The following is a 72,089-nucleotide window of genomic DNA, read 5'->3' as shown; positions in this document are numbered from 1 at the left end:
GTCAGAGGATACAGCAGGATTTAGATTGTTTGGAGACTTGGGCGCAGAGATGGCAGATGGAGTTTAATCCGGTCAAATGTGAGGTAATGCATTTTGGAAGGTCTAATGCAGGTAGGGAATATACAGTGAATGGTAGAACCTCAAGAGTATTGAAAGTCAGAGAGATCTAGGAGTACAGGTCCACAGGTCACTGAAAGGGGCAACACAGGTGGAGAAGGTAGTCAAGAAGGCATACGGCATACTTGCCTTCATTGGCCGGGGCATTGAGTATACGAATTGGCAAGTCATGTTGCAGCCGTATAGAACCTTAGTTTGGCCACACTTGGAGTATCGTGTTCAATTCTGGTCGCCACACTACCAGAAGGATGTGGAGGCTTTAGAGCGGGTGCAGAAGAGATTTACCAGAATGTTGCCTGGTATGGAGGGCATTAGCTATGAGGAGCGGTTGAATAAACTCGGTTTGTTCTCACTGGAACGAAGGAGGTTGAGGGGCGACCTGATAGAGGTCTACAAAATTATGAGGGGCATAGACAGAGTGGATCGTCAGAGGCTTTTCCCCGGGGTAGAGGGGTCAATTACTAGGGGGCATAGGTTTAAGGTGAGAGGGGCAAGGTTTAGAGTAGATCTACGAGGCAAGTTTTTTTACACAGAGGGTAGTGGGTACCTGGAACTCGCTACCGGAGGAGGTGGTGGAAGCAGGGACGATAGTGACATTTAAGGGGCATCTTGACAAATGCATGAATAGGATGGGAATAGGGGGATACGGACCCAGGAAGTGTAGAAGATTGTAGTTTAGTCGGGCAGCAAGGTCGGCACGGGCTTGGAGGGCCGAAGGGCCTGTTCCTGTGCTGTACATTTCTTTGTTCTCTTTGTTCTTTGAGTAGAGACACAGGGTTCATTCAATATTACACCCGCCACGTGGATTGCAGCAACTGGTTAGTCAGTCTGGGTAGCTATAGTAGGATTAGCAGTAGTGTCGAACCCGAGTAAAAGAAGTGTAAATAGTTTAATGAATGTTTTGAAGTTATCTCCACGTCTGAACCTTCGTCAAGTGCACCACAAGGAAGCCGCTTATGTTACACCTACAACATAACAAATCATGGTACCAAGACTGAACTGTTTCAATCCATATAGCCATACCCAGCGTACAGTGACAGCCAGCAACGATACCCAGGCAAGATGTTCGAGATCTGGCTTCTGCAGCAGCTCCAGTGCCATGGTGATGTCTGCGAAAACTGGCGGGTATTCCGGCAAATGTTTGAAATCTTCCTGGTAGCAGCCGAACTAGAAGACCTGGCCGATGCTGAAAAGACAGAGCTCCTGCTCACCATCGCTGGTGCCAGAGCAGAAGAAATCTTTTAAAAATTCAAGTTCTCCAAGGGGCAAAACAGGAGCGACTTCCAGGCAGTCCTGGACAAATTTGGCAAATACTGTGAGGAAAACACACTCCAACCAGCAAGAAAAGGTAAGAGAAGCGCCAGTACTCACCACGAGGCCGAAATCGCGGAGCAGAGAAGTTTTGATCGGCGACCATCTTTCTAAAGGGACTGCACTTGCAGGGTTGCGCGAGAAGCCGCGCATGCGCAATCACGAAAACGGCCATCGGTACAGGAACAGCGATTTGCGCATGCGCGAATGCTTCCTACGTATGATGTCACATGCGTCATGACATCAGAGGCCCCGTCCCAAATCAAAGAAAAAAATCTTTCAAAGCCGTAAAACAACCTTCCTTCACCCGGAATGACAGCACAATGCCTCAAATTGAACCAGGAAATGAAATTTACCTCCGAAGAACCCTGCAACATGCAGTTACCTACGCCCAAACCAATGATTCCGACCTTGAATACTTCGAAACCGACCTTTACATTTCCTCTGGACCTCGCGAGCCCAATGCCAGCTCCGACGCAAACAGTGATGATATGGTCCTAGAAGACAACGACTCAGACAAACCTTTCACCTTGGGAGGCTACCCCAGTACCAAATCCGAACCGCAACTAGACGTGTTGCACATTGGCGACCCCCGTACTGAATCCGACACAGACGCGGATTCGTTCTTCGGATTTGAGAATTTTCAGCCCAGCAGATATGACATCCCGACTCGTGAGTGCAGGATTATGCTGCGGCCTGAAACCAAGAGACAGAGAGCGTTACAAGCTCAAAGAGAGCAGCCTGCTGCCACACAGAGCGTGGTCCACGCACTGCTCAGGGTTCCCGACTCTCGGAAAGAAGACACGCAAGACTCCACACCGCAGTCCTTGCATGAACAAGAAGTGACGCCAGTGTCAGAAGCCTCCACAGCGAGCTTGTGGACAGACTCCATGATAAAAGCGACGCAAGACGCCGACGCGCAGTCCTTGCAGTAACAAGACCATGAGGGTCTAGCAACCTCCTCTGACCAACTAGCGGCAGACGATGCAAGTCTGCCATGCTCAAGTAAACAGCAAGAAGACTATGACAGTCTACCACGCTCCAGTGCACAGCAGGACGACCATGACGGTCTATCATGCTACAGTGAAGAACAAAGCGACTATGACAGTCCAAGCCCAAATGAAGGACAACAGCAAGACAATGACTGTCCACCCACATTGTTTGCACCATCAGATGAAGACTCTGACAATTTACCCAACCCAAGTGAACAACAAGCAGCTACTGAGGATCTACCCACGGCATGTGAGACGTGTGACAACACCATCCCACTTCCCATGCAAGATGTGCAAAGTGACAGACCTCAGCTAGTGTGTACAGAGGCACTCAACGATCACTGTGAGACCACTGGTGACTCCGGTGACACTTTGATACTTCCACCCTCATTCGCTCGAAGCTCTCCACAAGTCAATGCATTCCAGCATGTTCCGACTCCAGGCGTGCAGCTTCAAGAAATCTCAGCTGACTCCAGTGAACCTGCTAAGACTCCGGACGGGGAGCATCAACAAACCAACACTGACTGAGTTAAAACAGAGCAGACTCCAGATGGGGAGCAACCAAACGCCGACTCTGATTCACATAAGCCGGACTTTACTCCAGACAGGGAGTGCCGCAACCTCAGTGATGGCACGCTCAGGGTGACAGCAGATGCCACAACGACAGGAGATTGATCACTTAACAATTACACTGGGTCAGTAATAACAAGCAGCGTCTATAGTCCAAGAGGAATACACCAATATTCACCACAGCTATATCCACACATTTTTTCCACACCAGCAGTGCCGCCAATGACAGCTCATGCTGGACAAACCCAGTATTCAGGCATGCAGCAGCCAGCAGTCTATGCAGCATATTCTCAAACAGGCCAGCACTACAGATTGCCCACAGACTGGATGCCTTAGTTACAGCCCAGGATTTGCTGCACCCCAGCCTGGCCAGACGGCATATTCCTATCAGTTGCAAGGTTCTAGTTTCACACCATCACCAGGTATTTATGCGAGCAGCAATTCTGTTTCCAATTTGACAAGCTTCAACGGCTCTCAGTAGGATCACCCTTCCAGCACAGCATGTGGCCAGAACCAGTATGTACAGTCTTATCCAACTTCACCACATGGCACATCCATGACCTCGAATGACACTATTGATGGTACCTCTTCAACGTCAACACCTTATCAGCTACAAGATGCCATCTGACAGCACCATCACAAACATCAAAAAAGAAAGGGACTTCAAATCAGACAGCAAAGTGATTTGACCAATAACCAAGAGAGACATTTGGCCATGATGATTGATGGTTTTTGGACTCAAACGAATGATTTGGACTTATTGTTTAATCACTGTTCCCATGACTTGTATACACCTTAACTTATCTCCCTCTTTTTTGTTCAATTTTCTCAAAGTGTGCAGAAAATATGTAACATATAAAAAAGGGGGGATGTGGTGATGTGCATCAATGTAAATGCATGTAGGCTAGCTAGACACTAGAGGGAGCACCGGAGACATCACACACACATACTCAGCCAATAGATCAGTTAGATAGGAGACGACCAATGGACATTCACGATACACACAGAGGTGACACCACCACAGGAAGGCATTACACCAACCCATATGTAAAGGACACCACACACATGATCTGCCTCTTTCCAGTGGAGACAGTCAGTGAGTAGAGACACAGGGTTGATTCAATATTACGCCCACCACGTGGATTGCAGCAACTGGTTAGTCAGTCTGGGTAGCTATAGTAGGATTAACAGTAGTGTCGAACCCGAGTAATAGAAGTGTAAATAGTTTAATAAACGTGTTGAAGTTATCTCCACGTCTGAACCTTCCTTTGTCAAGTGCACCACAAGGAAGCCGCTTATGTTACAGCTACATCATAACAAATCAACTCCCACTGACCGTGGAGGCCTCTAGCCGTGCAACTGGAGGCCATGGCTAATAGGAAATTGGCAATCGTGGCTAAGTGAGCACTGCACACATTCCAAGTGGATTCCCATGAGTGGCTGGGCCATGTATCATGTGGGGCCCAATGCCTAGCATTCCAATCACACCTTGATGCATGGACGCTGTGCCTGAACACTACGGGAGGCAGCACCACTAATGGAATACCCAACCTTCGATCAGCTAGGGGATGGGCTCCAGCCCTGGCACATGCCTGCAGCTGGGTATGTGTGGGCAGGGCCTGTCGGGTGGGCGGTATGGGGCGGAGGCATTGTCGTGTTAGGTACACTGGTCTAACACTGGCTGCAACATGATGCAGTTTAGATCAGAAAGACACTCCAGACCTTGAAGTTAGTTCAATCAGGTGTATTGAACTAATAGCACAGTTAGCACAGTTCTCTGTGAGTTTGACTCTGCTAACTTAAGTGTGGTTACTCTGACTGAACCAGACCAGCTCTTAGCCACGTGGTGGCGGTGTGAGATTGTAACAATACCCTTGACTGACTCTCTAGACGTTCATCAGTGGAAAGAGGTGGAGTGTGAGTGGCTCGTGTCTTTTATAGTCAGATCCCACCCCTGAGTGTCCTGCCTGCTTATTGGTCATGTCCTGTTCTCTGTGTCCATTAGCTGCTTGTCTGTATATCATTATGTGTGTTTCTGCATATAATGACAGGCATGTCTGGGGAAATGAGGCATGGGATTAATGGTCGACCCGCAACACGGAACAAAGAGCCTGGTTGTGGTGAGGGTATTTTCATGCTCCTCATACAACTGTACATCACATCCCTACGCTCCCAATCGTGCTGCCCCACTATCCCCATCCTGCCTCTCCCCCCAAAATTCTCCCCAACCCCCCTTCCCCTTCCCTCCAGTGCACACTTCACTGCTTACCCCCCACCAACAACCCCCTCAGTACCCGCTCAGTGATTATCGACACTCTTGTTCTCCCTTGTTCTATCGCTACGTCTAAGTCAATCCCCAGAATGCACATCAGAGGTGGAGGAAGTCAGCTGCTTAGCTCATCCCATCGCCTCAATCACCCTGGCGAGCTGTCCTCGAGGAGCTCTGGGGCCGGAGGGCTCCTGCTCACCTGACGGTGGCACATGCACAGCCGTTCCGCCCGTGTCTGCGTCGTGCGCCGATCTCCACATTGGTGACAGTGCCTTTGACCACACATACAACCTCCAGGGCCCATTCCTCGAAGGTTGTGAGGATTCCTATGCCCAGCACCCCTCCGCCAGTCTGGGCCCTTTCCCGATTATTGTGGGATAACTTCTCCTACGGGGACAGAGAGGGCATTGTTAGCAGCACATGCGGCTGACATTGGTTGGGGGGGGGGGGGGGTGAAGGAAGGTTTGGGAGGGATGAAGGGAGGGTGTGAGGGAGGGCTGATGTGAAGGGAGTGTTGGGGCGAAGGGAGTATTGGAGTGAAGAGAATGGGGGTGAAGGGAGGAGGGGGTGAAGGGTGGTTTGAGGGGAAAATGGAGGGTTGGGGGGCTGGTCGAGTGGTAGTGCCAAGGTGCCAAGCTGGCATTGTTCCTCCTACAGGGATTGGGCCTGGGGATACCCTGTCGGTATGTGATGGGGTGCAGGGTGTGTCTGCGTGGGTTTCCTCCGGATGCTCCAGTTTCCTCCCACAGTCCAAAAATGTGGAGGTTACGTGGATTGGACATGCTAAATTGCCCCTTAGTGTTCAAAGGTGAAGTGGGATTGTGGGGGAGTGTGCGTGGGTGGGGTGTTCTTTTGGAGGGTCGGTGCAGATTCAATGGGCCGAATAGCCTGATTCTGCACTGTAGGTATTCTATGAATCTATGAAATAGGACAAACCAGTGATTTAGAAAGGTGATTAGAAATTGAGTTGCCTTCAAGTTCTGAACTTGATTAGCAGATTCAGAGCCAGAAAGGACTGATGAATTATCATCTGGACACCCCCTTCCCCTTCCCTGCTAACTTATTCTATAAAGTTACCACTGTTTCAATACAAACATTTTTGCGAGACTTCCCGTCTTGTTTCTCACACACTAATTTTAAACCTGTATCATTTATTCCACTGATCCTTCAATATAGGTAACCCCCTGAAACATACCCGAGCTAGGCAGTGATCCCGGTCAGTGGATCACTTACATTTCAATCTTGTGCCATCAGAAGTTAAGGAAAAAAATAAATCAAGAACAAGCAGTTGTTCAATAATAGAATGTTACACACTTCCTAAGTAATTCTGAAGTTAAAGATCTGAATCACAATTCATCTGCCATGCACCCCAGCCAAGCACTTCCGCTGGGACTTGTCCTTTCTGGAAATAGAAGCTGAATTTGGTTGCCTTGAGACATCTTACTTTGAGGAAAAAAGTGAATATGTGTGACCTCTTTGGCCACAACTCCAGTTGAAGTGTGAGTATTTAATCAGGAGCTGCTGATGTCCCTGGTTCAAAGGCACAGGTTGTTCAGACAGCTGTAGTTTAAGTTTAGCTTGCTGACATGCAAGCTTGGATTGCTGCCCTCATGGGTGTGCATGCCAGTGTGCAAAGGGGTTTTCAGGGTGACACGGCAGAAACCGGTCCTCCAATAGATACCAGAGTTGTTGGGGCATTGTCTACAGGGAGTCGCAGCTGGCTCCATGGAGCACAAAACTGTTGCCCTCTATCTGGAAGACAGCATTTGTCCTCCCACTGCTGTCACGATTGCCAGTCTTTGCTGCCAGCTATCAGCCAAGCAGCCCAGGCTGCTCCTGGCAATGCCAGGGAAGTGTCACACTCAGCCAGGCCTTCTAGGACCAGAAAACCCCTTGAGGTGATCTTCCAGACAATGTGCTGTATCCCCCATTGAAAGTTAGCAATTTTCCACCAGCTATTCTGTAGCCATTGAGATAACACTATGTATGAGCATTAGGACAGTCAAACGCACATGGATAACACACACACACTGAGGGAATACGTAAGGTTGATTATTGACTTTGTAAGCAACATGTGAGATTCCAGTTATTTTGTGGTTTTTATTTTTGCATTGTGACCAATATGATGATATGAAACACCCACAGAACGTGCATCTTGTACCACCAAAAACTGTAATCTGCATGAAGACGTGTGCTTACTTCGACTGCTTTCTTCTGGCAAGAGACAATTGAGCAAAGAGTGTCACTGGCTGCCCTCATGCAACAGTAGATAGCAAACTGTGAGACACTGCTCCAGCTCCAGCCTGAAAGGAGATAAGCACATAAAAGGTTATTGCCATGGTTACTGCCTGGGCCTCTGGCAATGCAGCCCTTGCTCTGCTTTGAGGTTGCGGCAGGTGGCAGATTTCAGAGAGGATGCCCTTATTGAAACATAAATGCCTCGCACATTGTTCTTTGCTGAGCTGTTGCTGACTGTGTATTCAGCTGTTTGAGGTTAAGGGAGGGCATTAACTGAAGTGCTGAACTTCAACCTCAGCACCAAGTTAACATTACATAGTGATGATAATATGGCCTGTTCTGCACACTTCCCACAGCCATTCATGGCATATGTTTCAACAGCCTCCCCCATATGGTGTTTGTCATAATTCATTACAAAGTCTTCACACGTGACACACAGAGCATTCTGGAAGTGTAACTGCCCCCTACCCCCAAAATCCCACTTGCAGAGTGGCTGCCCAGGTGAAGTTTCTCGACGCCTGTGCAAAAGAACCTCAGTAAAATAGCTCGATATCTTCAGAGGGGAAGAGGAACATGTTGACACCCTTCCATCTCAACGAGGTGACGGACACGCAGAAAACAATCCATCTATTCAACGCCTTGTTGATAGCTATGAAGGCCAATCCTTAAGACGCAGGTGTTGCCACAAGTACACATATGAAGCTACCACATGAGTTGTGGGTTGTTGTCTATGGTGTTCCCGCCTGTTGCCAAGCTGCTGTAGCCACCGGTCATTGCACTGGTGCATGCAGGAGTTGTCTCCATTTCCCTCTTTCAGCAGCTAGTGACTCACGGGGGCAATGGTCGATGTTTAGGGCCCTCATGTCACACTTGTAAGCATTCTTGAAGTGGAGCCTTGGACAACCCACTGGTCATCTGGCTCCAGCTACCTCACCATACAGAAGGTCCTTGTATATGCAACTGTCCTCCATCATGTGGACATGCCTGATCCACTGAAATTCCCTCTGTTTGATTAGTGCCAACACTATCAGGAGCTCTGTCTATGAGAGAGCTTTTGTGATTTTGTCCGAGTAGGATATACCCATAATATACCACAGACAGAGAAGATGGAAATGATTGTACTTCCTTTAACAGGTGAATATAGGTAGCTCATGTTTCAGAGCTCAGAAAGAGGAACAAATGTGATGGATGAGTCCTCGTCAAGACTGCACTAACTGCAGTGAGCCAGCATACATATCAGACAAAGTAAGAAATAATGTAATTCAGTGTTATGAACAATGGGGCAACACGAATGTTGGATAATAACGGGAGCAAGACAATGAAGTGGGAGTTTGATATGAACATTCAAACTTACGAGTTACGAGCAGGAGTAGGCCAATCGGCCCCTCGAGCCTGCTCCGTCATTCAGTAAGATCATGGCTGATCTGCTTATGGCCAGCCTCAACTCCACACTCCCACCTACCCCTGATAACCTTTGATGTCCTTGTTGGTCAAGAATATATCTATCCCTGCCTTCAGCATGCTCCAAGGAAGAGGTCTCCAAAGACTCATCGTGTATCTGACAACAGCACTTCACGCAAACCTGTCTCCCATCCATTGACTCTGTCTACACCTCCCGCTGCCTTGGGAAAGCGGGCAGCATAATCAAAGACTTCCCCACCCGGGTTATTCTCTCTTTCAACTTCTTCCATCGGGTAGGAGATACAAAAATCTGAGAATACGCACTAACAGGTTCAAAAGCAGTTTCTCCCCAGCTGTTACCAGACTCCTGAATGACCCTCTTATGGACTGAACTGATCTCTCCACATATCTTCTCTACTGAGTAGTACTACACTCCGTATGCTCCACTCAATGCCTGTGCCTATGTATTCACATTGTGTATTTATGTATGTTCTATGTTTTTCATGTATGGAATGATCTGTCTGGACAATATGCAGGACAATATGTCTCACTGTACCTTGGTACAGGTGATGATAAATCAAATCTAAAGCAAACATCAATAAAAATCATAGCTAAAAATCTTTAATATTTACCTTCTTTTTATGTTTTGCAAGAAGGGGAGACTTGAGAAAAAGGTGAAGATTAGCTGAGGTTCTTTCTCACTTTCACTGAAATGCTTCCTGTTCTATGCTGCAGGCACGCAGAAGGCCAGACGAAGACATTCCAGGTGGTCATAATACATTTCTTTCAATTAAGTGTATGAAATTAATGAGTTCCTAAAATCTGACTTGCCCTGTGTTATACTCAGCCATACACCAGTTTACTCTCAGACGCTGCAGAACTTTATTGCTTCATATTTCAGGCCTCGTCTCCCAATATTTAGGCAAATTTGAATAAGAGAAGCTCTGTGCTGTTTTGCTCGTAAAACACACAAAATATGCTGAAAAGTTAAAAAGAAAATAGTTGCTTCTGTGAAGAAAATGCTCCTTTGGAATTAGCGCAGAGCGGTGTTCTGCCTTTCCCGTGTAAGCTGTCACTCTCCTGCCTGCCAGATGTACAAACACAACTTTGCACATTCCATACTTTATGGAATGAAGGTGACAAAAAAAATCCACAGAACAAGCTTCATTCAGTCTGCACAATCTTAAATCTCCCGTGTGAGAACAAGCAGCAGACTGCCATTGCCCTGAGCCAATCAGATATTTACTCTTACTGACGTTTTTTTTCTGCAGCTAATGATCTATATCTACCTGCTGTTTATTTCAGCACTGAGAATACTGGTGCATTTATCATTCCTGCTGGCTGGCACTGAATAGTTTTGCTTTGCCTGTGCTGGTTTAATGCAACTAGTGCCAGGCCAGACTGGTACACCTGGAGATCCGTGCTTCTGCTACTGTGAGATATCATGCTTTTAATTCATTCTGTTGGTCGGGGAGCAAATTTAAACATGCAATGAACCATACAACAAGAATTGGGAGCAATACATAGGAACTAGCAAAGTGCAGATTTTGAACAATGGATTAATGATCAATAGACTTTGGCATATTGTTATTACTGGTCAGTTGGAATGAAGGGCTGCTGTTTTTTGACATTTTGCTGCCTGTTTATTTAACATTTTAAAGACTATTTGTTTCTCCTCTTCTTCTGGGACAGAGCAGTTGAGGACTCTGGGCCTGTATTTATTGGAGTTTAGAAGGATGAGGGGGGATCAAATTGAAACTTACAGGATACTGAGAGGCTTGGATAGAGTGGGCATGGAGAGGATGTTTCCACTGGTGGGAAAAACTAGAGCCAGAGGGCACAACCTCAGATTGAAGGGGCAATCATTTAAAACAGAGATGAGGAGGAATTTCTTCAGCCAGAGGGTGATGAACCTGTGGAACTCTTTGCCGCAGAAGGCTGTGGAGGCCAGATAACTGAGCGCGATGGATAGGTTGTTGATTAATAGGGGATCAGGGGTTATGGGGAAAAGGCAGGAGAATGGGAATGAGAAAAATATCAGCCATGGTTGAATAGCGGAGCAGACTTGATGGGCCGAATGGCCTAATTCTGCTCTTATGCCTTATGATCTTATGGTCTTATGGGTCCTGAGTTTCTTGCCTACAAATTTAATAGTCATGTGACATCCTATTGTGTTTCCAATAGGAGAGTATATGATGAAAAGAGATCTAGTGGATGTTAAAAAAAAGCATTAGATATCCAAAATGTAAATGAAACATTTCAAAGGGAAACTTTTTCTGGGATTTGAGGAAAGAGCAGGGCAGAAACCAAGGCTAACACTCTGGGGACATAGTAGCTGATGGAATTTAAAACCAATTAATTTGGGAACATAAAACTAGCCTCAGTAACAGTGACCATGAAACTATCATTGATAGTAGCAAAAACCCATCTGGTTTGTGTTATACATATAGGTTGATTTGTTGCGCTGTTGCATGGTCCCTTTAAGAGTTGAGCATGTGACAGTCCGTTACGTAATCAGCTACTTTGCAGGTTTAGAGTTAGCCTAGACCTAACCTTTGTACAGTTAACAACCACCTATTAAACCATTATTGCGTTCAACCCATTTCAGCACTTCAGCAATTCCTTTCTTTTATTCTACAAGTGCAATACACAACAGGATAAATTAAACTGCCGACAAGGAACGGATTGGGAAAAAAAATTATTTATCGAAGTGAAAAGAAAATGCAAGTTGTCAATGGTCAACATTGAGGCAGTATAACAGTGGGTTAGTGATTGCACCTCACACAAGGCACTCCGCACCTGGCATCAGAAAGGAAATGTCAATTCAAAATTTAGACCGACACTCCAAGGAATTCAAGCTGCAGAGCTCACCATATTCTGTAGAATAAGACCCAGAGGTAGAGGGGGCAAAGAACAAAAATTGGGCATCGCTAGCTCATACAATTGGCTTGTTCACCATATTTAAGATAGACCATTGATATAAGGGAAGTTGCGGGAGCATTCCAATATTGTTGAATAATGGTGGGGAAATTTGGCGCCATGGATCAATTTGAGGAAGACTCCAAAAACAGGAAATCATACGCAGCGAGATTCCTTTATTATATTCCAGCCAATAACCTTTCAGAAAATATTCAGGTCCCTGCTTTCCTCAGTACAATTGGAAGCAAAACTTTTAATTTGTTCAGAAGTTTGATCCAATCTGAGAAACCCAGTGACGAAACTTATCAAGAATTGGTTAAAATATTAGAAGACCATTATGCACCAAAGCTATTAATTATTGTGAAGAGGCTTTGATTTCACCAATGGAATCAGCTAGAGGGGGGAAGCATTGTGCAGTTCATTGCAACCCTCAAGCGCTTTGTGGAATTTTGCGAATTTGGTGACTGTCTTGATCGTACCATTAGAGATCGCTTGGTTTGTGGGTTGAGAAATTAGGCCATTCAGACAAGATTATTAATGGAACAATATCTAAGTTTGAAAACAACATTAGTTTTTCCATTTCAATGGAGCTTGCTGCTGAGGAGGCATCTGCGTTTGGAGCGGGCACAAGGATCCATAAAGTGCCCCAAAAAAGTCTTGCCAACCACAGACATGTTATCGCTGTGAAAAAAAACAGGCCATTCACAGGCTGATTGCTGGAGCAAGGCTAACCAATGGAAGAATTGTGGCAGAACTGGCCACACAACAAGAAATTACTGGAGTAAAACCGTCTCTTCAGAAAAGAACGTTCAAGGGAACAAATTCAACTAAGGAAATTCACTATGTGGAAGGAAATAAGAATAACAACAATGAAAATGCAGTACATAATTCTGATGAGGAAATAAAATTGAATGTACGATCTGTAAAAGGTGAATCATATCAGTTCTGGGTAATTGCAAAACTGAATGAACAACCTGTAAAAAATGGAGGTTGATACAGAGGCTGCTGCCTCCTTAATTCCTGAGACTATCGATGAGGAAAAACTGAATCATCTACCATTGAAACCAGCAGGTGTCATCCCAAGGAACTGAAGAGATAGTGCATTTACGAGGATGCATCACAGTCAAGGTAGAGCCAATTGGCAAATGTTGGAGCTGCAACTTCATGTGGCCCAAGGAGGTTTTCAAGCTCACTTTGAGTACTCTTGGCAGGAAAAGATCCAATTAAACTGGAGTGCTGTAAACGGTTTAGTTGATTAAAAGACAAATTTACTGACAATCCTAGAAAAATACAGCAGTGTATTTGAGGACAGGCTGGGGTCCATGAGTGGAGTTCTAGTGTCATTGAAGGTCAAGCAAGTTTCTGAAGGTTAGAGCAGTACTCTACACTATACGTCCCAAGGTAGAATCGGAACTAATAAGACTTGTGGATACAGGAGTCTTAGAACCCTCCGCTACCAGTGATGGGGAATCAGGATGGAACTATTCGCATCTGTAATGATTTTAAAACAACCATCAATCCGGTTCTATGCATGGATCAATACCCACTATAATTGATTGAGAATTGTTTTGCCGGCCTAGCAGGAGGACAGAAGTTCAGCAAGATTGACCTATCACAGGGCTACCTGCAAATGAATGTTGCAGCTGAATCTCAACACCTGTTCACCATTTTCATGTAAAGGTCTTTTCCATTATAAGAGGTTACCTTTTGGAATAAAACATACGCAGACACTGGGAGAATGTGCAGACTCCGCATAGACAGGGACCCAAGCCAGGAATCGAACCTACGACCCTGGCGTTGTGAAGCAACAGTGCTGACCACTGTGCTACCATGCCACCCCTAATATTAATATGTGATTCCTCTCCTTATAGGGTTGGAGCAGTCCTCTCTCATCGGTAGGAAGATGGTATGGAAAGAACCGTTGACCAGGACCCTGGAACACCTCACAAATTGAGAAGGAGGTTTTGGCAGTTATCTTCAGTGTAAAAAAAGTTCCGCCAGTCTGTCTACATTTTGCAAGAGTGGCAGACCATAAACCTTTGCTGGGCCTATTCAAAGAGATTTGGGCAATTTCTCCCATAGCTTCAGCCCAGATCAAATGTTGGGCCGTGTTATTGGTAGCCTACGAATACTCGCTCGAGCTCCACCCTGGAGCACAAATAGCTAAGGCAGATGTCTTGAGTCGCCTCGGGCTGCCCACATGCCTGGCCCCAATGCCAGCGTTGGAAGAGATTACCATGGCCTTAAATGTTTTGGAATCCTTGCTGGTATCTGCAAAACAGATTAATGCTTGGCACAGATGGACCCTACATTATCCAAATTGAGCCACATGATCTTTAATGGCTGGAACTGAGGACACCTCTCTGACGACATGAAGCCCTATTTCACAAAAAGAGAACTGAGTATCAAGGATGGTATTATCCTGAGGGGGGTCTAGGGTAGTCGTCCCCCGCCCAGGTCGGTGCCCCATCCTAACGGAGCTCCACAACAGTCACCCTGGGGTCTCCAAAATGACGATGCTCACGAGGAGCTATGTCTGGTGCCCCGAGGAGCTATGTCTGGTGCCCCGGGTCCGACTCAGATATTGAGGAATTGGTAAGGCAATGCTCCTTCTGCCAAGAGAAACAAAACCTCCCTCCTTTGGCCTCCCTGCCCAAGTGGGAGTAACCAGGGAGACCATGGATAAGGATACATGTCGATTTCGTTGATCCATTTTTAAGTTCTACGTTCCTACTCATGATGGATGCCCATTCTAAATGGATGGAAGTACACTGCATGGCTTCTACTACTTCTCATGCCACTATAGAGAAACTCCGACAGAGATTTTATATTCACGACATACTGAAGGTCCTACTGTCTGATGATGGTACAGTCCTTACTAGTGGGGAGTTCCAGGCGTTCCTGAAGTCGAACGGCAAGAAACACATTCAGATGGTGCCCATCGTCCAGTGGTCTGGCAGTGCGGGCAGTACAGGCCTTTAAAAACGGGATTAAGAAAAAGCCGACCGTATCCATGGAGACAAGGTTGGTATGATTCCTGTTCAGTTATCAAACTATAGCCTGTGAGTCGCCCCGGCAGAACTATTGATGGGATGGCGATTTTGCACCAGGCTGAGTCTGCTATTTTCCAATTTGGCGGGGTAAGTGGAGTCTAAACAGTTGAGTCAAAAGATAAATTATGATGCCAGGGGGCTCAAGACAGCATTTGAGACAGGGGGCGCCGCACACATGCGAAACCTTGGTCCAGTTGGGTCACTGGCGTCGTATTAGAGAAGACTGGAACTGTCTCTGACAAGGTTAAGGTCCAAGGAAAAGTCCTTAAAAGTGTCTGGACCACGTTAGGAGTAGGGAGCCTGCTCCAGTGATATCCACGTCTCCGGCCCGAGTCACGGCTGTCTCTAGCGTTGGCTACTGCCCGCGGGAGATCATCGGGCCGTCTCCCCCAACAGTAAAGACTCACAGTCCGATATGAAGGCTGAAGAAACTGGTCTACCCCCGGTAGCAAGTGCTGATGCCGAACCTGCATCAGTGACCCTCAGGTGCTCCTTGAGGAAGCGAGGGTCACATGTCCGCTTCACATCCACCGATCCGGCTCCACCTCCACGGACCCGAGGCTGAGCGCTCAAAGGCGGAGGAGACCTCAGCATCGTGGGAGCGGCATGGATGAAACAGACTTAAGTGGGGAAGGATGATATCACCTCCACGAAGACCAAGGAAAATTGTCGATTGATCTACCCGTGGGGTTGGTGAAGTACGGGTTTCCGTACTGAGCAGATGGGGGCCGGCCAAATAGGGACTCGCTCGCAGGACCTTAAATACTGTGACCCAGACCTTCACTGGCAGTTCCCGATGACCTTGGGTTGGGACAAAAGCATTGTACCCTATGGGTTTATTTCTGTTGAGAATTAAACCTTTGTTTTGTCGAGCCTGGCCTCCGCTGCAGCTATTACAACTCCAAATTTGCAACAAAATGTGTTGGAACAATTACATGAAGAACATCCAGGTATAGCTCAAATGAAGGAATTCGGATGGAGCTGCTTTTGGTGGCCTGGAATCGATGCCCAGATGGAGGAAAAAGCTGGACTGTGCCAGTCATGTGCATGGGTAAGAAAGACACCGCCGTTGTCCCCATTGCATCCATGGGAGTGGCCTAAAATCCTTGGCAGCATCTACATATTGACTTCGCTGGTCCATTCGAGGGGCGCATGTTCATGATTGTAGCAGACATACAATCCAAGTGGCCTGAGGTGGCCCTGATGAAATCAATGACCGCAAAACAAACCATCGAAAACTTGAGATTTTCGCCAAATTTGGAAACCAGAACAAATCATGAGCGACAATGGTCAACAGCAAGGGTTTTCAAACTCAGGGTCACGGCCCACAGGTGGGTGTCAGGAGGGTCGTGGAGCGATTGGTTGTGGCGTTCCCGATCGTGGGAAGAAGTTCCCAACTGCCGTCCCTGATTGATTACGGTGTTTGAGGCGGCGGGCAGCGCAAGGCTGGGCTGTGTGCTGGTCACGGCGCGCAGAATGTTGGGGGGGGGGATGGGTTGACGGGCGTCCACGTGTATGCGATGCTAACAGTGGTGGCCCCAGCTTGGAGCTCCGCTCTGGTGCTCGTCCTTTGCGCGCTGCTCAGCTCATCCCCCGCCACTGATAGGCAGTATGCAGCTTGCGGCTACTTGATTAATCCGTTCTACGTCCAGCACAACGTCCGCTTGCACTCCCATGACAGTAAGTACTGGTTGGGTAGTGGTCTGTGGCTGGGTGGATACAGTGAGAGGAAGCCAGGCCAGGTTTCTCGGAATACTGATTAAACAAGGCCCATTAATAGGGCTGACATATGTGAACACTGGAAGAAACCTACAGTCATCACTGTGTGTCGAAATTCTCTGGAAACCAGGAAGTCAGAACTTTTGGTGAGAATGGAGCAGGAAGTGACTTGGATGTTTGGATAGTGCAATGCAGTGGAACCAGTAAGAGATAGTGTGACATTGTGTGCGTTTGACAAGTTACTTCATCTCCTCTAAAGTCATAGTTTGTAAAGCAAAAACAAGATTGTACTCTTTTCTATAATTGGTTACATTTCTAAAGAAATGGGAATATGTTTAATACAAAGTTTGTGTGTAAATGTAAGGATGCACATGTTCAACTGAAGTTAATTTAATTTTTAGCAATAAAAAGTCATAAATTTGGAAAAATTAGGGATTAGAAATAAAGTTTCAAAGTTTAAAAAAGTATGCCGTCCGCAACCGGCCTTTAAATATGACCGATGAGTCTTTCCGCCAGAGGCAGCGGCAAAGAGAAGGTCACGCATCCGGCACATCAATGCTTTGGGTGCAAAATCATAGAGGTGAGATTCCTCCATTTTGTAGCTGCCAGTAAGCAAGCAACAGGACTGTGTGAAGAACTGAAGATGGGTCATTTTGTAATAAGGTAGAGAGGGCCAAAGATGAAACCAGAACAGGATCTCACAAGTAAATCTGCTGGAGAGAGCTTCTCAGGAGAGTCTATGGTAGGACAGAGCAGTGCTGGTATGAGCTCCAGGGCCTCTGGTGAACAAACAATTAAGAAGAAACTGAAACCGGAACAAAGCAGTATAAAAATGGTTTCTTGAGGTATGGCGCTAATTGTGCCAATGCGAATCAGGATACATGGCCCATGTGTGTTAAATGCAGGGAAGTACTGACAAATGAAGTTTAAAACCCTCAAATCTTCAAAGGCATTCGAAGAATAAGCATGGCGAGTGCGAGGACAAACCTCTTGATTTTTTTCAAAGCGTGCAGCAAGAACTTAAATCGACTACTGAAGTCCTCAGCAGAAATGTTACGTTGAATGACGAAGCAAGAGATATCGTGAGGACCAAGCAGGCTCGCCTCCCACTTTAAAGGTAAGCAATAATGGTGTGTCGTGAAGGTCGGCTGGCATGGGTCGCTAATGTCAGCTGGCATGTCTCGCGAACGTCGGCCGGCATGGGTCCCGAAGGTCCGTCGGTTGGTAAAAGTGGGTCCCGGGAAAAAAAGTTTGAAAAACACTGGTCTGCAGTTTGCAGCTCAGGATTTTATAGACTACATAAAAATGAGGGACATTCAACATATAAAATCAACACCTAATCACCCATCCATGAATGGTTTAGCCAAAACGCTTGTTCAGTCCTTGAAGCATGCCCTGAAACATTCTAAGGACCAAGATTCATTACATCGCCGCTTAAACAGTTTCTTGGCAAGTTATCGCAACACCACACATGACCACACAAAGTTCCACAGCATTACTACTAATGAAGAGAAAGCTAAGAACTACATTTGATTTACTCTTAACGCAGGAGTCGTCTGAGATAGTGCAATGCAATCAGCAGTCGCAGATCACGAGAAGGGAAGGGAATTTGAGAAGACACTTGTTTAAATAAGGAGAGCAAGTGTTGGGGGGCAGCTTTATCACTAGCGAGAGTGGGTTCCTGCAACTGTACTGGTTCAAACTGGTCCCATCTCTTATACCATACAAATGGGAGATGAGTTAGTGATGAAATTTCACGCAAATCAGTTGCTATCTAGATGTATCAATGTGCTCGTGCGATGAACAACAAAACTACCTCAAGTGGAAATACCATAGACACAGCCAGATCGTGTGACTTTGACTTCTAGTCAATCCACAGGATCAGAGGTTGTCGAAGAATCCCCTGCTTCTACTTGGCTTCCTTCTGCAAAAGAGACTCTAACATCTTCCAGAGTAGAGTCATCAGGCGGGATTTTCCATCGGCCCATTCCGGAATCGGGAAACGTGATTGGGCCGAGAGTCAGTTTTGACGCCAAATTTGTGACAGGCGGCGGTTTCATGCCAAATCGCAATTCTCCATCGCCTCGACACAGGTGCAGTGCGTTCCAGAATGCATGTACAGTAAACACCCTTGGCATATCATTAGCGGGCCTGACCCAGTATTCTACAGGACCTCTGCAATTCTCCGCCTCCACAGGGCTAAATTCCCAGTGGCATGGTTCACTTGTGCTTCTAAAAATCGTGAAACTGGTGCTGTGTCTGATGAGGGAGAGAGAGAGGACGTAGGACACGTAGAGGCGCGACCGTGGGCTGCCGGTCCTGACACTGGCCAGGCTGGTTGGGATGGGGGCTGCCATTGCCGCGGCCTGTGAGGCAGCCATCTTGATGTGCACCCCACTGAACACCCACCTTGGCTCCAGAGTATCAACGGCCATATGGGTGCCCCCGACTCCACCATCCCTTCATCCACCCTCCACCCATCGCATGCCAGCCCCACCTTACCTCACCCCGCACCTCAGGCCCCACCCTACTACCCCGTACCTTACCCTCTGCTATATCACCCCCCCCACAACCGACCGGCTGCCACCCGCTAGCGGGGCATCAGGCAGCTCACCTAGGGCAGCGACCACAGTAGCCCCCACAGGTACTGCTACCAAGCAGCAGAGACGGGCCCCAGAGCCAGAGGCCCCCATAGTGCCAGGCACCGATGGGGCCGGGGTGCAGAGAGGAGGGGGTGGAACTTGCAGAGCAGAGCCTGCAGTGCCAACTGGGGACACCATGTAGTCCTTTGGACCTGGTTGGACACAGTGGGAAACACCATGCTAACATGTCAGCCTTTCACCCCCTGCAGACAATTGATATTGGAACTCAACCAGCAATAGCGGCCTTCCGTCTCGTCACTGCAGCCCTGGGGGATGCCCTGCGGCTGTACGTGCTGGAGTTGCTCAAGGAAGAGGAGGAAGCTGCAGCAGCAAAGCGTGCAGCAGCAGAACTGGAGGCAGATGCTGAGGAAGGAGAGCCGGCCACCCAACAGACCGAGGAGGAGGGGGAGGTGCCAAGGAGGAGCCGCTTGAGGACTTGCGTGTATCGGCAGCGCCTGTTATTTGAGTTGCATGCTATTCGAGGACCTGCCAGACCGGGCATGCCATCGAAGACTCTGGCTGAGCAGGGAGACAGTGCGCCATTTCAGCCAGATCATGGCGCACCTGGCACCGCGGGGGAAATGGGTGAGGAGACCCACTCCTGGTGGCCTTCAAGCTTAAGGTCGCCCTGACCTTTTACGCCACAGGATCCTTCCAGGTGCCAAGTGGGGACCTGACCGGGATCTCACAGAGCTCAGTGCACAGGTGCATCCACGCCGGCATGGAGGCCCAAATGCACAGTCAGCACAACACATCCATTTCAATGTGGACTGATCTCACAGAATGCCAGAGCAGCGGGATTCACTGCCATCACCGACGTTCCCCGGGTCTAGAAGGTGACCGACAGGGTGCATGTCAGCGTATGAGCATCTACAGATGACATGCCGCTTTACATAAACCGAAAGGGGTTCCACTCAATGAACATGCAGCTGATATGTGATCATCAGATGCACATCATGCGCCCGATACCCAGGCATTGTGCACAACGCTTTCAGCCTGGTACACTCAACCTTGCCTGGCCTCTTCGAGGTGCTCCCCCCACCTGGGGGGCATTGGCTCCTGGTTGACAGGGGTTATCCACTGCGGACACGGCTGATGGCATCTATCCAAAGGCCACAGACTGATGCGGAGACCCACTAAAAGCAGGGGCGCGATCCTGAAGATGCGGTTCAGGTGCCTGGACCACTCTGGAGGGGCCCTCCAATATAGCGCTGGGAGGGTCACCCGATCGTGGCAGCCTGTTGCATTCTCCATAACATGGCGCAGCAGAGGGGTGACGTGCTGGGGGAGGAGGATGAATGACAGTTCCTCGTCCCTCAAGGAGGATGGGGGAGAAGGTGGAGGATGGGTAGGACATGGGGCCTGGGCAGACATGGGAGGCCGCACAACGTATGTGCCAGGAAGCTCCGACTTGGGGGGGGGGGGTACTGGCTAGGGGCATGGACTCTGCACCCCACCCACAGCCCCCACTCCCCCCTTTCCTAGCCACGTTCCCCCCCCCCCTCCATCCCGCACCTGCAACCCCCTCCATGATAATACCTGCTGCACTACAGGGGTGTGGGCCCTGGGTTGGTAGTGATAGCGGGTCTGGTCCATGTGATGGAGGCTGATGACAAACCGCTCTGCAATGGGCTCTGATGCTCCGCATCGTTTGACAACATCAGACTCCTGCCCACAGTAGCACTTTCCACTATCTGCCTGGGTGATCCCTGTTTGCGAGCTGGTCATTCCATCACACGGTCCCATCCAATCCCTGGGATGGCAGAGGTGGGAACGGTGGGGGTGAGGGTTGGCAGCACAGCCCAGCCCACCCGCAATATCCGTCCAATCCCACCACCCTCCCCACGCTCCCTCTCTGGCCAGACCAGACTAGGCCACCCCTCACATCCTTCTGACAGAGCACCAAGGCAGGTTGTAACAGTGTGAACAGGTGTTTAACGTGAAGAACTATATACATATACATGTCTAACCCCTATCGTTATACTTGGCCTGCTCCCATGCCAACTTAACTAATGTCTAACCTTCAGGCCTTATGGGCCCTAACTATCCAGGTGGATCCCCAGATGGTACATCAGGAGTGGAGGCCGCCTGCTGTGATTCCCGCCCTGTGACCTGGGTCCCCGATGGCTGCCGTCTTCTTGGGTAACCGGGCCTGGATGGGCCTGTCTGCTGCTTGGGTGTCCCTGGTGGCATGGTGCCGCCCTGTTCTCCCTACTTCCCACCAGATGCGCCAGGCATAGGAGGGGGGATGTCCGAGGTGCTGCAGTGTTCTGGCACCTCCCCTGCGGAACCCACCGGCACAGGCCCCATCACCTCCTCCTCCCTCGGCATGCCCGAAGGCGCCAGGCTACTCTATGGGATAGGGGTGCGAGCGGAGATATGCCCTGAGGCTCCCCCGCCACCTGGCACTGCAAGTCCTGGAGGCCCGCTCTCGTCTCAGCCAGGGTCTGCATGCTCGCGGCCATAGAGTACAGGGAGTGGACCATCTCCATCTGGGACTGCGCCTAATCATGCTGCGACTGTGCCACCACCTTCTGGGCCTGTGTCATATCAGCCACTGACTGCGCCATCACCATCTGCGACGGGGCCACCTCCCTCTGCATCTGTGCCACGTCTACCAGCGCCTGGGCAATGCCGCCGACATTCCCAGCCATGGCCTGCTGTGACTGTGCCACGTTCAGGAGCACCGCTGCAATGTCCAGGTGGCTCTGGTCTGTGATTCTGCCTTCGGGCCACTCCGCTCTTCCTCCGTTAATCCAACTCCGTCAATTCTCCCCTTTACCGTTTGCCGACTACGCCAATTGTTGGATCTGTACTCTGTTAATATATTTATGTGTCGCCGCACTATATATTAATCAACAGAACTTGAGACTGAGCTTCTTGGGTGAAGTAAAGTATAGCTTTATTTGTGTCAGTTTTAAAGTCTACTGACCAAGTCAAATTTTATGCGAGTACAGAATTTAGAAAGTTTGTTTGTCCAACACAAATACAGATGGTTGAGTTGAATTCAAAATTCGGCTTGACGCAATTTCTTCAGATCAAAACGTGCAATACAAAAGTGAAACGAAAGGAAATAGCGGTTTTGCAAAACAAAGTAAAAGAATAGGTTTCAAAGGTTAGGTTAAAGATGATTTCAGAGAGAGCAAAATAGGTTCTCTCCCGGTCTCTTAAGAAAATCATAATCTTTTACGGTTCTGCCCCCTTTCTGACTGTGATTGGGTTTAAATAATTATAATTCATCTAATTCAACCAAAATGTCTCTCCATCAAGTTTTAAGAGATAATGTGGCATGAGGGAATTTCTGTATATTTCCATAATATGGTGTGATCAAACCACCTGTTTCCCACTATGTTTTCTAGAACTGGGATCTTTGCCCAGTAATGATAACAATGAGTTTATTCTGCAGCGTGGCCTTGTAGTGTACAGTCAGTTTTAAAGCTGACTTCCTTATCTGATCCTTTCCCACGCTCTCAGCATTTTCTGCTGTCATGGTTAATATATGACTTTTTATAATATAATGTCAGTAAATCATTTCTTCCTTTAAACTTTCTTACCTATAAGAAAAGTAGATTTATATCAGTGGGACTGGCCATTCCAGAAGGCTGAAGCCCGTCTTGGTGGCAGCTAGTCCCTGGGGTCAGCCCGCCCTCCGACTGTCCGCCCCCTCGGGAGTTCCTACCTCCATCTGCTGTTCTGGAGTATTTGTGTGGTGCACATTAGAGAGTTTCCCAGGATCCTCTTCACTAAAGTGCCTAATGAAGGTGAGTGTCTCTGGGATGGTGGAGGGTGTTGAAGCAGCTGTGACGGGAAATCTGTGTCATCCTCGGACTCAAGCTCCTTGGGTCACAGGCATATGGGTCCCATCCATCAGTATCATCATCACTGATCGGGACATGGGGGGGAGGGGGAGGGCTGTGCCACTGGTTGTGCTTGGGGGGGCGGAGTCACCAGACCCACCTGCCCCATCACCAGCAGCTCCTGCAAGACACAAGACAAGACGCATAATTAGACTGCGGGCTGAGGGTTGGTCGGGATGGTGTGGGGGTGAGGGTGGTATTGCTGGGGGTTGAAATACATGTCACGGGGAACAACAACTAAGCGATGTCTCACTTCCTTGCCCACGGCCAATCTCCATCCCAGTGACTTCCCTTTCCTCGGGCCTGCCGACCACGTCCAGGGCCGGCTGCTCTGCTACGGTGAAGGGCTGCAGGTCTGGCGGTCCCCCTCCAGTTTTCTCCCGCTTTTCTCTCAAAGACAATCAGGGATGGGTAATATGAGTTGGCCTTGCCAGTGACAGCCACACCCCATGGGAGAATAAAGAAACAACAATGTGGACTCACTGCTCTATGAGGGGTCTATGCAGCAGCTAGAGTTTCTAGAATGCTGGGTTCTGCCCAACATTATTTCACAGCAAGGTTTGGACTAGCAGAGAGGCACAGAGAGCAGACTGGAGCAGGACAAGGAGGATGAGAAAAGTGGAGCACCTGGGGCGGGATTCTACGACCCCCCGCCGGGTCGGAGAATCGCCGGGAGCTGGCGTGAATCCCGCCCCCGCCGGTTGCCGAATTCTCCGGCACCGGATATTCGGCGGGGGTGGGAATCGCTCCGCACCGGTTGGCGAGCACCCCCCCGGCGATTCTCCGGCCTGCGATGGGCCGAAGTCCCGCTGCTGGAATGCCTGTCCCGCCGGCGAGAATCAAACCACCTCTCTTACCGGCGGGACAAGGCGGCGCAGGCGGGCTCCGGGGTCCTGGGGGGGGGGTGCGGGGCGCTCTGGCCCCGGGGGGTGCCCCCACGGTGGCCTGGGCCGTGATTGGGGCCCACCGAACCGCGGGCGGGCCTGTGCCGTGGGGGCACTCTTTTCCTTCCGCCTTCGCCATGGTCTCCATTGTGGCGGAGGCAGAAGAAACCCCCTCCACTGCGCATGCGCGGGGATGCCGTGAGCGGCCGCTGACGCTCCTGCGCATGCGCCGCACGGCAAAGTCAGTTTCGCGCCAGCTGGCGGGGCACCAAAGGCCTTTCCCGCCAGCTGGCGGGGCGGAAATCAGTCCGGTGCGGGCCTAGCCCCTCAAGGTTAGGGCTCGGCCCCATAAGATGCGGAGGATTCCGCACCTTTGGGGCGGAGCGATGCCGGACTGATTCGCGCCGTTTTTGGCGCCGGTCGGCGGACATCGCGTCGATTGCGGAGAATCCCGCCCCTTATTCCAGGCACGCCCTTTTTTTAAGCACCAATCACTAGGGTTGCAGTAGTGGTCAGATGTCAGAAGGTGCAATCGACACTCTCCAAACATCGCACCCTCCCCTTCACCCTGATACCCTCCAATGCCACTGGCACAAAGCAGCCCTAAAAATCACCCTGAGTACATTCCAACCGTCTACCCCTGCCCATTGGTCCCTGTGAATTCTGTCTTCCCATTGAATCATAGTATCCCTACAGTGCAGAAGGACGCCATTCTCTGCTGTCCCACGATGATTCTTTGATTCATAGATAGTCCTGGAGCTTCAACACTTGTGTCCGGAAGAGTTTTACAAGAGAGTTCTGCCCTCTGATGGGGCTGGATTTTCAAATCAGGGTAAGGAACCTGGTGTGGAAATCCCGACCCCATGTGATGTAACATAATCTTCAAATGCAAATCATTTGAATTAGCCCGGGCGAGTGTGCTGGTCAATCTGCTGGGCACAGCAGGGGTAGTGCCTGACCGCTGCATTATAACATTAAGGGGTTGCTCATTTAAGACAGAGGTTAGGAGAATTTTTTTCTCTTCAGAGGGTCATGGGTCCTTGGGACTCTCTTCCTGAAAAGGTTGTGGAAGCAGGGTCTTTGAATAATTATAATGCTGAGGTGGATAGATTCTTGGTAAGCAAAGGGTGAAATGTTATCAGGTAGGTGGGAATGTGGAGTTGAGGTTACAATCAGATCAGCCATGTGCAGGCTCAAGGGGCCTACTCTTGCTCGTGATTTGCATGTTCATATGTTTGGACGATATTTAATCCTGTCACTTGGCTAGTTCATTGAGGTTCTTCCTGCAGTGAATCCAGGAGTCTGGCACAACATCGCTCACCTCCTGAGCTACCTCTAGCTCTGGGCCAGCAGCAGGTTTCTTCCTGCCACTGCTGAGGAAGTATAACTCCTTTTGCCCCCTCACAGGTGTCAGGTGTCCATCAGGGCAAGTGCCATTGACCTGGTAACTCATTCCCGGCTAAGAGATATGCTTTTGATTTGAGATTTGATTTGATTTATTGTCACACGTACCGAAGTACAGTGAAAAGTATTTTTCTGCAGCCGAGGGAATGTGCATAGTACAGACATAGTAGACAAATAGAATAATCAACAGGGAACATTGACAAATGGTACATCGACAAACAGTTATTGGTAACAGTGCGGAACAAGGGGGCAAACAAAGCAAATACATGAGCAAGAGCAACATAGGGCGTCGTGAATAGTGTTCTTACAGGGAACAGATCAGTCCAAGGGGGAGTCGGTGAGAAGTCTTGTAGCTGTGGGGAAGAAGCTGTTCCTGGGTCTGCGAAGGATGCGGCATTGCTTTTACTCTCCAATGACCGCAAGTTCCAGTGCAAAAGCCCATAGAAAATCCGTGGGCAAGAGGAAATGTAATGAACGGCTGGTGCCATTCATTCACGAGTGACCACAAATGTGGGCCATTGTTTAAATGATGCCTGCAAGTTAAAGTGAAGCTTTTTAAAGCTTGTTGAAAAAAATGTGCAATCAAAATGTACAAACTGGCTCTGTTGACGGTTTCTATGTGTGTGTGTCTTCTGGGAGTTCGATCTTTCATCAACTTTGCCTCCTGAGCAATTGCTGATTAAAATCGGGTGAGTAATGTTGTTACAAATGAGTGATTAACACACAATATCAGACCAATTATTTCAAGTTCAACAACCTCTATTCGATGAATCTGGCAACCTCGTAATTAAAGGTTTCATGAGAAGCAAATCAGAATTCCTCTGCTTGCTCTCCTGTAAATGACCAGTTGCTCAGTGGTCAAGTTTAAATATACTTTTGATTGGATCAGGCATTGCCCAAAGAGACTTTACACCACCTCCTTTATGACTTTTCTCAAACCCTCACCAATTACTCCAACTGAATGACACCTCTGGCTTTTTAATGGTTATTTTTCCTTGAGGTAGTTCATTTTTTCCTTAACAAAAATAGTGTGTGTCTCAGTGTGAGATCAGTGGGAGACTGTACTTACATTCTGTCAGATTGGGAAAATTACCTCACTGCAATAGGTCTCTCGGGTCACTGCGTAGGCCTGGAAAATATACATTTTCTAATGTGTAGACTTTGTTGTATGTATGCGAAATTTGTGCAGGATGTTTACAATAGAAGTAAAAACTGCAAATATGGCTTTTAATAATTTCTAACCTGAACAATATAAGCTTCATACCCAGAAGGTAAATCAGTCAGGTCCATCTCCTGGAGTTGGAAGGAGTCTTGGCAGTTCTCATCGAGACACCTTTGAAATTGTTGTTTTGTGAAGAGAGGGAATGTGAAGCAAATGGCCTCCCAGCGTTCCCTTCCCTGCACAAGTGTACCCACGATTGGCAAAACAAGAGCCTGGACCTCCCACATATGGCAACCTCACAACACTAAGCGATCTTTGGAAACCCTGTGGGTGAGCTCTGACAAATAGAAAATAAAAGTTTAATTTCCAGTCTTATGCATGCTGTTCCCATATATTTACATGAGTCCGAAAAACGGCTTAACTTGTGGCTTCGCCGTACATCCATACCAGCCCAACATTATCCAACGTTGCCTCACTGAAGACAAAGTGAATGCTATTTTGCTTTTGAATATTCAGCTACACTTGAGTCTCTTGCTATTAAACTTTAAGCATTTGTGGCCAAACTCTTTTAGTTAAGTAGCTGCCTTTGTGCCGCTTAAAGCTGTTTGAGGAATCCGGACAGACTTTTCTATCATTTAACAATCATAGACTTGGTCCAGAAGAGTTCATTTCACATCATGACATTCATTCTTGGTATCACTGAAAGGTGAAAACAATTTGCAAGCAGGTTCTTGCACATTCCAACAAAAAAATGTGCAGATTTCTCCTTCACTCTATCATGGGATTTGTTGCCCGTCCCTAAATGCCGTTAAATAGAGTGGCTTGCTCGGCCCTTTCAGAGGGCTATTAAGAATCAGCTACATTGCTGTGGGTCTGTAGTCACATGTATGCCAGACCGAGTAAGGACAGCAGATTTCCTTCCCTAAAGGACATTAGTGAACCAGATGAGTTTTTACAACAATGACAATTGTCATGGCTCCATTACTAAGGCTTGCGATGTGTTCCAAATTTATTAATTGAATCAAAATTCCACATGTGTCACGGGAGCATTATCCTGGGTCTAGCTCAGTGGCGTTACCACTGTATCACCAGCTACTTTAGGACCGTAAATTCCCACCAGAGGTCAGCGGACCTTTTGCTTGTTCGGCAAATTCTCCGTCCTGCCTGCAATGATTCCCATGGCAAGCGGGACCAGAAGATTTTCGTCAATGTTTCAATCCTGCTTTCCCAAGTGCTTTACCTTTGTTATTCCTAGCGACTATCATCACTAATTTAGACATCGCTACCTTTGCCCCCTGCCACATGAATCCGTAAACAGGTGTTCATTCTAATCCAAGTATTTTTCCGCTCGCAAAGTGATGCAATTACTATTCAAAATAAATTTGCAAAACCAAGCATAGCCTTCACATACTTTGCTTCTCACAGAATGTGGCGACTAGGGGCTTTTCACAGTAAATTCATTGAAGCCTACTTGTGACAACAAGCAATTATTATTATTATACAAAGATATGCACAGGGACAGGTAGTATTGACGAAGCAACGGGGTTGCAGAAGGACTTAGACAGTTTAGAAGAGTGGGTGAAGTAGTGGCAAATGGAATACAATGAAATGAAAATCGCTTATTGTCACGAGTAGGCTTCAATGAAGTTACTGTGAAAAGCCCCGAGTCGCCACATTCCGGCGCCTGTTCGGGGAGGCTGGTACGGGAATTGAACCGTGCTGCTGGCCTGCCTTGCTCTGCTTTAAAAGCCAGCGATTTAGCCCAGTGAGCTAAACCAGCCCCTTCCCAATGTGGAAAAGTGTGAGGTTATGCACTTTAGAAGGAGGAATGGAGGCATAGACTATTTTCTAAATGGGGAAATGCTTCGGAAATCAGAAGCACAAAGGGACTTGGGAGTCCTTGTTCACGATTCTCTTAATGTTAACATGCAAGTTCAGTCGGCAGTTAGAAAGCAAATGCAATGTTAGCATTCATGTGGAGAGGCTGTAAAAGGCTCTGGCCAAACCCCTTTTGGAGCATCGTGAACAGTTGTGGGCCCCATATCTAAGGAAGGATGTGCGTAACGTAGGAAAGGGTCCAGAGGAGGTTCACAAGAATGATCCCTGGAATGAAGAGCTTGTCAGATGAGGAGTGGTTGAGGATTCTCGGACTTTACTCATTGGAGTTTAGAAGGATGAGGGGGATCTTATTGAAACTTACAGGATACTGCGAGACCTGAATAGAGTGGATGTGGAGAGGATGTTTCCACTGGTAGGAAAAACTAAAACCAGAGGGCACAACCTCAGACTGAAGGGACGAACCTTGAAAACATAGATGAGGAGGAATTTTTTCATCCAGAGGGTGGTGAATCTGTGGAACTCTTTGCCCCAGAAGGCTGTAGAGGCCAAATCACTGAGTGTCTTTAAGACAGAGGTAGATAGGTTCTTGATTAATAAGGGGATCAGGGGATTTGGGGAGAAGGCAGGTGAATGGAGATGAGAAAAATATCAGCCATGATTGAATGGCAGAAGAGACTCAATGGGCCTAGTGGCCTAATTCTGCTTCTATGTCTTATTGTTTTGTAGTCTTATGTGTCAGAGCCATGAGGATAGAACATCAAATAAGGTCTTCAAGTGAGCTAATTATGGTTGGTATGTTGATAGTTTGCAAATCATTCCCCAATGTGTATCAATCACCCTGGCTCCAACCCATTATGTGAACCCATTAGGTTGTATCCAACCTATTATAATGGAAGGAACTGAAAAATGTTATCATATGACTGAAACTGGCTTCTGATACAAGTCCTTTTTTATTATAAGGAACAGGGAGAAACAAGTTATCCTGATTTCTATTCCAAGCCCACCTGTACGTGAAACTTGATCCCTTGATAAGGAGATATACAAGTGACTAACCTTGTGACTACAGTTATTAAAACCACCTAAAATATTCATTCAAAGAAAAACATCACATTCTTCAGGCCTGCAATGGTTGATTTTTCTACAACAAGGCATACACATGAACTATGAACTGTTCTTTTGCTTAAAATTTGTAAAGATGCACAATTTTTTTGAACTCTATTCTTCTTGCGCGTGTGCATGTGCATGAGTGATATCAGGGTGAATACGTGAATGAATGATCCTGTTTATTTAAAAAGGCAAAAGCTGGCTGCCATTATTTAAATTAACTGTGCACACTCTGGGAGCTAAGAAACACACACATCTCCCTTCCCTATACACTTCCTATTGCAGAAAGTACAGGAAAGTGTACAAAGGTTTCAGTTCTCTCGCAACAGTGTCCATAACATCTTTCATGGTACATCAATGTTCCATTCAATTTTAGCCCTTTCCCAGCTCACTTGGCCTTCATCCGAATGGCAGCTCACGCCTCTGACAGACAAATTAATGCTAAGAGGAAAAGCTTTGCGGTGGGTTTACAAACCAGCAATGAGGGCCCAACTGGGAAATAGTAAAGCATTTACCTGCCAAATTCTTATTTTTCTAATATTATGAAGCATGTGACTTGCGGCTGCATCATTTACACTTCTGAGGTTCTGACACTGCTGTGTTGTACCTATAATGAGGAGTGTTACTGTGAATCCATTAGATGAAGAAGAACCAATTGCATCCATTTCTGTCCATTGCTTTATTCCCCCCAGTACAGCAACAGGAAGATAGCAAATGAGGTGGTTTGCATGTACATGAAGTCAAGCATTGTAGCAATCAGTGTTCGTGCACATGATCCAAAGTAACCATACGTGGTGGTACTTCATTTCTTTCAGTTCATATCTTGTATTTTAACCTCTCGTGAATAAGGTGTGAGAGTTTCCAGTGTTAATGCAGAGCATTGGGTATTAATCACTCGCGTGGCATGTAATATATTTTATTTTAACAGGAAAGGTCTTTAAGCCTTGCTAACTCTTTAGCTCAGGCGACTTGCACCTTTCGGAAATGCTTGGCCACCATGTTGTGAATCCCGCTGAGCCATAACTGAAATAATAAATGAGAGGAAAATGCAGCCCTCCCGGAGCACCACATTTTAGTAAATCTGTCAAGGAGGCTAGTTTAGATTTCCCAATCTGAGGTTTCTCGACATTATAAATATTATGAGATGCAAACGCATTTGAGTATCGCAGCCTTCTTTTCAGTGCCAATGAGATTAATGTGCTCCCTACTCGAGTCACATTTTCAGAAGGCTGAATGGCAAGCTGAATTATGAATGTATCCTCATTGTCAATGCTGGTGCCACTTATTTGGCTCTGGGCCAGATGTCTGGATTTTAATTGTATTGTAAATAGTTTCTGTATGTGAGCTGGACACTAAATAGTCCATTTTTTAAAAACGGAATTTTTTTTTTTCATACTGTGTTTTATGGTGTAAAATCGTACGTTATTCAGGTTTTTAATTAATTTTAATCAGCAACAAAGGAGGCATTCTGCCTCAAATCTCAAATTCAGCTCCTTTCCACCCTCAATCTGTTCCTTGTCCAACTTGGACAGGACTAAAGAAAATGGCCACAAATCCAGCCAGCGTTACAGAAACGTCGGAGAATTGCCGGGGGCTGGCGTGAATCCCGCCCCCGCCGGTTGCCGAAGTCTCCAGCACCGGAGATTCGGCGGGGGCGGGAATCGCACCACGCCGGTTGGCGGGCCCCCCCGCGCGATTCTCCGGCCCGGATGGGCCGAAGTCCCGTCGCTAAAATGCCTGTCCCGCTGGCGTAAATTAAACCACCTACCTTACCGGCGGGACAAGGCGGTGCGGGCGGGCTCCGGGGTCCTGGGGGGGTCGCGGGGCGATCTGGCCTCGGGGGGTGCCCCCACGGTGGCCTGACCCGCGACCGGGGCCCACCGATCCGCGGGCGGGCCTGTGCCGTGGGGGCACTCTTTCCATTCCGCCTCCGCCATGGTCTCCACCATGGCGGAGGCAGAAGAGACTCCCTCCACTGCGCATGCGTGGGAAGCTGTCAGCGGCCGTTAACGCTCCCGCGCATGCGCCGCCCGGAGATGTCATTTCCGCACCAGCTGGCGGGGCACCAAAGGCATTTTCCGCCAGCTGGCGGGGCGGAAATTCGTCCGGCGCCGACCTAGCCCCTTAAGGTTGGGGCTCAGCCCCCAAAGATGCGGAGCATTCCGCACCTTTGGGGCGGCGAGATGCCTGTCTGATTTGTGCCGTTTTGGGCGCCAGTTGGCGGACATCGCGCCGTTTCCGGAGAATTTCGCCCCAATTCAAAAACAGTTGGCCAGAACGCTTCCATCACTTCTGGTACAGCCCACAGGTCTGCATCTTTATATGGCCTTGCAAGCATTTTGCATGCACAAGGGAGTGGTGCTGGATTATGATGAAGGTCAAAGGAGTTGTTGGCCTGTCACAAGAAAGCCCGCTCCAGTAAGGGGCTATAGCTGCAGTTCCTCTTACACTGCAAATGGCTAGAAGCACAGGCAGTGGAGAAAGGAAGTTGTGCACAGAGGGCGGACGAGGAAGGCTTGCAACAGGCCATCATACCTACAGATGGCAAGTTGGCACAGTGGTTAGCACAGCTGCCTCAGAGTGCCAGGGACAAAGGATTAATTCCGGCCTTGGGTGACCGTCTGTGTGGAGTGTGCACATTCTCCCCATGTCTGCGTGGGTTTCCTCCGAGTGCTTCGGTTTCCTCCCACAATCCAAAAGTGTGCAGGTTAGGTGGACTGGCCGTGCTAAATTGTCCCCTACTATCCAAGGATATGCAGGTTAGGTGGATTTATAGGGACAGGGCAGGGGAATGGACCTAGTTAGGGTGTTTTTTCGAGAGTCGACACTGTCTTGATGGGCTGAACATCCTCCTTCTGCACCGCAGGGATTCTATGATCCTATGGTGACTGCATTCCACTAAGTAGGTGCTGGCTGAACTGTGCTGTCTCCAAATACTGACCTGCAAGCACACAGCAAGGCAAGGCAGCAATGCCCGTATCTGTCGAGGTCACTGTGTCCCTAATTTTCTACATCAGTGGTTCCTTCCAGCTGGGAGAAGGTGACATGAGCAACATTCCACAGTTCACCATTATCATTGCATCAAAGAGGTCACAGAGGCCCTGTATAGGGGGAGAGGATGCCCTCACAAGGGTGATAAGGGTCCAGCGATTGTATTTTTAAAGGCTGCCTCCTACCGACTGCTCAGCACCCACTCACACTTCACAATGCATCAAACCCTCATCACTCACCCAGCAGCAATCAGGACTCATGTCTAACATTCATAAACCCCTCCTCAATCTCACTCACTGAGCAATGCTGCCAACCTCATAGCCATCTCTCACTGCTTCCACATACCTCCAGCTATTCAGCTGTGACAGGCACATCACCCAAACACATTTTAACATTTCCCTGCAGTGATTTGGCACAAAACTATCCTTTATCCCTGGCCTGTTGCAGTTCACTCAGTCACACTGATTCATCACATGCTGATTACGACTCTGTCCTATGCACAATGCCAATATCTTAACTGTGATGGTCATATAAAGTGAGGGTGTTCCTTCAGCAGAGATTTGATGATTTCCTGATGCCAGGCCAGATAGTAATTTGTGTGCAAGAGAAAGTAGAACGAGTGAGGAAAGGCTGGGATAGGGTGAAAAACGAGAGTTCCGCGCTCACAGTATTTGCAACTTACACTTCATGCCAGACAGCAAGATGAGGGGGAACTGAGATTCGAGCTGCTGCATAGGGCAAGAAAATAGCATCATCCTCAATGTTCACCATGACACTGGACACTACAGCCTCAGTCACAGCTAGCCCTTTGAGTGGGGCAACATATCCTCAAAAGGACTAAAGAGAGTGTCACGACTGGGTGAGAAGTGAACTAGCTCCCCTTTATTCAATCCTCTCAGTTAGTCACAAAGGCTTTCTAAAGATTTATTTTCCCCGTAAATGCCATTTTCAATCCAAATATATATACTTTGTAATAAGGAGCCAATAAAACCAGGTGTTCTTGAGTTTTAGGAAGAGGAAGTTTATTAGTTACTGAATGGGAGAAAGTAACAAAAGACACAATGGAACACACAGATCATGAATTCACCGATAGTGCAGAAGGAGGTCATTCGACCTATTGAATCTGCACCGAGTGTGCACAGTTAGAGCTGCGCCCTACCCATGACCACTTCTCTGTCCACACCGCCCTATTCCCCTAACCCCATTATTTAACCTGCACATCCCTGGACACTAAATGGAAATTTATGATGGCCAATCCACCAAACCTGCACATCTTTGGGACTATGGGAGGAAACCAGAGCACCCAGAGGAAACCCATGCAGACATGGGGAGAATGTAAAATCTCCAAACGGACAGTAACCCAAGGCCAGAATTCCTGCATCCCTGGCGTTATGAGGCAGCAGTGCAACCAATGTGCCAGAAGATCGTGCCACCTAGATCACAGAATAAGAAAAGTCAGAGTCCAAATAAAAGTTTTTAAAATATACAATTAAGCCCATTGCTTGTCCTTCAGGCATAGGTTGTTGAACGTTGCAGCCATTTGAAGTTAGCTGGTTTCTTAAAATCCTGGAGTTGAATTGAAGCTCAAGTATCTTCACTTTGCTGGAGATTATCTTAGTATCAGAGAAAAAAAGATTCCTTACTGCTTCCCTCAGGAGATTTTCAAGGTTACTTTGATACCTCTCTGTGTCTGGCTTGGCAAAACCAGTTCTTAAACCTCCTGTCTGTATATTCCAAGAAAGACATTTGACTGGCATGTCTTACAACCATTGTTGTGGAACAAGTAACAATATTTTAGATCTTTTATCTTGAAAACATTTGACACATTTCAATATCGTAGAAACCAACAGGAATATTGATTGATTGATTTATTGTCACATGTACCGAAGTACAGTGAAAAGTATTTTTCTGTGGTCAAGGGAACCTACACAGTATGTACACAATTGACAAAAAGAATAATTGACAGAGTACATCGACAAATGTACATCGACAAATAGTGATGGGTTACAGTGTGGAACAAGGGCCAAACAAAGCAAATACATGAGCAAGAGCAGCATAGGGTGTCGTGAATAGTGTTCTTACAGGGAATAGATCAGTCCGAGGGAGAGTCATTGAAGAGTCTCGTAGCTGTGGGGAGGAAGCTGTTCCTATGTCTGCATGTGCAGGTCTTCGGACTTCTGTATCTTCTGCCTGATGGAAGGATCTGGAAGAGAGCAAAGCCTGGGTGGGAGGGGTCTCTGACAATGTTTTCAGCCTTCCTGAGGCAGTGAAAGGCGTAGACAGAATCAATGTGGGGGTGGCAAGCTTGTGTGATGCGTTGGGCTTAGTTCACCATATTGTGCAGTTTCTTGCGATCTTGGGCTGAGCAGTTGCCGTCCCAGGCTGTGATGCAGCCGGATAAGATGCTCTCTATGGCACATCTGTAGAAGTTTGTTATTAGGTTATTTTATTTTCATCGGAGGGTTTTGAGTGTTTGATGGGTGTATCTGACTGGTTAGCAGTTCCTATTGTCTTTTCTGTTGATTAAGATTCAGCACTTTGTATTTTTACAAAGTCGATTGTCCTTTTTTAATGTGGACTTTGACATTTTCAGAGAGGAAATTCCATGCAACATGTCAGGTCAGGTCTGCAGTACAATCAATATAGGAACTTTCCATAAAAACATCAGGTCACTTGTGGTAGGCATCTTGGGAAGTACGTTTTGTTGTTTGTTTTTTTTCAAATCCTCTTTAAGCAATTGTTTTTGGTTAGCTGGTGAAGTTATAGGTGGATTTCTCAGTTATAATTTCCCATTTTTGTGACAAGAGACAGTCAAATCTATCAGCTCCAAATCTCTGCTGCTCCCTGAGCTTATGCACCATCTTGTCCAGCAGGAAAGAAGGAAGGATATTGAAATGTGTTGCAGTGTGTTTGGGTTGAGTATCAATTTGTAATTCCTTCCAACACAAGCCAATGACTGGTGGTTGAGAACAGTAGATATTCCTGGTCAGACATGTGTGAGAAAGAATATTGGAGACTCTGCCATCACTATCGTTAGCCCCAGACTACAACGTGCATGTAAACATGTGTTACCACAGCAACTCAGATTCCTTCAGGAGGGTGGGGGGGTGTCAGTTGACTCAATTGGCTGGAAGGCAGGTGTGGGTCAGCATGGAATTCAATCACTATTCTGGCCACAATTAATTCCGGTTCTGCCTCCTTGACCTGCCTGTGGTGGAGATTGCGGTTTTGTGGGTCAACAGACCCCCTTGGGCAGGAAACATGAGCAGCACAGTGATCAGCACTATTGTTTCACAGTGCCAGGATCCTGTGTTCGATGCCCGCTTGGGCCACTGTCTGGCGGAGTCTGAACATTCTCCCTGTGTCTGCGTGGGTTTCCTCCGGGTGCTCCGGTTTCCTCCCACAAGACCAGAAAGACGTGCTGTTAAGTGAATTGGACATTCTGAATTCTCCCTCTGTGTACCTGAACAGGCGCCATAGTGTAGCGACTAGGTAATTTTCACAGTAACGTCATTGCAGTGTTAATGTAAGCCTACTTCTGATACTAATAAAGATTATTATTATCAAGAAGAACCCTTTGTAGCTCTCAGCTTTAGCTTTGATTGATATATTTTCACTTCTTCAGTAACACTGAATATATTGATCCCAGGATAGGCATCCCTAATAGAGTGAATGGTTGCACTAGATTATCCACTTATGATTATTTCTAGCTACAGTTGAGGTTGTGTGGTCCCATTTCATATGTTAGTTCATAGATTTCTTTATAGATTCTGGAAATATTGGCACATTTTCTTCTTTTGGCTTTGATTCAAGATGTCTGTAAAGGCAAAGCAAGTCCACACTGCAGGGTGTAAAATAGATTGGCTCATGGCACTTTCATGATTTCAGCATGAAGACTTCAGCAATCTCACAAACACTTTCTAAATTGCCATTCAGGCTGCCTAGCATTTGGGGGTGCGGTTGTAATGTCATGACTAATAATTCCGAGGTCCAGGTTTTTGCACAGAGGGCATGGGTATAAATCCCACCAAGGCAGCTGGTGGAATTTAAATAATAAAATCTGGAATTGAGAACTAGTCTCAGTAAGGGTGACCAGCGATTATTGTAAAGACTCATCTGATTCACGAACCAAAGAGAAAATGCTGGAAAAACTCAACAGGTCTGGCCGCATCTGTAGGGAGAGAAAGGAGCTAACGTTTCGAGTCCAGAAGACCCTTTGTCAAAGCTGATTCATGAATGTCCCTTTAAGGAAGGAAATCTGCCATCCTTACCTGGTCTGGCCTACATGTGACTCCAATTTGGTTGACTCTTAACTGCCCTCTGATATGTTCAGTTCAAGGACAATTAGAGATGGGCACATCCCATGGGGAATAAAGGCAATTAAATGTTTACACCAGTCATAGAAGCTGACAGCACAGGGAGAATCCATTCCTCCTTATAGGCCAGGGGCTGGATGCTCCGCCCCACCGCACTACATTTCTGTTTCAGCATGCCGACAGGGTGCTCCGTTACGCTGGCCGGTCAATGGGGTTTCCCATTGTGGGGCAGCCCCACACCATCGGGAAACCCCCGGGTTGCCGGCAAAATGGAGCATCCCGCCGGCAGGGAATCCAGCCCCTGTGCTTTCTCTTTGAAAGAATATTCCAGTTCGTCCCACCCTGTCACTCTTTTCCCAGACATCTGCAATTCTGTCCCTTCTCATGTATACATCCAATTGTGAAAATACTGGGGCAGAGACATTTTAGATTTAACCACATGTACAAACATGTGAGAATCGCACACAATTGTATTCTGGAATTTCTCCTTTTATTTGGAATATCAACATTTTATTAGAACATTCTGTGTTTTTACAATTGAGATTCCTTGGTGAACAGCCAAAGTCCACAATGCAGAATGCCACCAAAGTTGAAAAGACCAGAGAACTTGAGGTGCAGCTAAGAATAGTGATGAGGCAGTGCAAAGCTTGGATCTTAAAAGGCCTGTGTTTATTGCCCTTGAGAAGGTGGTGGTAAGCTGCTTTCTTGAACTGTTGCCAGCCATGTAGGCACAGCCACATATTTTTTTCTGTAGTGACATGTTAGAACTGAGTTGTTTGCTCAGCTATTTCAGAGGGTAGAGCCACCACATTGCTGTGGAACCTGACTCGTATATAGGCCAGATGGGGTTAGGATGGCAGATTTCCTCCCCTATAGGACATTAGTGAACCAGATAGGTTTTTATCAAACGCCAGTAATTTCAAGGTCATTATTAATGAGATGGAGGGGGGGATTTTCCGGTCTTCTCGTCAGCAGGATCTTATGGTCCTGCCAACGACGAACCCCCACCATGGATTTCCTGGCCACGGGGCGGATTCAATGGAAAACCCCATTGAGAGCGGTGGAACCAAATGATCCTGCCACTGGCCAATGGCAGGCACCTCCCGCTGCTGAGAAACACGCGGCAAGAGGGGCATATAAAATCCCCTTAAGTTTTATTTCAGATTTAATCCTTAAATTTAATTGCCCGGCTGCCATGGCGGGATTTTAAATGCAAGGGCAGGATGTTTTGGGTGGCGACTTTTCCCAAAGTAGTAGGCGGGAGGCACATCCCCACAGATGTTGCCTCTCCATAGCCCTATAACAGTCAGTGGAGTTGACTGGAGGTGGGACACCCATCCATCACTCAGGAGAAATTCCCATTCCACCTCCGAGGGTTGCTAACCAAACTGATTGGCTGGCCATTTTGTAGTCCCTGCCATGCCACCAGGAGTAGTGGCCACTGCTGAGACTACAGACAATCCTCAGATTCTAATAGCTGGAAGCTTCGGTTCAGTAAGAGTTGGGAGGAATGGGGGTTGGTGTGGGAAGGACATAAGGCCCAGGGTTGAGGGTGAGGTTGGAAAGATCAGAAAATCGGGGATGTAGGAGCACTGGGTGATGGGGGCACACATGGGAGATAGGGCCCCAAGTGGGAAAGGAGGACCTGAAGATAGTCACCCAATCCAAGGCCTGAATGGGTTAACCAGACAGAAATCCCCCACCTTACCCTGTCCCTGACCACTTCTCGCTAGCTGCAAAATTGTTGCCGGTGGGAAATGGATCTCAAAAGACTACAATTGGCAACTTAAGGGATCAACTGGGATGGGGCTGGGCAGGGCTTTCTGCTCTTGGCTCAGTAGAATTCCAGTCCAGTTGGTGGCTAGCGTGTAGGCTGCTGAAAGGCCATGCAAAGAATTTCACTGATCCACCCCCCTTCCCCCAACTCAAATCCCCCATCTGCAAACCCACCTGATGGGGGTCCGTTACAGTCTGCCCCTTGTCCCTGGAGTGTTATTCCAGGTGCCTGCATTACGAGAAATATTTGGCTCTTCTATATATATATGAAGTATTTTATTAATGGTTTTATGATTAATTTCATTTTCTCCTTATTATTAACACATTCCTGGTCAAAAATTAAAAAAATTAGAAACAAAATAATTCTTTGCCTGACAAAATTACTCCATGGCTCAAAGTCGTCACTCATTGGTCAAGAAAAACACCCACTGATCAAAAGGTTTTTCTGCCGTGGAAAAAAGAAATCAGTCTTTAATCAAAACACTCATTTTGTGGCCAGATCTCCTTCAGTAACACAGGGATAGATTTTCATCTTCACCATGTTCTGGTGGAACAGAGTGTCTCTGTTTATAGAATGTGTGGAATGAAAATTGGGCAGGTTTTCTAACAGGCTGGGCAAACTGATCCACCAGGTTATGGGATAAAATCTACACGCGTGTTTGTTTTGCTTTTAACCATCGGTAGTTCGTAAATTTACCACCAATTTTTTTTGTTGTGTTCCAAAGGGAAGTTTGAATGATTTTATAGGATGGCTCACCCTCAGGAGTTTAAACAAGGATAATTGTCGTGGAGTTATATCGATCTGCCTCCCTATTTAGCACATTTCAAATGGAAAAACAGCCCACAAGCATTATTGTTTTGAAAGGTGGATTGGAAATCTATGAAAGGTTTAATTTTAAGATAATTATTCACTTCTCTTAATTAGTCTGCTCATTCAGACAAATGCTTTTTCACAGTACCTGTGGAAGTGACACCAGAACCCACTTCAGTGGCACTTAATCAACACACACAAGAGCGATCTGGAAACATGCACCAACCAATACAAAGATAAATACCATCTGGAGTCAAATATGCATAAGAAATCATAAAAGCAGTTCCCTCGAGAAGAAAGGGATTATACAAACCTTTGGCCAAACATCTGGGGAATATATGATGCAGAGAACTTGGAACCAAACACAGGCTGAGGCATGGAAATGCTTTATCATGTTAAATTTGGGAAAGGAGATCATAATATTGTTAAATCAAATAATTAATTTAGAAGCATTGGCACAAGTACTGTGGAACTCACAGTATCTTTGACTCCAACCAACTCTGAATGTCAGGAAATGATTTTTTTCAATGTATTGGCATTGTCTGAGGGAAAAAGATGGCACTAGAAGATAAACTCTAAAAGCACGAGAGGTAATCTCTGTGCTGAAGCACGGAGTGAAACAGCACAGTAGTCTCAATTCCCCTGCCCAATTCCTGTGTCTTCTTTAATAGTCATGATGTGGAGATGCCGGCGTTGGACTGGGGTGAGCACAGTACGAAGTCTTACAACACCAGGTTAAAGTCCAACAGGTTTGTTTCGATGTCACTAGCTTTCGGAGCGCTGCTCCTTCCTCAGGTGAATGAAGAGGTATGTTCCAGAAACAAATATATAGACAAATTCAAAGCTGCCAGACAATGCTTGGAATGCGAGCATTAGCAGGTGATTAAATATTTACAGATCCAGAGATGGGGTAACCTCAGGTTAAAGAGGTGTGAATTGTGTCAAGCCAGGACAGTTGGTAGGATTTTGCAGGCCAGATGGTGGGGGATGAATGTAATGCGACATGAATCCCAGATCCCGGTTGAGGCCGCACTCATGTGCGCGGAACTTGGCTCTAAGTTTCTGCTCGGCGATTCTGCGTTGTCGCGCGTCCTGAAGGCCGCCTTGGAGAACGCTTCCCCGGAGATCAGAGGCTGAATGCCCTTGATTGCTGAAGTGTTCCCCGACTGGAAGGGAACATTCCTGCCTGGTGATTGTCGCGCGATGTCCGTTCATTCGTTGTTGCAGCGTCTGCATGGCCTCGCCAATGTACCACGCTTCGGGACATCCTTTCCTGCAGCGTATGAGGTAGACAATGTTGGCCGAGTCGTACGAGTATGTACCACATACCTGGTGGGTGGTGTTCTCACGTGTAATGGTGGTATCCATGTCGATGATCTGGCACGTCTTGCAGAGATTGCCATGGCAGGGTTGTGTGGTGTCGTGGTCACTGTTCTGAAGACTGGGTAGTTTGCTCCAAACAATGGTTTGTTTGAGGTTGCGCGGTTGTTTGAAGGCAAGTAGTGGGGGTGTGGGGATGACCTTGGCAAGATGTTCATCTTCATCAATGACGTGTTGAAGGCTGTGAAGAAGATGTTGTAGTTTCTCCACTCCAGTACTTCCCCGGAGCGGAGGTATCCCTCGTGGATTTGTTTGAGCACTAAGCTCTGCAGACTGTGAGGAATAATGATACGATCTAGCTTGAGGAGGATCCCCTCGACAACTGTCAGGTCGTCCTTCACATTAAAGAACTGCCATTTGCAAGGTGGTGCATTATACGCTGCAGAAGAGGGTCTTTGGCAGTCCCTTCACGAATGCTGATCACTCTTTCATCTGAGGCTGGGAGGTTGCTGGCACACAGCTGCACCTGTGCCTCAATCTGGTGGATGAAATCAACCTGTTCACAGGGCGAGGTGATGGAGCGGGGCAGGGCATCCGCAATTAGCAGCTCCTTGCCTGGTGTGTATACTAACTCAAAATCGTACCTTCGGAGTCGAAGGAGAATGCGCTGAAGCCTGGGCGTCATGTCATCCAAGTCCTTATGAATGATATGGACCAAGGGTCTGTGGTCAGTCTCCACTGTGAATGTAGGCAGACCATAGACGTAGTCATGGAACTTTACAATGCCGGTTAGGAGGCCCAGGCACTCTTTTTCTATCGGAGCGTACCTCTGTTCAGTAGGAGTCATGGCCCTTGACGCATAAGCAACTGGAGCCCAGGACGAGGAGTCATCCCTCTGGAGGAGCACCGCACCAATGCCGTCCTGGCTTGCGTCCGTGGAGATTTTTGTTTCCCTGACGGGTTAAAAAACGCTAGTACCGGAGCAGTGGTGAGCTTTGCTTTGAGCTTGAGCCACTCTGCTTGATGTGTGGGTAGCCATTAGAATACAGTGGACTTCTTCACCAGATGCCTGAGAGCCGTGGTGTGTGAGGCCAAGTTGGGAATGAATTTTCCCAAGATGTTCACCATTCCGAGGAAGCGTAGTATCGCCTTCTTGTCTTCCGGGGTCTTCATGGCGTTAATGGCCTTGACCTTGTCTGAATCTGATCGCACACCCTGCTGGGATATCTGGTCGCCCAAGAACTTGATGGTTGACATGCCAAAGGAGCACTTGGCCTTGTTCAGCTTGAGGCCATTTGCATGGACATGCCGAAAGACTTGTTTGAGACGAGATTTGTGTTCCTCGGGAGTCGTGGACCATATAATTACATCATCTACGTAGACACGCACACCCTCAATGCCCTCAATCATCTGCTCCAGGATGCTGTGGAAGATTTCAGAGGCTGAGACAATGTAGAACGGCATACGGTTATAACAATATCTGCCAAATGGTGTGTTGAACGTGCAGAGTTTCCTGCTGGACTCATCCCAGTTGTACCTGCCAGAAACCACGCGATGCATCTAGCTTCGTGAAGAATTTGGCGTGTGCCATCTCACTGGTCAGTTCCTCCCGCTTCGGGATTGGGTAGTGTTCTCACATTATGTTCTGGTTAAGATCTTTGGGATCTATGCATACCCGCAACTCTCCAGAGGGCTTCTTCACACAGACTGTCGAGCTGACCCAGTCAGTCGGTTCCGTCACTTTTGAGATGATGCCCTGGTCTTGGAGCTCCTGGAGCTGTGCCTTTAAACGTTTGTCATGTGAGAGTACCTTTATGACATGGACGTTTAAGCAATGTACCTTTAAGAAAACAGTGATGTCAGAGAGTGGGTGGAGCTGAGGGCAGGTCAGCCATTTTGCAGTTTAGTTTTGCAGTTTTGAAAAAGAGCTTGTGTTTGTCTGTGTGTTTACAGAGAGCTGCAGTTCGGAGGAAAAGAGCTGGGTGTGTGTCTGTGTTTGCAGTGAGCTGGATCTCTGCCATGAAAGACTATCTCTAGATCATTAGGGTGATTTAAACTCATAATAGTAAAACCTTTAACCTGATGTGATTCTGTTTAAAGCTGTTAAGTCTCTTGGAAGTTTGAAGGAACATTTTGAGGAATTATTTACTGTTGCAATATTTTCTGAGTTATCTTTGAAGTAAGGGGTGTTAAGAGATCCAATGTTTATTTAAGATGTTATGTTGAGTTCATGGAGTAAACATTGTTTTGTGTTCAAAAACCCACGTGTTCATAATTGTAATTCTACACCTGGGGAACAAGCCGTATGCTAGGAAAAGCAATAAATACATTCAAGGGGGTGGTTGGTTGAACTCCATGATACATTTTGGGGTTCTGAAAACGCCTCGCCCATAACAATTGGGGGCTCGAGGGGGATAAAAGTCCATCTATTGGATTGGCTTTTGTGAACTTAAAGACAGTGAAGGTTTGTTGCTTTTCCGGTGTGGTATTTTAGTTTAAGTGGGGAGAGTGTTGTGAACAATGGCTCTTTCAGAGGCAAAAAAAGAGAGAGAGAGCAAAAAGAAAAGGAGAGAGAAGAAAGGAGACAAGAAAGAATAGCCCATGCAGAACAAAAAGAAAAAGAAAGGGAGATATAGATCTGGGAAAAAGATAAAGAGAGGGAGTTTGAACTCAGAAAATGGCCATGGAACATGATAATCAGTTAAAATTGGCTGACGTAAAGAGAAACGTACAGTTGGATGATAGTGATGAGGATAGTGAGAAAGAGCATCATAGTCGAAGGCTTGGTGGGAATCTATTTAAATATGTCAAAGCATTGCCAAGGTTTGGTGAGAAGGAGGTAGAAGCCTTTTTCATTTCATTTGAGAAGGTAGCTAAACAAATGAAATGGCCACATGTGGGTGTTACCGAATCAAACAAAGCAGGTAGGTAGAGCTAGTGAAGTGTTTGCATCACTGACGGATCCGGGAGGTATCTGGAACGTGTGAGGAGGTGAAGTAATTCATCTTAAGTGCATATGAGCTAGTGCCTGAAGTTTACAGACAAATGTTTAGAAATTTAAGGAAAGAATTTGGTCAAACATACATGGAGTTTGAAAGGCTCAAACAGAGTAATTTTGATAGGTGGATAAGGGCTTTGAAAATAGACCAAACGTATGAAGCCCTCAGAGAAATTATACTTTTGGAGGAGTTTAAAATTTCAATTCCTGATGTAATGAGAACTCATGTGGAAGAACAGAGGGTTAAAACTGCGAGATTAGCAGCGGAAATGGCAGATGATTATGAATTCGCTCATAAATCAAAGATTGGTTTCCGACATCAGTTTCAGCCGGTGAGGGATAGAAACTAGGGACATGAGAAATACTCAAGCGGTAAAGGTAAAGGTGATCTGATGGGAGACAATAAAGAGAGTGTACCTCAGATTAAAAAAGAAATCCAGGAGGATGGAAAAGAAATGAAAGGTTTCAGATGTTTTCACTATAATAAACTAGGCTATGTAAAGTCACAGTGTTGGTGGTTGAAGAAAAGCACTGGGAAGGCTGTTGTGGTAAAACAGGATAAGACAGTGGGGTTTGTTAAAGTGGTAAAGGAAAGCCCAAGGGAAGCGAAGGAGGTGCAAACGATTGTGCAGCCTGTTCAAGAAGTAATTGTTAAGAAGGTACCAGATGTCTTTAAAGAATTTACTTGTGTGGGTAAAGTTTACTCATGTGTATCAGGAGGAGCAGGTAAAGAAGTCACAATTTTAAGAGATACAGGGGCTAGTCAATCGTTAATGGTAAGAGATGAGGAATTATGTAGTTTGGGAAGAATGTTGCCAGAAAAGGTGGTGATATATGGAATTCAGGGTGAGAGGAGTAGCATTCCATTATATAAGGTAAGGTTGGAAAGTCCAATGGAGAGTGGTGAAGTGGTAGTAGGCGGAAAAGAGAAACTATCTTGTCCAGGAATACAGTTTATCTTGGGTAATAATATAGCTGGATTGCAGGTGGGAGTGATGCCTACTGTGGTTGATAAGCCAGTGGAAAATCAGTCAACTGAACTGTTGAAGGACGAATATCCTGGGATTTTTCCGGATTGTGTAGTAACAAGGTCGCAAAGTCACAGGTTAAGATAAGAGGAGAAATCAAAGAGTGAAGATGAAGTTGAAGTGCAATTATCAAAAACGATTTTTGATCAGATGGTTGAAAAAGAACAAGGAACAGGTGGAGGATGAGGCGAATATTTTTAGTTCAGGAAAATTGGCGGAGTTACAACGGAAAGATGTAGAAATAAAACGGATATATCAGAAAGCATATACGGAAGAGGAATCTGAGAGTATACCAGAGTGATATTACCATAAAAATGATGTCTTGATGAGAAAATGAAGACCTGTACATATGCAGGCGGATGAAAAGTGGGCAGAAGTTCATCAAATAGTATTGCCGGTAGGGTATAGAAAGGAGGTGTTGTGAGTTGCACATGAGGTACCAGTGGGAGGCCATTTGGGAATAAGGAAAACTCAAGCTAAAATCCAGAAACATTTTTATTGGCCTGGACTACATAAAGATGTAGTTACATTTTGTCAATCATGTCACACATGTCAAGTGATAGGGAAACCTCAAGCAGTGATAAAACCAGCGCCCTTAATACCCATTCCAGCATTTGAGGAACCTTTTACAAGGGTCCTAATTGATTGTGTAGGACCACTTCCTAAAACAAAAAGTGGGAATCAGTATCTTTTGACTGTAATGGATGTGTCTACTAGGTTTCCAGAGGTCATTCCAGTATGTAATATTACAGCTAAAAGGGCTGTGGAGGAGTTACTTAAATTCTTTACTAGAAATGGACTACCCACAGAAGTTCAATCGGATCAAGGAACAAATTTTACTTCAAAGTTATTCAAAGAAGTTATGGATAGCTTAGGAATAAAACAATTTAAATCAACTGCGTACCATCCAAAATCGCAGGGAGGGTTAGAAAGGTGGCATCAGACATTAAGGACAATGTTAAGGGTGTATTGTCAAGATTAACCAGAAGATTGGGATAAAGGAATCGCATTTGTCTTGTTTGCAATTAGGGATGCACCTAATGAGTCTACAAAATTTAGTCCTTTTGAACTAATTTTTGGTCATGAGGTTAGAGGACCACTTAAATTGATTGAGGAAAAATTGGTGGGTGAGAAATCGGAAATTACTTGTCAAATTTTAGGGGACGATTAAATAGAGCAGGTGAATTGGCTAGACAACATTTGAAAATTGCACAAAATGTGATGAAACGGGTAGTGGACAAGAAATCCAAAGTTCGTAGTTTTGCCAGTGGGGAAAAAGTTTTGGTGTTGTTACCAGTGGTTGGGGAGCCTTTAAAAGCTAGGTTTTGTGGACCATATCAGATTGAAAGGAAATTAAGTGAGGTGAATTATGTGGAAAAAACACCAGCTAGAAGGAAGACTCGCCGAGTGTGTCATGTGAATATGCTTAAAAGGTACTTTGAAAAGGAAGGAGAGAAAAAGGAGGTTTTAATGATTCTAACTCAAAGTGACGAACCAAATATAGATGACTGTGAATTTGACATACCTCAAATTAAATTGGAAAATGAGGATGTTCTTAAAAATTGGGATGAATTGTTAGGTTACCTTCCAGAGGAAAAACGAACTGACCTGAAAGAGTTATTGATATCACATGGGCAAGTTTGTAGAGATAAATTGGGAAATACTAAAATGGCTACACATGATGTAGATGTAGGAAATGCTGTTCCTATAAAACAACATCCATATAGACGTAATCCTTTAAAATTGGCACACGTTAACAGAGAGATTGAGAGTATGCTTAAAAATGGCATAATTGAAGTGGGTTGCAGCTAATGGAGCTCAGCCATAGTGATGGTACCTAAACCAGACGGTACCCAACAGTTGTGTGTGGACTATCAAAAGGTGAATGCAGTTACAAGAACGGACTCTTACCCTATCCCACGTTTGAAGGATTGCATTGAGAAAGTGGGACAATCTGCTTTTATTTTCAACTTCTGGACATGGAAAATACATTTAAAACATCGTATGGAGTTCTTCGATCGACTTCAGGTGGCGGGTTTGGTGATGAACCTAGCCGAAAGTGAATTTGGAGAAGCCCGAATCACTTTCCTTGCGGAGTTCCCGATACCGCAAGACAAAGGGAAATAATGCGATTTCTTAGCATGAGTGGATTTGATCGAACATTTGTGCAAATGTTTTGTGGTGTGATTACTCCACTGATGGACTTGCTAAAGAAACCTTAAAAAATGTCAATGGACAGCGGACGTTCAACAGGCATTTGACTATCTGAAAGCTGTGATCACCAATGCTCCTGTATTGGAGAATTGCAAGGGACTCTGTGGTCAGATTGAACTAAAGTACCTGATTCTAAAGAGAAATGCCGAGGAGTAGTGGAATGGATGGATCGTGCAGAGACTTTGTTCAAAGAGACTGTCAATCGAGAAGGTTTTCGGTTGGAGGAAGAAGAACGAAGAAAAAGGGACTATATTATTATACCTGTTTGAGTGTGTTATTTTCTTTCAATGAAAATGTATATTTACTGTGGGCATTTCTTAGTGGATGGTGCACAAGTGAAAAATTAAACCATCTTGAAGTTGATGGGTTTTTTTTTCTTGGGGGGAGATGTCATGTGAGAGTACCTTTAAGACATGGATGTTTCATCAATGTACCTTTAAGAAAACAGTGATGTCAGAGAGTGGGTGGAGCTGAGCTCAGGTCAGCCATTTTGCAGTTTAGTTTTGCAGTTTTGAAAAAGAGCTTGTGTGTGTCTGTGTGTTTCCAGAGAGCTGCAGTTTGGAGGAAAAGAGCTGTGTGTGTGTCTGTGTTTGCAGTGAGCTGGATCTCTGCCATGAAAGACTATCTCTGGATCATTAGGGTGATTTAAACTCATAATAGTAAAGCCTTTAATCTGATGTGATTCTGTTTAAAGCTGTTAAGTCTCTTGGAAGTTTGAAGGAACATTTTGAGGAATTATATACTGTTGCAATATTTTCTGAGTTATCTTTGAAGTAAGGGGTGTTAAGAGATCCAATGTTTATTTAAGATGTTAAGTTGAGTTCATGGAATAAACATTGTTTTGTGTTTAAAAACCCACGTGTCCATAATTGTAATCCCACACCTAGGGAACAAGCCTTATGCTAGGAAAAGCAACAAATACATTAAAGGGGAGGTTGGTTGAACTCCATGATACATTTTGGGGTTCTGAAAATACCTTGCCCATAACATGTTCCTTCAGAGGAGCCGGCACCCGGCGTAGTGCATGGATTACAGGTGTGGCATCAGGCCTGAGTAGGATCTTGTAGCAGTATGGCAGAGTGCCCATTCCATCAAACACATCCGGATATTGAGCAAGGATGTCATCAATGTCAGCCTGAAGATCCACATTGGAAGAAGACATGGCATGGACTCACTGTACGAGGTTGAATAGCTTGCATGCATGGGCATCGAGCAGGGATGCCTTATCAGGCTTGACGATTTTGAATTGCAGTGTGACATTGATGGTCTTGTTGGAGACGAATAGATGACAAGATCCTAGTACAGTTATGGCATTGCCATTATAATCAAAGAGCTGGCAGGCTGGCGGAAGAATTTCAGGTTGCTTTTTAATACGGTCAAAATCAGCTTGAGAAATGAGATTGGCAGAAGCACAAGTGTCCAGCTTGAACTGGATGCTGCATTGATTAACTTGTATGACAGCACGCCATTCGTCCGCGGAATCCACATTGAGGATAGATAGGCGCCTTGCTAAATTTGAAGAGACATACTCGCATGTAGTGATAATGCCCACACGATAGGGGGACTCCAGGCATTCGTCCTCTGGCTCCGTAGAGCTACCAGGATCAGAATCCAGTAAACCTTGCTGTACACATCGAACGCGCTTGCGTTGGAATTGGGATCGCTGGCCCTTGACTGGTGGTGCAGACCTGCACAAGGCTGCATAATGTCCAGGCTTCCCGCAATTTAAACATCGCCTACCTTTTGCAGGGCATTGCCACTTTAAGTGGGCGATGCTGCAGTTCGGGCACGTCATGACATTGACGTTGTTACGCTCCGTGCGTCATCGCACATGCGCAGTGCGGTCAACCGACGTTCGCACCTGCGCAGTTTGGTTTTCGGCCGCTTCGTTCTCCCGTTCGTGTTGCGCATGCGTGGGGCCCTGGGAAAAGTGCACAAAATGGCCGCTTTCATCGATACTGAGGTGCTGCATCCGGGTGATGGCCTGTACACTCTCTGCCTCGTGGGAGGCAAGTTTTTCGTATTCTGACGATTTGAAACGGGAATACCGATTTCTCGCATGCTCATGCACTATACACGTCTCAATTGCGACTGGCAGGGTCATGTGCTTAATTTTGAGGAGTTGCTCCCACAAGGAATCAAAATGCACCCCAAACAATATCTAGGGCGAGATTCTCCGACCCCCCCCCCGCCGGGTCGGAGAATCGCCGGGGGCTGGCGTGAATCCCGCCCCCGCCGGTTGCTGAATTCTCCGGCACCGGAGATTCGCCGGGGGCGGGAATTGTGCCGCGCCGGTTGTCGGGCCCCCCCCCCTGCGATTCTCAGGCCCGGATGGGCCGAAGTCCCGCTGCTAAAATGCCTGTCCCGCCGGCGTAGATTAAACCACCTACCTTACCGGCGGGACAAGGCGGCGCAGGCTGGCTCCGGGGTCCTGGGGGCACCGGGCGATCTGGCCCCGGGGGGTGCCCCCACGGTGGCCTGGCCGCGATCGGAGCCCACAGATCCGCGGGTGGGCTTGTGCCGTGGGGGCACTCTTTTCCTTCCGCCTTCACCACGGTCTCCACCATGGCGGAGGCGGAAGAGACTCCCTCCACTGCGCATGCGCGGGAATGCCGTCAGCGGCCGCTAACGCTCCCGCAAATGCGCCGCCCGGAGATGTCATTTCCGCGCCAGCTGGCGGGGCACCAAAGGCCTTTTCCGCCAGCTGGCGGGGCGGAAATTAGACCGGCGCGGGCCTAGCCCCTTAAGGTTGGGGCTCGGCCCCCCAAGATGCGGAGCATTCTGCACCTTTGGGGCGGCGCGATGCCCGACTGATTTGCGCCGTTTTGGGCGCCAGTCGGCGGACATCGCGCCGATACCAGAGAATTTCACCCCGATCCCTGATCATGGAATCATCGGTTGCACCATAATTGCAGGACTGCGCTAATATACGGAGATTAGTTAGAAAGGATTGGAACGGTTCATCATTACCCTGAAGGCATTGCTGAAAGATATAGCGCTCAAAGGACTCGTTTGTTTCGACTTCACAGTGACTGTCGAACTTCTCCAAAACTGTCTTGAATTTGGTCTTGTCCTGGCCATCAGTAAAATTAAGCGAGTTGAAAATCTGGATGGCTTGGTCCCCCGCAGTTGATAGGAGAAGCGCGATTTTTCTGGCATCGGACTGAGGCCTCAATGAAGAGAAGGAACCGCCAGTTGAAGACCCGCCAGTTGGCGCCGAGATTGCCGAAGATCCGTAGCTGTGGAGGGGCCTGGATCTTCTCCATGCCGCTGGAAAGCTCTTGCTGGTCTTCACGGAATCACTCGAGGTAAACCACTTAGAGATAGTAGACTACTGGTACCATGTCGTGTTAATCATCCAGGGGTAACACGGACCGCAACTGGATGCATTTGTACTTGAAAGTAGACTCCAAACTTTGGTGTTGGTTCAATACGCTTTCTTGAACTTGTTAAGCAGTGCACACAGTCCGCTGTGGGTTTGACACTCTACTAATCTAAGCGTGCTCACTATAACTAACTAGACCAGACTAGCTCTGAGCCACGTGTAGAAGCTGCTAACTGATATATACATCCTGACTGTCACTCCAGTTGTCACCAGTGGAAAGAGGCAGAGTGTTGATGCCTCGTGAATTTTATAGTGGGAGACAACCTTCTAGTGTTCTGCCTGGTGATTGGTTGTGTTCTGTCCTGGGTGTTGATTGGCTGTACTGGATGTCTGTCACTGCCTGTCTGTATCTCATTATGTGCATGACTGATGCACGATCAATGACCACTAAAGCGAGGTTGTGGTCCAACTGAAGGCTTTAATAAGCTAGATGTTTCCCCCAGCAGCTCAGGTACAGAATGAAGGCTGCTGGAGCGGCATGGGCTCTTATACCCCGTCTTGCAGGGCGGAGCTACCATACACCTTGACCAATAGGAAACATACAATATCTACCAATGGTGTTCCAGCATTACCAGGTACCGTAATACCTCTACACAAGCTACCACAATGACAAATTACACAAAATAGAGAATATCATTTGTATTTACTTGTCAGGGTGAATTCTATACCACGTTCTAGTGTTGATGAGAGTGATTCTGTTTTGCTGAGGATTCACTAGAATAGGTTCCAGTATCAAGGGGCAAATATCACCTGGATTTAGTATATTTGGCACCACCAATCATGAAAGCGTTGTGTCAATATTCTTCTTCTGTTTGTCAAGCTGCAACGGTCAAGGTTGTTTTCCTCAATTCACATTGGAATTGTCTTCAATTCCGTTGTCCAGATTATTGAGTGAGGGGTGGTAGCAACCTTTATCAAATTATAATATCAGGTCCTCTGATACACCACAAGCGTAGATTTTTTTTACACTGTTGTATAACTAGCTGGGAGAAATGCTGAGTGAGATCATTTTTTGTGTGGGTTTTGGGTGAGTCCCAGTTTGTGCTGGCACAGAAACATTGCCTGTGGTTCAGAAAATGGCACAAACCTACTGTCTCAATCATGTAATCATACAAAGGTCAAAATGGGGGGTGAAGGGGGTGAAGTTTTACGGAAGGTGACACACAAAGTGAACAGTAATGTCTTCAGATTGACACGATTGTCGTTGTATTAATGTCAGTATTTCAGAATGTTTCGGAATACAGAACCCATATTGTACAGAGAACGGAGGGGGAAATTACATCAGATCATCATCACTTGAGGTGGGCACTCCATAAATAAATAGTTTCACTGTCAGTGACAACATTATATACAAAGTGCTTTAACATAATATTGTACTTAGACATTGCTTATGTGGGACACCCTGCCAAATCATACACAACACATTTCTCTGCCTGTTAGGACAAAGGACCTGTATTTGAAAACTGTCAAATTTCATCTTCATTAGAACACTTGCAGCTTTCTGAAATCCTTATTGACACAAATAGACTTGATGGCAGAAGGATGGAACTGTCAAATCGCATTCTGGATTTTATTTGACACCTTGAGAATTAAGGTCCAGCTGCTGGAGCTCTTATTAATTATCGTCAGATGATGTCACCTGCCAGCAAAATTAAAAAAAAAGTTCATCACCAGCCTTCCAGTTCTGATATTACGGAGGCATGGATGGAACAGGGGCAGGAATGGTTGTTGGAGGTTCCGGGGTTTAGATATTTCAGTAAGATTAGGGAAGGTGGTAAAAGAGGTGGAGGAGTAGCATTGTTAATCAAGGATAGTATAATGGCTGCAGAAAGGCAGTGTGATGGGGATCTGTCTACCAAGGTAGTGTGGGCTGAAGTTAGAAATAGGAAAGGAGCGGTCACTTTTTTAGGAGTTTTCTATAGGCTCCCAAACAGTAACAGAGATGTGGAAGAAACAATTGCAATACAGATTTTGGATAGATGTGCTAGTCACTGGGTAGTTGTCATGGGTGACTTTAACTTTCCAAATATTGATTGGAACCACTATAATTTGAACAGTTTGGATGGAGCTGTTTATATCCAGTGATTGCAGGAGGGTTTCCTCACACAATATGTGCATAGACCGACAAGAGGCGGGGCCACATTGGATTTGGTACCGGGTAATGAACCGGGCCAAGTGTTAGATTTGGTTGTGGGAGAGCACTTTGGAGATAGTGACCACAATTCGGTGACTTACACTATAGCAATGGAGAGGGATAGGAACATACGGCAGGGCAATGTTTATAACTGGGGGAAGGGTAATTACGATGTGATTAGGCAAGAATTGGGGAGCACAAGATGGTAACAGGAACTGTCAGGGATAGGCACAATTGAGATGTGGAGCTTGTTCAAGGAGCAAATACTGCGTGCCCTTGATATGTATGTCCCTGTCAGGCAGGGAGGAAATGGTCGAGTGAGGGAACCATGGTTTACAAAAGAGGTTGAATGCCTTGTCAAGAGGAAGAAGGGGCCTTATGTTAGGATGAGAAAACAAGGTTCAGTTAGGGCACTTGAGGGATACAAGATAGCTAGGAAGGAGATCAAGAAAGGGCTTAGGAGAGCTAGGAGGGGGCATGAGAAGTCCTTGGCAGGTAGGATCAAAGAAAACTCCAAGGCTTTTTACACTTATGTGAGGAATAAAAGAATGACCAAGGTGAAGTTAAGGCCGGTCAAGGACAGTAGTGGGAACATGTGCATGGAGTCTGAAGATATAGGAGAGGCCCTAAATGAATACTTTTCTTCAGTGTTCACAAAGGAGAGGGGCCATGTTGTTGAGGAGGATAGTGCGATACAGGCTGGTAGGCTGGAGGAGGTAGATATTTGGAAGGAAGATGTGTTAGAAATTTTGAGAAGCCTGAGGATAGATAAGTCCCCTGGGCCTGATGGGATATATCGTAGGATTCTTTGGGAGGCGAGGGATGAGATTGCAGAGCCATTGACTTTGATCTTTATGTCCTCACTGTCTACAGGAATAGTGCCAGAAGACTGGAGAGAGGCGAATGCTGTCCCCTTGTTCAAGAAAGGGAATAGGTATAACCCTGGGAATTATCGGCCGATTAGTCTCACTTTGGTCATCGGTAAATTATTGGAAAGGGTCCTGAGGGATAAGATTTATGATCATTTGGAAAGATACAGCTTAATCCAGGACAGTCAGCACGGATTTGTGAGGGGTAAGTCTTGCCTCACAAGTTTGATTGTATTCTTTGAGGAGGTAACTAAGTACGCAGATGAAGATAGAGCAGTATACGTTGTATACATGGATTTTAGTAAGGTGTTTGATAAGGTGCCCCATGGTCGGCTCATGCAGAAAGTAAGGAGGCATGGCATCGAGGGAAATTTGGCCGATTGGATCAGTAGCTGGCTATCACATAGAAGACGGAGGGTGGTGGTAGATGGTAAATTTTCATCCTGGAGCCCAGTCACCAGCGGTGTACCACAGGGATCAGTGCTGGGTCCTCTGCTATTTGTGATTTTTATCAATGACTTAGATGATGGAGTTGAAGGTTGGGTTAGTAAATTTGCTGATGACACCAAGATTGGTGTAGTAGTGGATAATGTGGAGGGCTGTTGCAGGCTACAAAGAGACATTGATAGGATGCAGAGCTGGGCTGAAAAGTGGCAGATGGAGTTTAACCCTGCTAAGTGTGAGGTGATTCAGTTTGGTAGGACAAATTTGAATGTGGATTACATGGTTAACGGTAGGGTTCTGAAGAATGTGGAGGAGCAGAGAGATCTCGGAGTTCATGTCCATAGATCTCTGAATGTTGCCACCCAAGTGGATAGAGCCATGAAGAAAGCCTATAGTGTGTTAGTATTTATTAACAGGGGGATTGAGTTTAAGAGCCGTGAGGTTATGCTGCAACTGTACAAGACATTGGTTAGACCACATTTGGAGTATTGTGTGCTGTTCTGGTCACCTCATTATAGGAAGGATGTGGAAGCATTGGAAAGGGTGCAAAGGACATTTACCAGGATGCTGCCTGAATTGGTGGGTGGGTCTTATGAGGAAAGGTTGAGGGAGCTAGGGCTTTTCTCATTGGAGCGAAGGAGGATGAGAGGTGACTTAATTGAAGTGTATAAAATGATGAGAGGGATAGATAGAGTGGATGTTCAGCGACTTTTTCCTCGGGTGGATGTAGCTGTTACAAGGGGGCATAACTATAAGGTTCATGGTGGAAGATATAGGAGGGCTGTCAGAGGTAGGTTCTTTACTCAGAGAGTGGTTGGGGCGTGGATCGCACTCCCAGCTATGGTAGTGGAGTCAGACACTTTAGGAACTTTCAAGCGGTTATTGGACAGGCATATGGAGTGCACTAGAATGATTGGGGGTAGGTTGATTTGATCTTAGCTTCAGACAACATTTGATCGGCTCCGGACACGGGTGCAAGGGTCGTGATGCAGGATTAACCCATGCACACTCCTTCCGATGGGGGCCGTCTGATCATTGGAATGATGGCAGCACGCAGCCCAGTGCTAAACGCACTGTGAAGTGCCTGCGCATATCCGCAGCGGAGGATGTAGACCCTCCACCTAGTGTTATGGGCCAGGGTTTAGAGAACACCAAAGTGTATCATGGAGTTCACCTGACCCACAACTTTTAATAGATTGTGGTATGGGGAGCACACGGCCCACTCTACAGGTGTGGTACAGCAGAAATGGAAAAGTATTTTTCAAAGCAAAACAATATTTATTCTATGAACTCAAGTTAACCTTTTTAAAACATACAGTGAACATCTTAGCAACCTTCAATTCAAATTCAACCCTCAAAGAATACAACACTAAGTAATTGTTACATTCCTTTTAACATCCATAAGACTTAAAAACACCTTTTAACAGAAAGACATCAGGCTTAACTTCACTACTGAGAACAGTTACCACGTTGAAATCAGCAAATGCACACTCATAAGCTTGCAGAGATTCACACACATCCTGCTGTGATTGCAGCTTCTCCAAAACTAAAATGAAAACAAACCCATCCTGCAGCAAAAAGCCTAAGGCGAAAGTAAAAAGCTGACAGACAGCCCAACTTCACCCACTCTCGGACATCACTGCAGTAGTAAACACCCATTTCTTAAAGGTACTCTCACTACAGATATTTATATACATACCCATTTATAAACACCCATTTCTTAAAGGTACTCTCACATGACACTGGTCTAAAGGTTCCTTTGCCACTACTCTGGATGAAAATGACCCAACAACTTGGTTGATATTTCAAAGAGGTTGTACGCCTTTATTAAATCACTAAACAAAGAGTACATACTCACAACAATACAAGTTGCTTCGTTCCCCTGTGTGCTGATGTCTGTCTCAGTGGTCAATCCAATGATTAAATCCTCCACTTGCGTCCTCCGAACAATTGGAAAATTGTTCCAACCAGTGTACCCGCGATGGCTCTGTGGGATCTTTCTCTTTGAACCTTTTTTCCTAAAAGGTAAAGCCTGCTTTTAAGTCCATTTAATTGTGTTATATCTTTGACTTTGCCGCAAAGAGAAAAGGTATGGAGGTGCCCACACTCTGGATTCTTACAAACACGATGAGAGGTTTTATTGTTGCTCATAAAATCTAAGATGGAGAACTGAGGCCCATGAAAATACTCACTGGTGACATCATTACAGATTATGTGACACTTCACCAGCAGCCAGAGGCAGACTGACACTTTTGGGGGACCCACGCTCTCCCTCTTTGCCTCGAGCCTCGACGACTGGGTGTTCTCCTGGCTGGCTGCCTGGCTGCTGCTGCTGGCTATCTAGCCTGGTGGCCTCTGTTCTTTTTGGTTCATAGAATGTTGGTGGTGTAGCTTCTGTCTATCACTCGCTCTCCTTGATTGGACTTCTGTTGTCTCCTGGCAATCTGTGCTTATTGTTGTGGTTTGACAATTGTGGTGATATGCATCACTGTAAATACACAAGGGGTTAATGCAAATACACTAAGGCTACCATAAAGCAGCGGGAGTTCACAGAGAGAGAGTCCATAAAGCAGCGGGAGTTCACAGAGAGACTTTAGACAGGGAGTGCTGATTGGAACAGAGTGCATTTGAGATTAGGTGAGTGACTGAGTTCGGGTGAGTGGCGAGAGAGGGCTGTGTTTTTGTTGGTGTTCGGGTTTATCCTTGAGGTTCTATAAAAAAAAATGTTTTTAATTATTTAAATTAATTAACTAGTTGAATATGGCTGGACAGGTGATGTGCTGTTGCTGTATGATGATGGAACTGGTGGATCCCATTGAGACCGTCAGTGACCACATCTGCAGCAAGTGTTGGCTGCTCGAGGAACTTCGGCTCAGAATTGATGAGCTGGAGACCGAGCTGCACACACTGCGGCACATCAGGGAGGGGGAACATTACCTGGACGCTTTGTTTCCGGAGGCAGTCGCACCCGGTAGAATAAGTACTGTTAATTCGGACAGTGGTCAGGGTCAGAGTGGTGTGACTGCAAGGGAGGCAGGTAGGGGGATCCTGAGTTTAGGAGTTGAGGAGCCTCAGCCCTTGAACTTGTCCAACAGGTATGAGGTACTTGCACCCTGTGTGGATGAGGAAGAGGGCTGTAGGGAGGATGCGTTGACTGACAACTGCACTGTGGTACAGGAAGCCATTCAAGAGGGGGAGCAAAAAGACAAGTGGTAGTTGTAGGGGATTCTATAATTAGGGGGATTGATGGCATCCTTTGTAAGCCAGATCGGGAGTCCCGCATGGTATGTTGCCTGCCCGGTGCCAGGGTGAGGGACATCTCTGATCGGTTTGAAAGGATTTTGGAGAGGGAGGGGGAGGATCCAGTTGTTGTGGTCCACGTTGGGACTAACAACATAGGTAAGACTAGGAAAGAGGACCTGTTTGGGGATTATCAAACACTAGGGACTAAATTAAAGAACAGGTCCTCCAGGGTTATAATCTCTGGATTACTACCCGAGCCACGTGCCAATTGGCATAGGGTTGAGAAAATTAGGGAAGTTAACACGTAGCTAAAGGAGTGGTGCGGGAAAGAGGGATTCCATTTCATGGGGCTTTGGCATCAGTACTGGGGCAGGAGGGACCTGTACCGTTGGGACAGTCTTCACCTGAACCATTCTGGGACCAGTGTTCTAGCGAATAGGATAAATAGGTTGGTCACAAGGACTTTAAACTAGCAAATTGGGGGGAAGGGAAGGGTAAAGCTATGGACAGTATAATGGTTAATGGAGAGCAAGGCAGCAGGTTACATGACAGGTTATTATGTAGAGATATGGGTTCAAAGACAAGGAAAATTAGGAGAAAGGGTAAGAGGAAAAATAATTTGCGAAAAGTTACTGATCAAGGTGTTAGGATTCATAACAAAGACATAAAAAACAGCATAAGTGTACTTTACCTGAATGCTCGTAGTATACGGAATGAGGTGAATGAGTTGATGGCGCAAATCATCGTGAATGACTATGATTTAGTGGCCATTACTGAAACATGGTTAAAAGATGGTCACGACTGGGAGTTAAATATCCAAGGGTATCAGACTATACGAAAGGATAGAATGGACGGTAAGGTCGGTGGTGTAGCTTTGTTGTTTAAGGATGGCATCCGGGCAATAGTAAGGGATGATATTGGTGCTATGGAGAACAAGGTTGAATCAATTTGGGTGGAAATCAGGAATAGTAAGGCGAAAAGGTCACTGATAGGAGTAGTCTATAGGCCACCAAATAGTAACAGGATGGTAGGGTAGGCAATAAGCAAAGAAATAATGGATGCATGTAGAAATGGTACAGCGGTTATCATGGGAGATTTTAATCTGCATGTCGATTGGTTTAACCAGGTTGGTAAAGGCAGCCTTGAGGAGGAGTTTATAGAATGTGTCCGGGATAATTTCCTGGAACAGTATGTAATGGAACCTACAAGGGAACAAGCGGTCCTGGATCTGGTCCTGTGTAATGAGGCATAATTGATTAATGATCTCATAGTTCGGGATCCTCTCGGAAGGAGCGACCACAATATGGTGGAATTTAAAATACAGTTGGAGGATGACAAGGTAAAATCAAACACTAGTGTTTTGTGCTTAAACTAAGGCGATTACAATGGGATGAGAGAAGAACTAGCTAAGGTCGACTGGGAGCAAAGACTTCATGGTGAAGCAGTTGAGGAACAGTGGAGAAACTTCCGAGCGATCTTTCACAGTGTTCAGGAAAGGTTCATACCGACAAAAACAAAAGACGGTAGAAAGGGGAAAAATCGACTGTGGATATCTAAGGAGGTGAGGCAGAGTATCAAATTGAAGGAAAAAAGATACAAGATGGCAAAAATTAGTGGGAGACTAGAGGACTGGGAAGTCTTTAGGGGACAACAGAAAGCTACTAAAAAAGCTATGAAGAAGAGTAAGGTAGACAATGAAAGTAAACTTGCTCAGAACATAAAAGCAGATAGTAAAAGCTTCTACAAATATATAAGACAAAAAAAGAGTGGCTAAGGTAAATATTGGTCCTTTGGAAGATGAGAAGGGAGATTTAATAATAGGAGACGGGGAAATGGCTGAGGAGCTGAACAGGTTTTTTGGGTCAGTCTTCACAGTGGAAGACACAAATAACATGCCAGTGACTGATGGAAATAAAGATATGATAGGTGAGGACCTTGAGATGATTGTAATCACTAAGGAGGCAGTATTGGGCAAGCTAATGCGGCTAAAGGTAGACAAGTCTCCTGGCCCTGATGGGATGCATCCCAGAGTGTTAAAAGAGATGGCTAGGGAAATTGTAAACGCACTAGTGATAATTTATCAAAATTCACTAGACTCTGGGGTGGTCCCAGAGGATTGGAAAGTAGCAAACGTGACACCACTGTTTAAAAAAGGAGGTCGGCAGAAAGCGGGTAATTATAGGCCGGTAAGCTTAACTTCGGTTGTAGGGAAAATGCTGGAATCTATCATTAAGGAGGAAATAGCGGGGCACCTGGAGGGAAATTGTCCCATTGGGCAGACTCAGCATGGGTTCATAAAGGGTAGGTCGTGTCTGACTAATTTGGTAGAATTTTTTGAGGACGTTACCAGTGCAGTAGATAACGGGGAGCCAATGGATGTGGTATATCTGGATTTCCAGAAAGCTTTTGACAAGGTGCCACACAAAAGGTTGCTGCATAAACTAAAGATGCATGGCATTGAGGGTAAAGTGGTAGCATGGGTAGAGGATTGGTTAACTAACAGAAAGCAGAGAGTGGGGATAAATGAGTGTTTCTCTGGTTGGCAACCTGTAACTAGTGGGGTCCCTCAAGGATCAGTGTTGGGCCCGCAGTTGTTCACAATTTACATAGATGATTTGGAGTTGGGGACCAAGTGCAATGTGGCAAAGTTTGCAGACGACACTAAGGTGAGTGGTAAAGCAAAAAATGCAGAGGGTACCGGAAGTCTGCAGAAGGATTTGGATAGGTTAGGTGAATGGGCTAGGGTCTGGCAGGTGGAATTCAATGTTGCCAAGTGTGAGGCTATCCATTTTGGGAGGAATAACAGCAGAATGGATTATTATTTAAATGGTAAGATGTTAAAACATGCTGCTGTGCAGAGGGATCTGGGTGTGCTGGTGCACGAGTCGCAAAAAGTTGGTGTGCAGGTGCAACAGGTGATTAAGAAGGCTAATCGAGTTTTGTCTTTCATTGCTATAGGGATGGAGTTCAAGACTAGGGAGGTTAAGCTGCAATTGTATAAGGTGTTGGTGAGGCCACATCTGGAGTATTGTGTTCAGTTTTGGTCTCCTTACCTGAGAAAGGACATATTGGCACTGGAGGGAGTGCAGAGGAGATTCACTAGGTTGATCCCAGAGTTGAGGAGGTTAGATTATGACGAGAGGTTGAGTAGACTGGGACTGTACTCATTGGAGTTCAGAAGGATGCGGGGGGATCTTATTGAAACATATAAAATTATGAAGGGAATTGATAGGATAGATGCGGGCAGGTTGTTTCCACTGGTCGGGGAAAGCAGAACTAGGGGGCATAGCCTCAAAATAAGGGGAGGTAGATTTAGGACGGAGTGGAGGAGGAACTTCTTCACCCAAAGGGTTGTGAATCTCTGGCATTCCTTGCCCAGTGAAGCAGTTGAGGCTCCTTCTTTAAACGTTTTTAAGAAAAAGATAGATACCTTTCTAAAGAATAAAGGGATTCGGGGATATGGTGTACGGGCCAGAGAGTGGAGCTGAGTCCACAAAGATCAGCCATGATCTCATTGAATGGCGGAGCAGGCTCAAGGGGCCAGATGGCCTACTCCTGTTCCTAGTTCTTATGTTCTTATGTTCTGATTAAATAAACACTAGAGGGAGCACCAGAGACATCATGACACACAGACATTCAACCAATAGGTTAGTAAGATAGGACACGGCCAATGGGCAGTCAAGACACACCCAGAGGTGACACTACCACAAGGAGGCTACCCATATAAAAGGACAGGGCACACATGCTCTTTCTCTCTTTCCATATGTGACACTCAGAGAGACAGGGGCAGATCAGGGAAGCATCAAATCCACCGCATGGATTAGAGCAGGCTGGTTATTTGGATTGAGTAACTATAGTACATAGATTACATAGAACATACAGTGCAGAAGGAGGCCATTCGGCCCATCGAGTCTGCACCGACCCACATTAATCCCTCACTTCCACCCAATAACCCCTCCCAACCCTTATGGACACTACGGGTAATTTAGCATGGCCAATCCACCTAACCTGCACGTCTTTGGACTGTGGGAGGAAACCGGAGCACCCGGAGGAAACCGACGCGGACACGGGGAGAACGTGCAAACTCCGCACAGACAGTGACCCAGCGGGGAATCGAACCTGGGACCCTGGCGCTGTGAAGCCACAGTGCTAATCACTTGTGCTACCGTGCTGCCCGTGTTAGTAGGAGAGTCGAACCCAAGTAGGAGAATTGTTAACTATTCAATAAATGTGTTAAATCTATCTCCAAGTCTGAACCTTCCTTTGTCAGAGTATATATCAAGGAAGCAGCTTATGCTACCTGAAGAAGCTTAACACACAACAATCTCTGACGTATCAGGGGTTAGTAACAAATCAAACTGTGCTCGCAGTTTCCTCCTGACCAGTAGCATTGCTGGTGAACTCTGAGTTGCTGCGTGGGCAGTGTTCCGGTAAGACATTAATAATTTGTTTACTCTTCGTGTCAATGTGCCTCAGTCCTTTGATGCCTTGATGGAATGTTTCAATGATTGAACAAAGCGTTTGGCCAACTCATTTGTTGCACAATGATACAGAGCTGGTTTTATGTTCTGTATATTATTCCCTCTTTTGGTAGTGGGCCCGTTTAAGGGGATGGGTTCCACAGACCATGATCAGCTTGGGGCTATTATGGAGTTTGCGCAGGGCCCTGGGAGCAGGACCCCGGGCAGTGTGGATTCTGAAGAAAAAGTTTTAGGACCTTGTTATATAGTGTTCTGTACCTGTTAATTAACTGCCTTTGCCTTTGATCAATAAACACCTTTGTTAACTACTGGAAGCCTCCAGTGTATGTCTCAAGCCACTGCATCTCTTAATTAGTCCTAGAGCTCCTTTGAAGTGAATCAAATACCACTGTCACTTATGACCTACTCAGGTGTACCAAATGCTGTGAATATTTAGCTTCTCAGTGGTTTGTTTCGTTGTCATGGATGTCATGATAATGATTTTTGGCCATTTAAAGTGTGCACCACAATCACTAGAAGCATGTGACCCCCCCCTATTGGACCAGCATTTCAATGTGTATTCTCTGCCATGGCTGTGTCAGCCATTGCCATGGATGTAATGGAAGCAGTGGTGGAGAGTTCCTTAGTTTTTCACAGCATTGACATTGACCACTTTTTCTTCGATTTGAGCATCTAATCCTGGCCACCAACAATAACTGCGTGCCAGTTCCTTCATCCTTATCACACCGGATGTCCCTCATGCAGTTGGTCAAGCACTTTACCATCCAAGCATGGAGGAATAATCACTTGGATTCCCCAAAATAAAACTCTCTTCTGAACTGTCAACTCAAGTCTTTGTGTGATATAGGGCTTGAAGCGTGGATTTTTCCTATGAATGTCTGGCATTGTTCCTTTTTGATCCATGTATCCCCATCACTGGATCTGTTCTTCTTTACTTCTATACTTGAGATGAAGTCACAGGTACATTGTCCGTGAGTGAGAAATGCAGGATGTTGACAAAATGTTCTTCAGGTTCTTGTTTGACTTTTAACAGCAATCGTGACAAAGCATCAGCATTTGCATGTTGCTCTGACTTATGATATTGGATATCGTACTTGTGTGCCAACAGTTTTATCTTTTAAAATAAATTTTGAGTACCCACTTATTTTTTTGCAATTAAGGGGCAATTTAGTGTGGCCCATCCACCTAACCTGCACATCTTTGGGTTGTGGGGGCAAAACCCACGCAGCACAGGGAGAATGTGCAAACTCCACGCAGACAGTGCCCCCGGGGCTGGGATCGAACCACTGCGCCACCGTGCCGTCCATGTGCCAAAGACCACCTTTGTAACCTGCTAGCTGCTAAAGAAGGGATACTTTGATACAGTTCAAAGATTGTCATCAAGGATCGATGATCCATCAAATTAGTAAAATGACGTCAATAAATGTAGTGATGGAACCTTCTTATCCAAAATTGATGCTCAAAGCCCCTTTTTCGAGCTGAGTGTAATTCGTTTCAGTGTTAGTAAGAGTTTGTGAAGCAAATGCTGTCGGTCGTTCCTCTCCTGTAGGCATTATGTGCGAGACAACTGCACCAACCCAAAGGGTGACTCATCGCAAGTTGCTACTTCAGCTTGAAATTGAATTGAACCAATAGCTTTCACTTCTGTACAACATCTTTTACCACATTGTATGCACTTGCGCACTCTTCTGACCAGTGCCATACCTGTTTGGCACTTAATAAAATGAGTAAAGGCTGCAATCAGAACGTTAGCTAAATAACATTGCATCCCATTTAGCCCACTCAGAATTTGATCCAAGGATTTCTGAAAAAGAGCTGGAGCAAATGTTATTCCATAAGGAAGTCTTCTGTAATGAAACAGAACTTTGTGCATCACGATAGTGGGTAGCAGCTGTGATTTTGCAGCCACATTCATTTGTAAATACACGTGTGATAATTACATTTTATTGAATTCCTGCCCTCTAGAAAGTCCAGTCATCAGTAGTGGATAATGATCTGAGTTAATAATTGCCCAATCATTCGTAGCAACGGGTTCATTGACTTCTGTTTGGACTAGCGTTTGGCCTGATAACGTAAGGTACGGTTCTATCTTTGAGACAGTTTGATGTACAGTTTGGCTTGATCTTTAATTGTGCTTCAACTCCAGTCGTGGAGCCTAGTGAATCGTCAAATACCTTCTCAGGCTTCTCTCGTAAGTTGTTCTTGGACTCCACGAGTTGATTCATTGCTCCCCAGTTCAGTTTAAGCTTTGCCAGTCATGGTCTGCCAAATAACCCAGGCAACTTTCCACAGATATTGCAAAAAGGTAACTCCACCGTCTGTCCATTTATTTCTACTTTCACCATAATGCATTCTATGAGTGGTACGACCTCTTCAGTATAACTCCTTAGGATCACATTTGACAGTTCTAAAGGCAGGTGCTTCAACTTTTGATTATAAATTGTCGCAGACATTATTGATGAGGATGTGGATATTTGTGGAGTCTCCTCCTCCAGTGAGTTGTTTAATTGTCCACCACCATTCATGGGTGGATGTGGAAGGGCTGCAGAACTTAGCTCCGATCCATTGCTCGTGGGTTCGCTTCGCTCTGCCTATTGCCTATTTGACCATGAGCTGAGTTTTGAATCCCATATCTTTCTAATGAGACTGCGTACTCACAACTACACAACATCACCTATCTCTGTCCCTTCCTCACCCAGTATTCTTCCCTATTTTTATCATCTTCACATTTGGCTGTTCCATTGCGCCGTTGATTGATTTTCCATCTTCTCACCATCCATTAATTTCAACTCATCCAAGTTCTGCTGTTGATATCCAGTGCTAAGTTACACTCATTCATTCCCTTTGTGCTTGCTGACCTACAATGGCTCCCAGACTCCTAGTACCTGCAGTTTACATTCTCATCCTTGTGTTAAAATCCCTTAATGGGTTCACCTTTCCCTATCTCAGTAATCTTCTCTGATTCTACAACTGCCATAGATCATCCAATTCTGCACCTTGTGCATCTGAAATCCTTTCACCCTACAATTGTTACATCTAGAGCCTAAACACTGGAATCCCTTCCTACACCTTTGCCTGCTCTTTTAAAACCCTCACTACAGCCCATCTCTTTGGCCAGGTTTTTAGTCATCCCTCCTAATATCCCCTTTCTTAGCTCTGTGTTAATTGTCTTCAGATTACCTTTCTGTGAAATGGTTTGTTGTTCTGCTATAAAGATGTCGCGCACATAAATGGAGGGAGGTCCTGTGGCTGAGTGGGTAGTGTCCCTGCCTCTGAGCCAGAAGCTCTTGAATTCGAGTCCCAATCCAGGATTTGATGGCCAAGGAAGGTGCAATCATAACTCGGCCAAACAAGTTGAGTATCAACCTCAACATCCTTCTGACACAGGCCAATGGCAGGCGGTAAAAGTGGCGAGAGATGCCTGGTCAACCATATGGCGGGAAGAAAGTTGGGGTCTCCACCATCACTATCCAAAGTGCATGTTGCCACAGCAACCTGGACTCCCTCAGTGAGCTGTAACACACTGCCACCAGCAGCACATGTGCAAGATGTTCTTCAATTTGTGAAAAGCAAGTGATAACGGTGACAATGATCTTTTCTTTGGACATCAGATAGAAGTAGTAGCTCAAAAATATGTGGTAACAACTCATTTGCCAGTAATCATTTTTAATCCTTGTTCTGAAGATGGTTGACTTCAGCTATCTGTTTTGGCGTTGAGGGTTTATTTGGCCCCATTAAGTTCTTAGGGGCCCCAATGGGGAAATCACTTCAATTTAACAAGTCTCTTGTGTGCATGGTCCAACTAGATGCACAAAAAAGTTAAAAGTTTAAGAGTCCAGCTCTCATTTTATTTACTCATTCCCAGTTCAACAGCAGTCCAAGTCTCAAGCTGTGTGAAAGAATAAAGAGTGTAGAAGTGTACTGATCAAGTCACAAATTGCAATGATCTATACTATTCCTGTCTTTTGTGGGTATACAGGTAGATTTGTTTGAATTCTCGCCACCTGGTCATGGCACTATACACTTGTAAGTAAAGTGGCAGTGACCCTGACTTGGCACAATATGAAGTGAAACAGCTGCAGGTCCCAGTATAAATGGGGCTATATAGAACTTATGATTCAAAATAACTTCAGACACATTTTTATTTGCTTAAAAAGTAGTTTAAAGTTAACTTTTTTCTTTTCGATCCTCTGATGGAACCATCAGTTAGCACCAGAGCAGTTTCCAACATCAACACTCAAACTTTGCAAGAATGATTAAACTTACCAAATATATCACCTCTATTCTGAACTACACAAGCACCTTCTTACAAGAGCAAATTTTCTGGGTGTGAAGAGGGCTTTTGAAACGATATCTAATATCACATATTTAACAAACTTTCCTACCTGTGTTTTGGTTTCAATCTGATTTTGTTTTCAGCCAAGTTTCAAAAAGCAATCGTTTTTCCCCTAAAGTTTGAGGCAGCTGCAACAAGGGATCGAGGCTGGGGCCTTTGCTGAAATGCACAGAAATATGCAATTATGTACAGCTGAACATGCACACTCATTGCAATTTTGCTCTTTTAAAATCCTGTTGGTTCCTTCTTTGAAACTTTATCTCCATAACTGCCACATGTTGTAACTTTTCTGTAGAACAGCTGTCTTGAGCAAAATTCATCTTATTTATATCAGTGACAAGTGAGGTGAAATGGAAATTTTGTAGCAGTTAATGTGTAGATATACATTCTTTTCATTTTAAATTAGATTTTAAGAGATACAGTAAACAGAATTTTAACTCCCGGAGGAAACTGGTTGGACTGGAAATTAAAATCCATGTGGTATACTTAGCGCGAGTCCATTGCCTCGTAGAAATTTTAAAGATGCTCTTTCCTTGGCGATCTCCACCGCGGAAAACTCACGAGAGTTGTAAATCAGGGTCTCATGATGTTATTAGGACTCCAATGGTATTTTAACTGCCGACTGAGTATCGACCTTTGGAAGCTGTAGCAGCATCTGAGAAAATAGAAAAGCTGTACAGTTACCCCCAAAACAATAAGCGATCAAGCACCTGTCCTTCAGATTGCTGGGGAATATGAGCACATGGAACATCTCTCTCAGTCATGTCAGTAATGCCAACTTCGCCATCTCATAAAGCAGGAGACAGACTCTTACAAATCAAGGGATTTGGTAACAAAATCATCATCTGTTGCCATTTTTTCCAAACATAAGCAAAAATAATTTGGCAGTTGGTTTTTAAATTTTATTGATGGCAGATTTCATCCCCAGCAGGTCAGAACTGTTTACAAGAACCATGGGCAGAATCTCTGGGTGCCACTCACTGTAGGAATCATCGCAGTTGGAAGAGAAAACTTAACGGGGAGACTTCCGGGTGCGGCGATGCAGAGCTAGGTCGCACATTCGGTAGCTCCCGCTTGGAACGGACTTTTGGGCTCTTTTACAGGACCCCCACGGCATTTGTTTGACATTTCCCGGTGTGGCAAGAAGACTGCAACATTCCCCTGACAGTGTCCCCCAGGAATGTTATGTCTTTTGGCTAACAGACCCGGCAGAAACAGTAAAAGATTTGGCTGCAACGGGATAAACAGGGCCTCTTCCAGCATGCAGGCGGGGGAAGGGCAAGCTTAAAGCTGCAAACTGACCTGAGGGCCTTTATCAAAAGTGAATTCTAACAGCAGAGGGAGCAACTGTGAAACGATCTCACCAAGGCCACTGAAGAAGCGGGGACGTGGGCAGATGGTGGGGGGGGTTTACTTTATTTTTGTTTATGTTATTTACACTGGAAGGGTCTGAGGGGGTGTATACACCTGTTGTCTTAAGTCGGGGTGTTAATGTTAATTTATTATTTAGGTACAGGGGGGGGTGGTTTGGGGGGTTGCTTTTTTAGATTGTGTTTTGTACTTAACCCTGTTGGGTTCTTTTTTCTTTCTCATTTTGTTATTGATATTTTATGAAAACCTTTAATAAAAATTATTTTTTTTTAAAAAGAAAACTTAACGGACCAGAAAAGGTCCGTTGACTTCAGGCGGGAATTTCTGGCCCCGTTGATATTTTCTCAATGTCTTGTTATCGCATCCTATAAATAATAATAAGAATCACTTATTGTCACAAGTAGGCTTCAATGAAGTTACTGTGAAAAGCCCCTAGTCGCCACCTGTTCGGGGAGGCCGGTACGGGAATTGAACCCGCACTGCTGCCTTGTTCTGCATTACAAGCCAGCTGTTTAGCACAGTGTGCTAAATCAGCCCCTATGCTCTAGCATGTCCCCTCCTACTGATGTTAAGCTAACCGTTCTATAATTCCCTGTTTTTTTATCTCCCTCCCTTTTTACATTTGCCACCTTCCAATCTGCCGGGGCTGTTCCAGAATCTACAGAATTTTGGTAGATGACAACCAACACACTCGCTATTTCCATGGCCACATCCTTTAGTACCCTGGGATGTAGATTATCAGACCCTGGAGATTTATCGGCTTTCAATCCCATTAGTTTTCCCAGCACTATTTTTCTAATAATACTAAAAAACTTAAATTTCCCCTTCTCACTAGATCCTTGCTTCCCTAGCATTTCTTTCCCTGGTATTGTCTTCTTATGTGAAGACAGAGCTAAAATAGTTGTATAATTGCTCTGCCATTTCCTTCTCTATTATGAATTCTTCTGTTTCAAACTGTACGGGACCTATATTTTTCTTCACTAATTTCTTTTCTTTTTACATATTAAAGAAGCTTTTACAGTCTGCTTTAAAGTTCCTTGCAAGTTTACTTTCATACTCGATTTTTCCTCTCTTAATCAATCTGTTGGTCCTCCTTTGTTGAATTCTAAACTGATCTCTATCCTCAGGCTTGTTCCTCGTTCTAGCAACCTTATATGACTGCTCTTTGGATCTAATACTATCCTTAATTTCTTTTGTAAGCCATGGTTGGGCCGCTTTTCCCGTTGTGTTTTTGCATTAGAAAGAAATGGATAACTGCTGCAATGATGCATTAGTTCCTTAAACATTAGCTATTGTGTATCCTCCATCATGCCTTGTAATGAAGTCCCCCAATCTATTACAACCAACTCATCCCTCATACGTTTTTAGTTCCCTTTGTTTAAACGTAGGACCTAGTTTCAGATTGGAGTACTTCACTTCCCATCCAAATGAAGAACTGTATTATGGTCACTCTTCTCTAAGGACCCCACGCAATAAGATTATTAATTAACCCCTTCTCGTTCCACAATGCCAAATCTAGGATAGTCTGTACCTAGGTTGGTCCAAAAGAACTTCCTGCTCACACTGCAGGAGTTCATCTGCCACAGGCTTATTGCTAATGTGGTTTGCCCAATCTATATTGAGATTAAAGTCACCCATCATTGCAGCAGAACCTTTGTTAAATGAATCTCTAATTTTCTGTTTAATGCCAGCCCCTACCTTACAACTAGCTTAGAGTCCTATGGACAACTCCCACTCATGTTTTCCTCTGTTTGTTTCATCTTAGCCCCACTCAGGCAGATTCGATATCTTGATTTTCTGGGCCAATATCCTTTCTCACTCTAGCACTGGTTTCACCCTTAACTAACAATGCTGCCCCGTCTTCTTTGCCTGTCTTTCCTAAATATCAAGTATCCTTGGAGATTCAGCCAGCCTTGGTCACCCTCATGCCACGTATCCATAGTCACAATCATATTGTACCCATTTACATCTATTTGCACTGTTAATTTATCTACCTTATTGTGAATACTGCATGCCTATGTGCTTGTCTTTTTAACATTTTTCAACATCTGTTTTTGTACTATTATTTGTTGCTAGGTCTTGTTTCTTCTGCCTTCCACTTCTGCTTTTTACTTTTCTATCTTCCATTTCTATCTTTGTTTCCCTCTCTTGTGTCTCCCCGCTCAGGTTCCCACCCCCTCGTCACTCTAATTTAGACCTCCCCCACAGTACTAGCGAGCACCACCATAAGGATATTGGTCCCTGTCCTGATCGGTGCTTGTACAGGTTGCACCTTTCACAAAATCTGTCCCAATGCCTCAGGAATCTAAATCCCTTCCTCCTACACCATCTCTCCAACAGGGCATTCATCTTGTCTCGTCTCCTATTCCTGATCTTGTTAGCACGTGGCACTGGGAGTAATCTTGAGATTGCTATTTTTGAGATCCTGCTTTTTATTTCCAAGCTCACTATATTCTGCTTGCAGGACCTCATCCCTCTTTTCACCCCTGTGTTGCTACAGGTTGAGCATCCCTTATCCGAAATTCAGAAAACCAAACGATTCCAAAATCCTCACTTTTTTTCGAGCACGCCACACATGCACAGTTCTCAATGCTCCACACGTAAGCAGTTCCCAACTCTCACCCCACATGTGCAATATATTCTGAAATGCGAAAAATCCCCAAATCCGATGCACACTCGTCCCCAAGCATTTTGGATAAGGGATTTTCAACCTGTACCGATATGGATAACAACCTGTAGCTGTTCACTGCATCGCCGTTCCTTCACTGTGGCTGGGTCAATATTCTGGAACTCCCTCCCTAAAAGCAGGGAGGGAGGGGGATCTGCAGCAGTTCAAGAAATGTCTCAACAACACCTTCTCATTGGCAATTAGGGAACAGTAATAGATTCTAGACTTATCAGCAATGCCCATATCCCGTGATTAAATAAACCAGAATACATCAGGCCATAAAAGAATAATGGCTAGCTCAGACATGTCCACGAATGGATAACTTAAGAAGAAGAAAAATGACAAAAAGTTGAAGGTAATTATTTCTTTTGGAGTCATGTTAACCAAAAGAGCAAGATAACCATCTTCAATAAGTTGTTCAAGTATGCAAATAATATCTAACGGACATAAATTAGGAGCAAAAGGTTTATACGGTTTCATGCTTCACAATCTGCATGTGTGTCAATTATTGTTGTTCCACTTGTTTCATTGGCTTCTTCTTACTAGTTTAATTTGTTAAAGACTTCTATACTCTATTTCACCTTCACACAATACTAATCTGTCACGCTGGATAATAAATGTTAAAGCAAATTGCCAACTTCACTCAAAGGCAATGCTACAAACTGACTGCTTATTATCACGAACCAGACATATTCTTGACCCTCAAGGCCGTCAACTTCCTCGGGGTGGTAATCTAGGGCGGATTGCCACTCTCGCCGCACTTACCCACGCTGAGATTCCAAAGTCCCTGTCTTGCCCTACCTTCCTCACTCAGGCTGGGTGAGACAGGAGCCATGAAGCATTGTCATGGAGTAACTGCAGCACAGAGAGGTAAGTCAATCCCCCTTTTTACAGCAGCAACTGCCATAAAGGGAGGTTTAAAGGGACAATTTACAAAGAGCAGGTAAGTTATAAAGTTTAGGGAATGGGCCACTGGAGGTGGGTCAGACTGGAAGGAGGTGAGGGAGTCGGATTTGATGGTTGGGGAGGGGACCCGATGGTGGGGGAGGGGGGTGGGGGTTCAGTCAGTATGGAGGGGGAGTAAGTCCACGAGTGGTTAGCCCTGGAGGGAGAGGGGTCTGCCAGGAGGGGGGTCTACTTCTGGGCAATTGCTGGGTAAACCCTTACGTGGGAACCTCCGAGAAGGATTCCCCGGTGCATCATTGGGGTAATCCCCAAATGCGACCCTGGGGAACCCGGACGTTATGGGCCTTGGTATCTTGTTTGATCAGTTTTTACTTTTCTCGTTTTGCAGGACCCTTGAGTAAATACGAAGAGTGTCTACTGGACAGCGTGTTATCCATTTTATTTCAAACAAATATTCAGCTTTGAACTAGAATTTACAAAAGCAATATCTTTATTAATTATAAACAGGTACAGACTGGCACAGGAAATCAATTCTGTTCCACAGTGAAACACAGATCTGTCTTAGTCCCGACGTGTACTCAGGGAAGCACTCAGAGAAGGAGGGTCAAATCTTATGTTAGAAACCCAGCAAGTAAATGCAGCAAGGTTAGGCCTTTTGAATACAGCCACCTCATTATCATTGCTCCCTCGCTCTGAATGTGCACTGTCGCACCATTCATGTAAACCATGCACCAGCTCAGTTACTCGCACTTTGGTGCACATTGAGGTCCAGCCCCTGATGCCAACATTTATTTTTATGAGAGCTCTCCTAACAGCCTCGCTATGCCTAATGTAGGGCTTTAGAGTGGTTTCACAGGTCGGCGCAACATCGAGGGCCGAAGGGCTTGTACTGCGCTGTAATGTTCTATAACAGATCTTAATAATCAATGCAATAGGTGGGAATTTCTCCGAAGTTCCTGCCCAAGGTCAATGGACCTTTCAATCGTCTGTTCAATTTCCATCCCCCCCACCCCCCACCCACGATGATTCCTGTGGCAGGCGGGACCAGATGATTTACCCCCATATCTCGCACCATGACTGGAATTATCTGGCCGTTCATGCCAGCAGTATACCCCTGCCGCCTGTTTCCCAGCAACAAGGGGTGCATTCCAGGGAAAACCCCGGTGATGATGGTGAGACCTGAAATTCCTGCTGTCAGCCAATGGCAGGCCGCCTCCGCCGTGGCGAAACATGCAGCGGTATGCGCGGAAATTGATAAATCTATTTTTAATTTCATTGTGCAGCTCCAAAATGCAAAAACTAAAGGGTTGCACCAAA

Source organism: Scyliorhinus torazame, chromosome 2, assembly GCF_047496885.1.
Source record: "Scyliorhinus torazame isolate Kashiwa2021f chromosome 2, sScyTor2.1, whole genome shotgun sequence".
In the NCBI taxonomy this organism is placed as follows: Eukaryota; Metazoa; Chordata; class Chondrichthyes; order Carcharhiniformes; family Scyliorhinidae; genus Scyliorhinus; species Scyliorhinus torazame.
The sequence above is the reverse complement of the archived record's forward strand: the minus strand, read 5'-3'. Positions refer to the sequence as shown.